The 69,462-nt window shown below is 55.4% G+C and overlaps 2 protein-coding genes and 1 long non-coding RNA gene across 3 annotated transcripts; 2 read left to right on the top strand and 1 right to left on the bottom strand.

Annotated features, from left to right (window-relative positions):
- Positions 1-32,630: 32,630 nt before the first annotated feature.
- On the top strand, positions 32,631-47,750 carry VSTM2B (V-set and transmembrane domain containing 2B). Its single transcript, XM_087827134.1, has 5 exons — positions 32,631-32,712; positions 33,167-33,351; positions 34,276-34,305; positions 35,439-35,916; positions 47,662-47,750. Exons 1-5 carry the CDS (start codon positions 32,631-32,633, stop codon positions 47,748-47,750), a joined length of 864 nt encoding a protein of 287 aa, XP_087683260.1.
- A 6,064-nt stretch (positions 47,751-53,814) lies between these two features.
- LOC107535873 (uncharacterized) lies at positions 53,815-56,741 on the bottom strand. The gene is made up of 3 exons (XR_001603082.2): positions 55,882-56,741; positions 55,320-55,568; positions 53,815-54,722 (listed from the first exon to the last, which is right to left on the bottom strand). It is a non-coding gene; the product is annotated as an uncharacterized LOC107535873 (long non-coding RNA).
- Positions 56,742-60,247: 3,506 nt separating this feature from the next.
- POP4 (POP4 ribonuclease P/MRP subunit) lies at positions 60,248-67,524 on the top strand. The gene is made up of 7 exons (XM_016211440.2): positions 60,248-60,396; positions 62,071-62,123; positions 63,088-63,311; positions 64,650-64,727; positions 64,859-64,920; positions 66,378-66,479; positions 67,232-67,524. Exons 1-7 carry the CDS (start codon positions 60,351-60,353, stop codon positions 67,366-67,368), a joined length of 702 nt encoding a protein of 233 aa, XP_016066926.1. The 5' UTR covers positions 60,248-60,350; the 3' UTR covers positions 67,369-67,524.
- The last annotated feature ends 1,938 nt before the right edge of the window (positions 67,525-69,462 follow it).

The following is a 69,462-nucleotide window of genomic DNA, read 5'->3' as shown; positions in this document are numbered from 1 at the left end:
ACGGCAGCACTGGTGGGCCGGCGACTTGGAAGGAGTGGCTTTTAAGCTCGGCCTAGACGTCAGCTCAGAAGCAGAGGCAGAGGAAATGTCACTACGAGAGGGGGGCACAGCACATGCAAGAGTGTGGAGGTGGGAAGCGTGGAGTGTGGACAACTTGTGGAGACGGAGCCCGGGGCAGAGTCTGGCCCCAGGGAAACGCCAAGTGGAAAATACCATTTCCCACTGCTGAGACTGCCAAGGAGAACCCTCCTCCACTGCCCTCCACGGCCCCAGATCAGCCCCCAGCACCCCCTAAGACAGTGCCAACAGCTTGTCAGTAAGAGCAGACGGCACCCAACGTGTAGACGTGTAGATGAGAAATGTCTAATGAATAAACATTATTTAAAGGGACTATGTAATGCCATGAATTTTTCAGTGGCAAAAACAGCTGAGGAGTTATTTAAAAATGCATGAATTTCATATTTGATTATAAGTCAAGAGCAGCCAAAAAAAGAGAGAGAGAGAGAGATAGCAGTGGGGGGGAGGGGGTGATGTTGACAAAAGACGCCAGCAGCTTTGCAGACGAATTGACGAGGTTGTTCCTAACGGGCAAGAGTGACATGGTGATTACTTCATCACTATTCAGCCGCTTGTAATCAGTGCACAGCTGAAACTGGGGTACAATGAATTCAACCAGCACGTAAAGCTGCTGCCCAGACCGAGTCAGACGCAACCAGGGACCTCAATGACAGAGGAGGTTAGTGCCACGCTGCATTACTGTGATTTTGGTGGTGTGTTCCTCTGACAACATGCTGGGCAACTACCCGGGTGTGTCCCGATGCTCACAGGGGTGGGGTTCCCAGTGCCTGGAGCCTGCGCACTCAATGCATGTGTGGAGAAGGGGTGTGGAGGACAGGGGAGGAGTGACTGTGGGAAGGAAGGAGGTGGGAGGGGACAGGGATGCTGCTAGAAAGGACAAGATCGGCTCTCTTCTCTCCAAGACCACCACTCTCATCCAGGGCTCCAAGTCATCCTTGCCCCTTTCTACCACCAAGGTGGAGGCTACAGTCCAAGTTCTAGGTGCCCCTGCAATGCATTGTCCATGCAGTGGCCAGCGATCTTCCATAAAGGCCACGTCCCTCCCTTGTTTCAACCCGCCTTGGATTTCTACCAGAATGAGAATAAAGTTTGCTCTCCCTGTGATGACCGACAAGGCCTGGTGTGACTTGATCCCCACTACCTGCCCGCTTTCCCTTCCCCCTCCTTTATTTGCTCAGTCGTATTGGTCTTTCTGTGCCACAAAATCTCCAAGCTCAATTCCACCCCAGGATCTTTGCATGTGCTGTTCTATCTGCTTTCCCTATCAAAGAAGTCCCAGCTGAAATGTCACCAGCTGAGAAAGGCCTGTCTTAACTTCTTTATCTAAACACCACCACCCCCATTAATCTCTGTCACATAAACCCAATTATTTCCTTCACGGGACACCCTAGGGTCTGAATTTTTTTCTTTAGGGATGCTATCCCTTGTTCATGCTGTTTCCCATTGGAACACAGCCTCCACAAGGGTAGAGGTATCTGTTCTTTCCCATGTGTAGCCAGGGCCCCAAGACGAGTGTCCAGTGAGGAGAAGCCCGCAGAGAGATGCTAGTGTGGCCCACTCGAGACACTGCGGGAATTCTTTCCATGGAACGTGCAACTGAAGACGGCCCCACACCAGGGGCTGTCACCAGGAACTGGGCTCCCTTGTGGACACTAGACTCCTGTTGGGCTGCTGTCTCCAAGGTTCCAGTCTCGGCTGGGCATCTAAAGATGATTCCACACTCTTGGGCTCTTCCTCAGTGGGCACAGCTGGCCCTTGCTCTCCAACCCTCTCAACACCCAGGTTCTCCAAACAGAAGCCTGCTCATGCAGTCGCCATAGCCAGGTGGGACAATGTGGAGACCCCCCATCATTACCTCTCGGTCCAGAGGAACGATATGTGTTATGGGAGAAGCCCTCCCAGTTCTGCAGGGTCTCTGACCCAGCCCATGGTGCCATGCACACGTGTGTTACAGCCCAATCCCGGGACACACGGTCATTACCAAGACCCACGTCAGCTTCTCGAGGGCAACTCAGTATAGGAAACCAGGTCTGCACTAGCATCTTCCACTTGGTCAAGGGATGACCCACCACCTGGCTCAGCACCAGGAATCCATGTCATCTCTTAGTGTCATCCCAGGTGAGCAGAGCTCTCTGCCGCAGAGAGCTGACTGACAGCCACAACTCCCCCTGCTTCCCCGCCTCTCCAGCATCAGAAGCCCCCTGCCTGGCATGCTTGCCCACAGGTGACTCCAGTGGCATATGCCTGACCGAAGAACCCTCCTTCCACCATGTCTGTCCCCTGTGTGATCTCTGAATGTTACGCACATGCGCAGGCACAAGGCATCGCAGGCATGAGAACACAGCTATCGGTCAGTGGTTTGCCAACCCGCCCCAGCATGTGCCCCCATAAGCGTCATGTACTGCCAGCTAAGAAAAATAGCACCCACATAACTCAGGTAGCCAGTGCGCCTGAGGGTGAGAGCCTGTTCAGAGAGCTTCCCCCGTGACACTGGGAGGAAAATTGGCCAAATCGATGGAAGCCCCCAGGTACAGTTCTAAGAGCCACTTTCTCCCCAGACACTCTCAGCAAAGAGACGATGGGGCCCACGGAGAGACGATACCTTCTTTCGGGCAAACAGAAGCAAAGATGGGACAGTCATGCCATGAAATAGAAACGTCATGAGCCAACAATGAATGTAATGACACCGATGACTGGCACCTATTGGGCACTTCCTCTGTGTCGCATTCAAGGCTAAGAAACTCACATTCGTTATGTCAGTGATTCCTGCAGTTACACTGAGACCATCACTGTCATTACCTCCATCTCACAGTCGAGGAGACTGAGACTCAGAGAGCTTAAGGAACTTGCCCAAAGTCACAGAGCCAGTAAGGAGCAGAAGAAGGTGAATGCCCAGGCCTGTCTTGTTTTAAATTACTCAGCCCGCAGCCTGTGTCTGCCACGCTCTGTGGTGTGTCTGCTTTGTGAGCTCCGGCCCTGGAGCGGCCAGGCCTCAGCCGGGCCTCCCCTGTGGGGCTGGGCCAGCACATTCTTCAGCAAAGCTGCCTCTGGACAACCTCCAGCAGGCTCCCACCTGGGCCCTGAGTGAAGCTCAGGTCCCTGGCTCTCCTGATGTCCTGAGACCTGGGTACCTGGACATGAGCAAAAGCATAACCTTTCCCATCTGTCCAAATTCACTTTGGCCCCGCTCTGCCCTAGAAACCAACAGCGGAATTGAATTTCCAGGGCATCCCCAGAGCTGACCAGCCTGCCCACAGCCCTGGCGGCCCCCTTCATCCTCTCCTCCAACTTGAGTCTAGGGTTCTAGATTTCCAACTGTGGCACCGATGTCACCCTGGCCCATCCCAGAGCAAGGCCCAGCACCTGTGCCCTTCCTGAGGGCAGGCCAGCACCCAGGCTGAGGATCTTCACAGTCAAACTATCTGCTCAGACAGTCAAGAGGCCCACCGACCAAAAGTCCAGGGCACAGAGGCCACAGGCCCGGCTCTGTGACTTTGGGTGAATCTCATCCCACTGCTGTGCCTTGGTCTCTGGTGTAAAGGGAAGGTGCCCCCAGGCTGCCCCACCCCAGGTAATGAGGAGGGGCTTGATGATTCCTCACTGGACAGGTAGTTCAGGGAATGATGTCACTCCCATGGGAGAAGTCCCACCGCACAGCCAGGCATCCATTAAAACCTGGCATGAGTCCCACGTGAGAAATTACACACACACACCCAACAATTAGTGATGCCGCCCCTCTAACTGAGCTCCGAGAGCTCTCTGGGGGGGCCTCGGTCAATATTTGCTGAAAATCAAACACAGACCTCGTTATGATTCAATGCAAACATGGTACTGAACTCCATAAAACACACCCCAGGCTCGAGCGGGAACATTAAATTAATTTGCACAAGTGTCTATGGATGAAAGGTGTCTCCTGACCCCTCTGCCAATCCACAGGCCCCGGGCTCTGCCCCCGTGGTCTCCCAGACCTGAGGACACCGCTATCCTCTCACAGACCCAAGGGTGTCGCTGTCCTGATGGAGAAGCAGCAGCGACACACGTGAAATCACCAGGCACGGACAGAGCACAGTCGCCATCCCAGAACGAGCGAGCGAGGGAAGGGGGACCCGGGACGGGGAGAATGCCGAGCTGCAGTCACAGAGTCGGGGTCCACCTCGCCCTTCACTCACTGCCTGTTACTTACCAGCCCACCTTCTGGGCCTCCCTCCTCTCATCTGGAAAGCAAGCTGGAGACTAGGTGCGGTGAGGAGACGACAGTCATTACCCAGCACAGAGCGCAGTGCCCGACACAGAGCCACTCTCCAAGCACGGCAATCAATCAACCATCCGTAATGCTGACGAAGCCACGTACCTGGAGAGCACAATTAAGACATACAGCTTAGCCCAGCTTAGCCCAGCTTAGCCCAGCACGCGTGGCTCAGCGGCTGAGCATCGACCCAGGATCCAGGCGATCGGGGTTCGATTCCCGGTCAGGGCACAGGCCCGGGTTGCGGGCTCGATCCCCAGTCAGGGGCGCGCAGGAGGCAGCTGATCAATGACTCTCATCATCGATGTTTCTCTCTCTCTCCCTCTCCCTTCCTCTCTCTGAAATCAATAAAAACATGTTTTTTAAAAAAGACATATAGCTTAGAGACATGGATTATTTTAAAATGTAGACATGAGGGCTGGCGGGGACCCCGTGCAGGGCGGGGTTGTAAACGCCTGTTTGGAGGCTGCCCTGCTTCAGACACGTGCTGTATGACAGGTAAACCGTGGTTCAGAAAACTGTAAGCTACGCGGCTGCCACCAAAATCAAACACACGCTGCAATGAGACACGAGCTGGAGACGCAAAGTGGGGCGGCTCCGAGCCTGCCGCGTCCGCGCTCGCAGCCTGAGGGTGGTGGGGGCCCCACGTGCGCGGGGACCTGCCGAGAGCCGCGGTGAGCCTGCAGCTGCGCCCGGCCGTCGGCCGTTGGAAGGGTGGCTCAAACAAAGCACGACCGAGCCGCCGGGAGAAAGCGGCTGCGGCAGGTGACTGCCCTGCCCGGCCTGAGGCGCAGGAACAGCAACGGGAGGATCAGCTCGCCGCCGGGCGCTGCTCACGCTGTTGGCGCTGTGGCGGCAGCAGGCCAGCCGGGTAAGCGCAGCGTGGTCAGTGAGCTCGGGTCAAGGCGAGAGGACAGACGATGGCGCGGGATGGAAAAAGAGACTGGAAACACGAAGGGGGATTAGAACCCAAAAGCATCACTATAGGGAACGAGATGGGCAGTGTGTACTCTGATTACTGACAGAGAAAAGGCTCAGGGTAGTAAAAATGAACGTGTATAAAAAAAGAAGCGGAAACCATTAGTGGGACACTATCAAAAAGACAGTTTACCTTAGGAATGTTTGGTGTTCCTGAAGAAGAAGGCACAACAAAGGGAACCAAATGTACATATGCAAAGATATAACACAAGAAATTTTCCCCACATTGAAAAAAATTCCTGAACATGCCGAAAACAAAACAAAACAGGAAAAGAGCACAACGTACCTCAGGAGCACCTGTTACAGAAGTCTCAACACAAAGACAAATCCCATCCTAATTAAGTTATTAGGCTTCAAAGTTAAGAGAGAAGCCTTCAGCCATCTGAACAGAGAGCAGTGGGGACCGGCCCGGGGCCACGGCCAGCGCGGAGCGGGGTTCGGGTCTCCGCTCCGGGGAGGAGGCGCCCCGCACGGCCACCGCCCGGCATCCTGGCAGAAGGCGGAGGAGCCACTCCGGCACATCGACTACCACAGAGACATGTAACACAGGAACCTTTCATGGGGAAAATAAAACATAACATCATTCACAGTCATATCCAGCCCATTCGCGGATAAATAATAGCAATAAGAATAAACGTAAGCTCCGGAATTCAGACCTGGGGTGAAAGAGCGAGGGCGGAGCAGAGAATTTATCCAAATAAACAAGTGCTACGCAACTCAGGGCAGCGTGATTACAGAGCAGGTTGTGACCCTCAATAACCTGGGTAAGGCGCAGTCCCCGTGACCCTCAATGACCTGGGTAAGGCGCAGTCCCTGTGACCCTCAATAACCTGGGTAAGGCGCAGTCCCCGTGACCCTCAATAACCTGGGTAAAGCGCAGTCCCCCTGTGACCCTCAATAACCTGGATAAGGCACAGTTCCCTTGTGACCCTCAATAACCTGGGTAAGGCGCAGTCCCCGTGACCCTCAATGACCTGGGTAAGGCGCAGTCCCCATGACCCTCAATAACCTGGGTAAGGCGCAGTCCCCCTGTGACCCTCAATAACCTGGGTAAGGCGCAGTCCCCGTGACTCTCAATAACCTGGGTAAGGCGCAGTCCCCCTGTGACCCTCAATAACCTGGGTAAGGCGCAGTCCCCGTGACTCTCAATGACCTGGGTAAGGCGCAGTCCCCCTGTGACCCTCAATAACCTGGGTAAGGCGCAGTCCCCCTGTGACCCCCAATAACCTGGGTAAGGCGCAGTCCCCCTGTGACCCTCAATAACCTGGATAAGGCACAGTCCCCCTGTGACCCCCAATAACCTGGGTAAGGCGCAGTCCCCCTGTGACCCTCAATAACCTGGATAAGGCACAGTTCCCTTGTGACCCTCAATAACCTGGGTAAGGCACAGTCCCCCTCTGACCCTCAATAACCTGGATAAGGCACAGTCCCCCTGTGACCCCCAATAACCTGGGTAAGGCGCAGTCCCCCTGTGACCCTCAATAACCTGGATAAGGCACAGTTCCCTTGTGACCCTCAATAACCTGGGTAAGGCGCAGTCCCCGTGACTCTCAATAACCTGGGTAAGGCGCAGTCCCCGTGACCCTCAATAACCTGGGTAAGGCGCAGTCCCCGTGACTCTCAATAACCTGGGTAAGGCGCAGTCCCCCTGTCGCCGACAGGCCTCGGGAGGTGGGACGAAAACCATCGCGCCTCCTCTTTCAAAGGGAGTCTGCAGACTAAGCCCGAAACTAAACAAGGCTGAGACCTGAGACGATGACTATAAACTCCTGGTGCTTTTCAGAATCTCTGTTTTTACTTTTAAGGGATGTTCTAGGAAATAATTTTGCTTACACTTTTAAAAAATATTTGAAGTTCACAATTTCCTTGGTTTCACTTCAGTGGCATTTACTTCTAAATTCTAGCAAAATGATACGTAATATTTTATGTTTTGAAAGGACATCCAGAGATGGTCCTATTTTTAAAGGTAAATGCCTCTCAGGGTACCCTGCTGCCTATAATCTGCTCACCTGCACACATACGTGCCTGGAATTACGTTTGCCTGATGCAGTGGGTTGTTTTTAACATGAGTCGTTTTTAACTTCCTTTTTTTCTATTAAATTTATTGGGGTGTCATTGGTTAATAACATTATATAAGTTTCAAGTGTACAGTTCTACAGCACATCATTTAACTTTCTCTATTGCATGTCCCTGTCTTGTTTGAAGTCTTTATAATAAGCATGTTTTGTTTTTATAAAAGTAACAAAATGATTTCCTGGAAGCTAATATACCAAGACATTAAGTGATTAATTTCTGGTGATGGGAATACTGGTGATGGTGTTTTTTTCTGTTTTCTAATTTTAGGCAATTTCAACTTCAATAATATGTTTAAGAAAAAAATAAAGGTAATCATCTAAAAACCATAAATAAAATCTATAATTTCCAAATCAAGAGATGGAAATAATAAAAGCTTTAGTGATTAAATGTAAGCAGAAAGGGAGCTGGAGAGAAGAAACTGTGGCAAAGGAAATATACAAAATAAGACTGGAAAAGTAAGTCCAAATACATCATATCAATATTTGTAATAAATACAAACAGACTCAGGTTACTAATGAGAAGACAGAGTGTAACAGACTGTTATTCCCTTAATCTACTGATAAGGTGTTTGCGACAAGACACTAAAACAACCCAGGAAAGCCAAAAATAGAAGAGTGCAAACGGTGCTCCTGTAGGACACAGAGCAGGACCGGACAGCAGCAGGCGAAACGAGACCAAGGCAGAGGCACGGCAGGGAGAGTCCCTGTGTGACTACGGCAGGAAAGCGCTCCCCAAGCACAGGAGGCAGTCATGGATTGTACGTGCCTCACGGCAACACAGCCCCCAAAATACGTAAAACAAAACTGACCGAGTTACAAGAGGCAGCCAACAAACCAAGTCAGAGCAGATTTGAACTCGTGGTATCAGAACCTGCCCTGCAGACAGAATGACTTAGGATATAGAATTTGGTCGACAGTGTGCCAACCCTGATCTAACAGAACCATGCGGTCAACCGACAGAAAGGATGCACTATTTTCCAGAAAATGGGGAATATTTACAGGTAACCAACCTTGCAGGAGAACACAACAGAAGTCACAACCAATTTCAGAGGATTAAATACCAACCAATAGCATTCTCAGATCCCAGTGGAATTATACTAGAAACTGATCATTGAAAGACATTTAGGGCAAAACTATAGAACATTTTTTTAAATGACATTCCTAACTCATGTTAAAAGTGGGAATGTCCCCCAAATAAAATATTTAGGACTAAATGAAACAAGAGTTCTAATTACCATCAGTTGCGGGATAAACTCAATGCAGTGCTTGATAAATTGATTTATGTGAAAAATAAGGGGTGTTGATGAAAATAAATGAGTTAGTCATACGACTTGAGAAGGGCGAACTAAAAAAGGTAAGAGAAGGGAAACTACCCGAGGTAAGGGTTAGAGTGTGTCTTTTAAGGAAGTGTTCCCAGAGGAAACCCGCAAGGAGGCGGGGAAGCATGGCGAGAAAGGGGAAAGTCCGTCCTGTGTCCTGGCCGAGACGCTGGGACCTGTGCTCCCACACTGGTCAGTGCTGGCTGGAGGGCGGGAGGGCAAACCTGGGGGCTTCCAGCGCTCCACACCAGCAGGGGGCCCCAGTGCCCAGCAGAGTCCCGGGGATTTCAAGTGCAAACCTTTACCAGTGAAGACACAGGAGCTGGAAGACGGGCACGCTGAGCTGGTAAGCAGGGTGAAAAGGCATTGGTGAGGGCACCAACAGCCTCTGCAAAATTTCACTTAGGATGCTCAATTCATACATGCATATAAGTTCTTAGGTTAATCTCTTCCTGTCTCCCCCTCCCTTTCCCTCTGCTATGTGTCAGTCTGTTGCATGCTTCAATGTCTCTGGGTCTATTTTGTTTGTCAATTTATTTTGTTCATTAGATTCCTCATAAAAGTGAGATCATGTGATATTTGTCTTTCCCTGCCTGGCTTATTTCACTCAGCATAATATGCTCCAGGTCCCTCCATGCTGTCTCAGAGGGTAAGAGATCCTTCTTTTTGATAGCCGCATAGTATTCTGTTGTATAAATGTGCCACAGGTTTTTTATCCACTCATCTACTGATGGGCACTTGGGCTGTTTCCAGATCCTAGCTATTGTAGATAAAGCTGCTATGAACACAGGGGTGCATAAGTTCTTTCTGATTAGTGTTTCAGAATCCTTCGGATATATTTCTAGAAGTGGGATCACTGGGGGCGGGTGGAGGATAGATGGGGCCAACGGGAGGGTGGGGAAGGAGACATCTGTAAAACTTTCAACAATAAAGATAAATTTTTTAAAAAAGAAAGATGTTCAATTCAACAAAAATCCAGCTATTTAAAAAACAACAACAATAAAGCAGACAGATATCTAGAAAAACACATGAAGAAAAATAAAAAACTGCATTTTTGAAAAGGCAACATTTGAGCAACCAAAATTGACTAAGCCTAGACAGACTATATCTCCACCAATCACAACTGAAAATTCTGGACAAAATAGAAAAAGCCATTACCTGAGGACTTTAAAGAGTTATTGATTCTAGAGCAACCACTAAAATATTCAATAAATTAATTAAAATGAAATATACCCCCCAAAATCCAAATAATACAAAAGCAGGCAGGAAAGGAAGAAGAGAGGAACAAAAAGTAGAGAGAACACACAGAAAACAAGCAATAAGATGCTAGACCTAAATCCAAACATATTAATAATTATATTAAATGTAAATTATCTAAATATAGCAAATAAAAGACAGAGATTGTTAGTTTGGAGTTAAGAGGGGGGAAAGGCCCAACTATATGCTGTACAAACACTTAAGGGAGAAATAACAACTTTACCAAATTTATTGCAGAATATAAAAGGAATAGCCCAGCTGGCATGGCTCAGCAGTTGAGCATCGACCTATGGTCCTGGACATAGCAGTTCAATTCCCGGTCAGGGCACATGCCCGGGTTGTGGGCTCGATCCCCAGTGGAGGGGTGTGCAGGAGACAGCCAATCAATGAATCTCATCACTGATGTTTCTATCTATCTCTCGCCCTCTCCCTTCTCTCTCTGAAATAAATAAAGATGTATTTTAAAAAATAATAAAATAAAATAAATTAATACTTTCTAACTCATTTTGTGATGCCCATATTACCACAATTCCAAATCTGACAAAAGCATTATAAGAGTAACAAACAGACTACAGACCACTATCTTGCATGAACGTAGATGCAAAAATTCTTATGAAAATGTTAACAAATCAATTTTAACAATATTTTGGAAAAAATAATACATCATTATCCCATGATGTCCATCCTAGGACATCATGTTCAACTTTGCAATCAATGTAAATCCCCATATTAACAGACTAAAGAGGAAAAGGCATGTGATCATTTTAACAAGTGCAGAAGAAACACCTGAAATTTTTTAAAGTTCTCAGAAAACTAGGAATTTAAGGAAACTTCCTTAACCTGATGAAGGGCATCTACCAAAACAAACAAACAAACAAACTACAGCTAACGACAAATTTAATGATAAAGATGGGCTGCTTTCCCCCTGATATCAGGAACAAGGCAAGGATGTTTCTCCTCACCATTTTTATTCAACATCATACTGGAAGCCCAACTAGTGCAATGAGGCAAGAAAAGGAAATAAAGGCATACCTATTGCAAGGCAGAAATGAGCATCCCTTTGTTCACAGACGACACGAGGCCACGCACTGAGAGAGATCAGGCTACTACACAAACAGGATATATAACAGACGTGGGATTACGAATTAGTGGGGAAAGGTGAGCTGTTCAACAAATGGTGCTGGGGCCAGGGCATATCTGCCTGTGCACACGACAGAGGCCCATGTGCACATCCGTATGTGACAGTGGAGAGATACAGAGATGCTGGTATGTATCTCTCTGTCTATATGTGTGTAAGAATATTAACATATATACTGACATATAAGTCCATCTATATCTATTCTTACATTCCACCATATACGTTTATAAAAGTGCAACCCAGGAATTGTGAAGTTACAAACGTGAAAATGAGAAAGGGTTTAGAGAAGGATTTCCCAAATGCAATACTGAGGTGCACACCATCAGAAAGAGTAAAGTGATTAGTGGGGCTACACTAAATTTTCTTTTAATATGTCTTTATTGATTTCAGAGAGAGGAAGAGAGAAGGAGAGAAATAGAAACATCAATGATGAGCCATTGATCAGCTGCCTCTTGCACGCCCCCCACTGGGGATCGAGCCCGCAACCCGGGCATGTGCCCTGACCGCGAATCAAACCTCAATCTCCTGGATCCTAGGTCGATGCCCAACTGCTGAGCCACACCTGGCCGGGCTACACTAAAATTTAAAATGTCTGTGTGTCAGACACCATCAACAAATTTTTAAAATAAGTCAGAACCTAAGAGTATATATTTATATATTCAAACACACATTACAACATCACATGAGTATGTCTGTTTGTTTATTATTGCCTATTTGTTTATTACTCATAAAGTATGCCCACAAGGCAATTAGAAATAAATTGCTTAATGGTCAACCCATAAGCAATGAAACTCTAATGATCCATAAGCCTGTGAAATGCACTTAATTTCACCAATTTTCAGAAAGAATTCACATCAAAACAATGAGATGTGATTATTCCACATCCAAACCTATCACCAGGTAGGCTGAAAGTTGAAAATTTGGCATTATCAAGTGGTGTTTGAGGTTGAGGGGAAACGAACAGACGCAAATTGTTGTTGGAAATTAAAACTGATAGGACCACTTTCAAAAACAACCTCACAAATCAAACGAGGCTGGCCGGGCTCAGGAACCCCACCTCCGGGACACGCAGGGGAAGGCGGCGCCCGGCGAAGCCCACCAAGGAGGATGAACGCTCATACAATGGGACGACCCTGTCACTAAAATGATGGACTGAATGTGCACATGTCCACGGAGAGAAATCTCAAAACCACCACACTGAGGAAGAGAAACAAAGAGGCAGCTAGGTGCGGTCGTCTGACACCGTGTCCGTAAACCGGCAGCTCCCGCAAAACCACCACTGATGTGCCACACGGGCAGAAGCGGGAGCCTGCCGAGGGGGCGCCCCCGCGGGGCAGCGGCCCTGGGGTGACCGCCCAACACCGTCCTACCGCCTCCCTCGGGAAGGACCGGAGGGGAGAGAAGCGCGAACAGCTGATGAGAAATGGGTCAAACTTCCCCTTATTTTGATTCTTTCTGTTTAAGACTAAAGGGAATTTCTCAATTTAGTTTGCCCAGAGCAACTAACCCTTTAGAGCATTATGGGGGTTTATTCTCTTCCTCCCACTTTTCCGTATTTTCTAAATGACCCCAGGGGCACGTCTGGCTTTTGCGCCCTGGACAGAAACCAGTGCTCTTCGGAAGCACCTCACTGAGCTGCTGTGATTCACAAGGCGGATCGTGGTGTCTGGACACCCAGGCCGGCTCCCCGGCGGCTCGGCCAAGACAGGTTTCTGGGGAAACTGATAAGAGCAAAAATAGATTTAAATTTCACTATCAGGGTCATCCCCTGGGCCCCCGGGGTGAGGGCTCCAGGAGTCTCGATCCCTCGGCCTGCCTCCCAGAGGGCAGGGGCTGCAGCCGGAGATAAAATGCCAGCTTTGATGTTTGCTCTGAAAATCTCTGAAATTCATCTGTGAAAACTGTGGTGACCGTCCCCACTGCCAAGTTATCATAGGGAAAGTCTCTGTGACGCCCTTGAAGACATGGACATGACCCCCAGAGCTCCAGCATGGGATGATCCTGTGTGCAGCCGGTGGACACCTGCTCAGCGACATGAAAAGTCTACCCCTCAGGGGCTTGTATTTCCCAAAACAGCTCTGGGGCGTCTCAGTCCTGTCTCCATAGTCCTGTCTCCATTTCACAGTGGAAAACAGAGACTCAAGAAGTTCATGAACGTGCACAGGGCCACCAGTTAATGAGTGGAGCGGAGTCAGCACCCAGGAGGCCACCCAGATCCTAGCGGAGGAACGTGAGGCACCAGTAACAGCTGCGGAAAGAGATCACTTTGGAGAGGAGGCAGCATCCCGCTGAGTCCCTACCTGGCCGAGAGAGTGACCCCACAAGCACGCCGGGTGGGGAGGGGGGTCGAGGCCTGTTGGCGGTCAGACGCCAGTCCTCTGATCCCATGAGGACCTCTAAGGAAGAGCCCACCCCTTCCCCCCTCCCCCTCCTATGCTTTTATCGGGCACTTACTGTTAATATGTGAGGTGTTTGGGCACCTGGGGAAGGGCTAAGTGGTAGTGAGAAAACCCCATCACTCTTTCTGATGGCTCTTAATTCTATTTTCTGGACAGGATCTGTGGCAGTCGAGCTCTAAACTACTCATTTTTCCCCCATCAGGATAAGCACGCAGCGCTCAGAGGCCAGCAGGAGGCCTTGCAAAATCTAGGCAGGCAGCTGTTCCCCCAAATTGGAAATGGCTCTGGGAAGTCTGCAGGTTTCTGCACCCCAGCCTAACCACTGAGCCCCCAGGGGGAGGGAGGACAAGAGGCTTCTGGCCAGTCTCCTGATGCCCTCCACGGGCTGGACCCCCACCCCCACCCACCCCAAGCCTTGGCTCAGCTTCTGCACTGGGTGACTTCATCCCCTCCCCCACGGGCAGGCTCCCTCTCCTCGCCAAGCTATCCTGGGGTGCAGAATATGCACACAAAAGGGGTCTCACCCACTAGACAGGACATCATCTAGAAGCAGCCCAGCAGCCTGAGACCCCCAGGGGCCAAAGCCAGAGGTCAGGGCTCAGGGACTCTGCAGGAAGCCCACTGCTATGCTGAGCTTAAGGTAACTGCACATCAAAGAATAAGCTGAAAGACCTGAGCACGGCTGGAAAAGTCCACCCTCATCACTGAAAGATGAGGCTGAAAGAATGAATGACAAGGGGGGAGGGCAGACGGGAGGGAGGGACGCCTGACGCCTGAGCTCCTCAGGGCCAAGTAGCCCCCAGCACTTCCTTTGGACACCTCTGCTCATCGAATCTCAGAGCCTTTCGGTGGCCACCCCCAGACCTTCCCAGCTGACTGTCATCTCACCTGCCGCCCCCGGCCCATGGCCATGATTATGATGTGTGGTACCTTTTCTGTACTTGATTATAATCAACTTAGGAACAACTTTATTTTTAGTGGCTTTATTGAAGTATAATTTACGTATCATAAAATTCGCCCAAAACTACCTTTAAAGAATGCACAATAAGCTATCAGGAGCTGAGTGGTTATGGGGAGACAAGGAGCTTGGTGAGGCTGTTCGGGGACCTGCACTGATGGGACCGTCCTGCAGAGCGTCCTCCAGGGACTGGCCCCTGCACACCCTTCCTGAGAAATAGCGAGGCCGTGCAGGGTCCGGGAGGGGGAGGCGGCGCCCGCCTAGGAGTCCCTGACATTCCCGCAGCCTGAAGAGCCCGTTTTGTTGCACAAATTATTTCTCTGAGAGCTGCTGAAAGGGATTGTGGGCTATAATTAAAATAATGCCCCACAGGATTACATCCACAAATGTAATTACATGATCGTTTAGAGCTAAATGGCACGGTAAAAGGACAGTTTGAGTGCGGCGAGGAGGGGTGCGGGTGCCTCCTGCGGACCAGGCCTTCTGGGCCCCTTCTGATGCCAGCTGAGCCCGGAAAACGACAGAAGATAGATGTGAACTACCCCAGGTCCTCGGCGGGCTCACCCTGGGCATTGGTGGACCAAAGACTCACGTATGACGAGGAAACATCCAAATGTGAGCCAAGCTGGAATTCTCAACCGCACTTACCCACAGCTGGAAACACCTGGAGGGGACGCTGGGTTTGGAATCCACCTGCTGCCCCCTGGGTGGTCCATGAAGCCGTGGGCTGCACAGGTGGTGCCGATCACTCAAGCTTTTGGAGCTTCTCCACCATCGTCCAGCTGAAGGCACGGATCAGCCGAGATCCACAGGGCAACTGCCCCGGGCTCCCCAAGGAGTCTCACCTCGTCACTTCATTCCACGACAGCCGAGATTTACTCAGTGCTGCAATTCCATTCCTCTGTGAGCCCACGTCTCATGCACAATGCAGAAAACTAGCTTTTAGTTTTTAGTTTTCTAAGAGCTAGTGGTCCAAGTGTCCTATATTCTGGTCCACGGGAAAAAGGCAGCTGTGTAAGTAGACCAAAGCTTGTGAAGCTGTGATGATAAATCACGTTAATTCGGACTCCACGAATCTGGAATAGGTGCTAATTCCACAGGCCTAAGAGGAAGCTTAGCTTTGAAGAAAGAGTTTGCTTCCTAAGCACAGCAGGGTGCAAACAGCCACAGCGAGCGCAACCTACTTACAGCAGACGCTGTGCTTACGGGAAAGGCAGTGCCGGGCTATGCCTGCTGGCGAGTCCGACACATAGACGGCAGCCAACCCGCCTGCTGTGGGAGACACATCCCCACGTCCCTCACCCATCCCAGCAAGCATGGTGCTTCCTTGGGGAAAGTGAGGCCGAGAGACGGGAAGGAACCGGCCCAAGTCACCCATCCAGCACTTTCACCCAATGGTTAGAGCCCTCAGCTCTGTCTCACGCAGATCGGGATTCTAATCTCAGCTCTGTCTCTTACTGTGAGACTTTGGGCACCTTACTCAGCCTTGCTGAGCCTCCCTCCACGTGCTCTTCTACGCAATACAGAAGGCTACAGCCTCCGCCCTCTGACTTCCCCGAGGAAGATGGCCCTGGGGGAGACCTGTGTGTGGTCAGCCCCTAAGGCTGCTGTTGGTGAGGCCAGAAGGAGCTCAACGTTTCTCAGGGGCCCCCAAAATGAGAGTGGCTGTACCTCCTCCTGGGAGCCTGGGGAACCCAGCACTGGAATTCCTGGCTCCCGCCAGATCCCTTGGTCTGCCGTGGGAAAGGGGGGTACATCTCTCCAACCAGCTGTGAGCTTGGAGCAAGGAGCTGAGCGCGGCCAACTCTGGACACCCTTGGCCCAGACCCCAGCCTGGCCCAGTGTTCAGAACCAAGAGAACAACGAATGAGTGAGTGACTGAAGCACCGCCCGTGAGCCTGGCCGCTCTTGGCTCTGGAGGCTCCAGGAAGCAGGCAGGCGGGCTTCCTGCTCCACAGGCTCACGTTCCTTCGGATTACACCCTAAATGAGGGGAAGGAGAGGCCACCCGGGCGGGGGCTGGGCGCCCGCGGCGTCACACCGCTTTGGGCAATTGCTGCCCTTACAATCGCCTCCTCTTCTAACCAGCACTAAATGTCTCCCGCCCAAAGCAACTTCTTCAAGCGAATGAGCCCCAGGAACACTTTCAGGTGTCTTTGAGCAGAGGAACGGACGCGGGGAAGCCAAGCAAAGAGGCTCGAGGCCAGGACCCCGCAGGAGGAAGCAGCCCTCTCTCCTGACTTCCTGTGGTGACAACTCAACCTGGCCCTAACTACCCATTTCTGAACCAGGCTTCCCCAGAGTCCTCAGCTGTGCTGCGTCCACTCCCATCTGGAGCCCTGAAGGCTTGAGAGCCTCTTGAACAGCAGCCTTTCCTGACTGCACTGCGGCCACCTGTGTACATCTTGTCTCTATGGTGACCAAAAGCCCTCTTCGAGACCTAAGGTCCAACAACAAGACACGTGTGAATGGGAAGCAGGGGGCATATTTGAAATCAGGGGACTCCTAGTCCATGGTTGTCCCTGTCACTGTCGTGGACCATCCTATCAGGCCACACCCACATGGCTCTGTGCTCTCCAGCTTCCCTGGGCATCAGTGACGTCTGCCCACCCAGCACGTGGAGCAGCCCCACCCTGCCATGCCACTTCCTCCTCTGCCCAGATAGGGTCCCGTCTTCCAGAGGGTGCTTAGTGGGACCACGGAAGGTCAGCTGACAGCTCACCACGACACCATTTCCTCCAACCACAGGCTCCTGACCGCCTGCCGTGAGTGTGAGAAGCTACCTGCCAACAGAGGCTGCTCAGAAGTAACACTTGCCCCAGAGCAGATTCCCTCCCTGCAGGGCAGAGACACCGACTCCATCCACCGTGTGAAATCAAGTCCCTCGTCTGCAGCATAATTAACTTTCTCCAGAGGGGCCCATCACCACAAAGGCTGGAGACTTCTTTTCTCAAAGAAAAGCCATTTTCCTCACTCATATTATTTTTAATGAGCTAAGTGGTATTAATTTTTAAATTGAGATAGAGCGAAGCGCGCGCGCGCACACACACACACACACACACGGAGTGATTGACACTTAATTTTCAACAACTGTGATTGTGAGCACTGCTAAGAGCCTCCCCGGCCGTTCCTAGTCACTTGGCTAGAAGCCCCGCCCAGACTTCCACGCTGAAGAATCCAGGCCCTGCTGCCCAGTGTGTGCGCCTTGGGCCTCCCAGGGCCCGTCTCTGCACAGCATTCTGTGCTGTGCCCATTTCTCAGAATCTGGCATGGATTCTGGCCCCTTGCTGGGAAATTTAGGGAAAGAGGTTAAATTTAGACCCACTGTCTCAGGACCTGGATAGAATATCAGAGGCCATTCATGGCAAACGACTCTCACCACCAAGAAGACACGCTCCAACACGGAACATTCAAAGGGACAGCAGCAACCACCGGCTGCGGCTCCTTTCAAAACAAGGCCCATTGTTCCCCCAACCGCCTATTAATAGCCTGAAGAGACATCTGTTCCTAATTTGGTCTTCTCAAATCAAGAAATCTTCCCTCACTTCCCTCCAGGGCCGGAATGAAATCAATCAAGCTGTAAGACTTATCAAGCACTAGACGCAATCGCGCCCAGAGCTCAGAGCCAACTCTGTCCTCTGAGCCAAGCTACCCAAAGGCCCAGGTCTGCAGGGGCTTGCCCCTTTCTCCAGGACATTCTTCCACATTCAAGCCACACAGAGGCCACCAAGGGAGTCCCCAGAGTCAACAAGTCCCACCCCCTTGGTACCTAAGACACCTCTGCTCCATCATCACCAAAGGTCAGCTGTCCCACCAGACTTGACTCCAACCTTAGCTCCCCTTGGACTCTGCCAGTGACAGATGACTCACCACCTCACAGAGTGACCATTCTCATCCCTGAAGATCTATGACGTTAAACACACCTAAAACCCATCTCCCGATAGGTCTGATTCTGCTCCCCAGGGCCACATACAGCAAATTGAGTCTCTTCACGTGACAGTCCTTCAGCTACTTGAGTAGAAATGTCGCCACAACTCCTCCAGCTTTGATACCTGGTTGGAAGAAGCTGTTACCCCAAGGTCCAGACAGGACAACTGAGTCTACCAATAAATTCACGTGGTGGATTCCCTCATTCCTGGGAAGCACCCAAGTGTACAGGTGGTGTCCCCCATGCCACACCCACAGCCCACATCTGGCAGCCATGCTCACTTATCCCAGGGCCTTTGCCCAGCCCTTCTCTTGAGCAGAGGCAGAGGAGCCCGGGCTGGGTATGGGGGATAGGAGGCTTCTGCCTGGTGACAGCACAGCAGGAGGGACGGTCCAGCCCCAGAGCTGAAGGTGTAAGAGCCAGAAATAAATGCCACCACCGAGGCCAGACTGGAACCGGCCCCACAGTACAGCCCTGAGCTCCGGGAGGCTGCTAGAGGGGAGGAACCCACAGCTCACATTCCCCTGGGGCCAGTGAAAGAGGCTCCTGCGGGCTCTTCCCCTGCAGCCTCCATTCAGCACCCCTTTCAGAGTGCCAGGGGGACCCCCTCCGGTAGCACAGGTCCCAGTCTGCAAGGCTGTGAAAGAAAAAGAGGCCCCGCCTCCAGCCTCACGTGCCCAACACCCCCCACTGCGCCTGGGCCCCAGCCAAGCTGCTTCCGTTGGCTCCTGGTTCCCCAGAACACAGCTGGGATTGTCCAGCCCACTGCAGGCTCCGGGCCACAGCTGAGGGGACAAGGCCCAGCTGTTCCTGGAGACAAGCATCAGCTTTCTACCCCCAATGAAAAGGGAACCTGTGTCACTGGGGGAGCAGGAGGGGAGGAGGCGGGGGAGGCCCAGGCTGGGCTATGAGCATCCCTCCTCCGGGTCCCCTGTGCCCTGGGGGGACCAGGTGGGGCCAGCAAATGGAAGGCTGAGGGATCCTGAACGAGCCTCCCAGGCCCTGCCCTGATGCAGCCAGAGGCCCGGCCTCTGCCCGTGACCGCTGTGCGACCCCTGTGCCACCCCGGGCAGCCCTTCCCCACTCTGGCTTAGGCTTCTCCATCGACCAGGAAGCAGTTGAAGAGTTTCCCCTGTGATCCTTTCAAGAGTGGGTGTGGGCTGTTTCCTAGAAAGTGGGGACCCTATGAAGAGGGAGCAGGACACAGGACAGCCCAGCTGCAGGACCATGTCTGCCTGCAAGGTCAGCCAGCAAGTCCAGGGAACAGTGTGGGCAGCCACCTCGCATGTGGTCCCCCGAAAGGAGGCCCTGATGGTAGGATTAAGATAAATTCTGCTCCTGGAACCCAAATGCATCATCACAGAATACAGGGCCTCGGAGCCCCCTGAAAACAGATGAAAAATATCCAAGGGGGGGTCTCTTTCTGTCTCCTCTTCCCCGGGCCTTATCGTTAACCCTGCATCTCACTCTTCGGGAGGGAATGCACGTATTTCTATCCCAGTCTTCCCGCCCTCCCCAGGGCGAGATAGGCCCTCCCCTTGGGCTCTGCCGCAGGTGCAGACTGGAGGGAGACAGGATGGCTTTGGAGACCCTCCCAGGACGGCACAGTCTGTATCACCGCGAGGGACCAATGACATGCCAACACAGCTGGAAGATGAAACCATGCACACATCAGCAAGGGCTTCTAGAAGGAGGGCTCCTGCAAGCTGAGCCTATTAGAAACGGCAGTGGCTGCTATCTGACACAGGATTTTTAATCTGGGATAAAGACCAGCACAGATACTGCCGGCAGAAAACTGAGCTCCCACTGGAGAGTAAAAGGTTGGGTACTGGAGCTGGGGAGTCTGGGGTGCACCTCCCTGCAGGCCTGATGCACAGGGGCACATGGAGGGCCATCTGTCTCAGCACTGGCTTCTCCCCAGGTGGTGCCAGGACAGCCCTGGCTGTCCTTACAGCCCATCATCCTGGGGACTGAAGAGTGTGCCTTCCTGGTGACTCTGGCCAGACTCATTATGCCTGGACATCATGTCCAGCCAGGACCCTGAGCAGCCCTGGACCTACTTCTGTGGTCGGGAGCCAGGGCATCCCGGTGGGCAAGCTCTGAAGCTGGGAGGAAGGACATGGTGTGAAGGGAGGGTTATCTCCATATCAGAAGACCCGCAGGCTTTTTCCTTTAAAAACAGCCGTTCCTTGTGAATGTGAACAGCATGCCCGTATCAGCCTTCCCCACAAAGTGGGGATGCGTGGGGGGGACACAACCTGAAAGAGTAGAGATGAGCCTAGGGAAAGAGACAGACAGGACAAGGGTCCTGATGGATTCGCTGGAGTCCCTAAATCAAGCTCTGCCTCAAACTTACTCCACATGAGACAGCAGATTTCTTTTTTCTCTGTTCATTTTAGATTGCGTAAATTGTTTTTCTGTCACTTGCAACCAAAATAAAGACATGTTTAAAGTCTGTCCCTCCCCCCTAGGTGGTGAAGTCCAAGGATTGGAAACTTGACCTTTGCCGTCTCAGCACACCTGGCCTGTGAATGGATATAAATACTGACAATGAGCAGATGCAGCTTCTGCTCTGGGGCCTCTGCAAACTCGAGAGAGCTCAGAGCACATCCATGCCTCAGGCACCTGCACTCACCACAGCTTCCCAACAGCCCTGGGATGGGGGGGGGGCTGGCCCCACTCCGCAGGAAGACCGAGGGCTGAGGAAATTGTCACCCAGGCTCCTTTCCTCAGAGGCTGTCATCTGTTACACATTGATGAAGATGTTTTTGAGTGACTGGTTCACGGAACGAGAGAGCCCCCTTTTGGACAGGTGGTGTCTGCACCTCCTCAGAGGGCATCCCCTCTCCAGGGTGCCCCTACAGAGCGGCTGATGCAGCTGGGCTCCCCTGTAGAGCAGGGCAGGCTGAGCCTCGAGCCTCGGACACATTGAAGGAGTGAGATGCGAGTCGTTAGCTCTCGTAATTTAACGAGCCCAATTTTATAAATAAGAGTGAATTTTCCCAGGCTATTATTTCTAATTATGCATTTACATCAATTCACATTATGTGGCTGATGAAATGTTAATACCAAAGGCAATTTTCTGCTGACGGGTGGCATGGAGAAGAGCTTTCTCTCTACTACAAGTCAATATTTTTGGAAATAATTAGCTAGTTACTCGGCAGAGTCTGCGCTGACTACCCACTGGCTGTGTCTACGCAGCCTCCATCCTGGGACCCTCTGACAGGGAACCCTGGATACGAAAGACGGTAGAGGGGACCAGGGCTCAGGAACTGAACAGGGACCCTAGACGGCCTGGGCTGGCGACCTCGCTGGCTGGTGGAACAGGTTTCACCTTGGCTCCACCTAGCACCAGTCCTGAGTCCTGGGATTCTGTTAGGAAACCGCTCCAGCCCCCAGACTTGTCTTCTACAAGATGAGAGTGATGACAGCCAGTCTCTCGTAGGAAGCCAATGCATTCATGCTTTCAATCATTTAGGTGTTTAAGAAATGGTTTCTGGCCCAGCTGGTGTGGCTCAGTGGTTGAGCATCGACCCATAGACCAAGAGGTCACCGGTTCGATTCCCGGTCAGGGCACATGCCCTGGTTGCCAGCTTGATCTCCAGTAGGGGGCGTGCAGGAGGCAGCGAATCGATGTTTCTCTCTCACCATCTCTCTCCCTCCCTCTCTAAAATCAGTAAAAACATATTTTAAAATACAGAAAGATATGGTTCCTGCAGGTCTGCTCTCTGTTGGGCACACAGTGGACATTCAGTAAATGTGGTGATGGCGAGGAGGAAGCGAGGGAGCGGACGGGAGGGGAGCAGTCTCCTCCCTGTTCGCCCACAAGAGCCGCAGGGCTGCCTCCTGCCCGTCTCTGTGGGCACCACTCAAGCCTGCACACACGCCTCGGGCGGGCGCCCCATCCTCGCACACACACATTTCCACACACCTCTGTCTGCTCACTCACTGGTCAGGCGCACACACACACTGGCATGCCCTCTGCACACGGAGAGGCTGCCTGCACACGCACGTGCACATAAACACACCCCATAGCTGCCCACCACCCATGTCCTGAGGGCTCACCCCCGGAACTCCAGCCCCAGGAAGAAAGGGTCGGGGTCGGGGTTTGGGGCCAGTTTGAACAGGTGCTCATGCCAGACCGTCTCTGAGGAGACAATACACAAGAGCAAGCAGCAGGGCTGGCACAGCAAGGCGGGGCTGGCGCAGCCATCCTCCGGGTCCCTGCCCAGGCCCAGAGGCGGCGGGCAGGTGTGGGAGAGCTGCATCCCTCGGTCGACCCTCCAGTTCACCCAGGTGCGTGCTGCCACTCTTTCCATGAAGCACGCCCAGCTCTGCCCCCTAAGCTCTGTCATCTTCTACAAAGGTGCCATCCCTCACCTGGCCACCCTGGTCTCCCTCTACCCACCCTCAGCTGGCTGTACCCCAGGCCTCTCCCAGGGCTCAATATGCCAAGGGCCCCCACCAGAGCTGCCCCTGGTCCAGGCTTGCCCCCAGAGCCACCCACACAGCAGGCGCCCCCTGAAGCTTGCCAAGCCAGGCTGAGTCTCTGCATATTACCTTTTTAAAAGCCAGGGGGCAAGATGGAAACCTGACAAAGCTTCGTGCACACACCCTCCACCCTCGGCACCCTGGGCCTGAATAAGCAGGGCAGGTGCTCACTCTCTGGGGAGAGCAGAGGGCCAAACCCCAGAGAGCACGAGGCGCACAGCCCAGCGTGGCCGCTGCCTGGGCTTTCCCCAACCTCAGGCCTGCCCAACCAGAATTTCACTCAACGGCTTTTTCTTCTGAAAGGGAAAGACGACATTTAGAAACCATTTAGAAACATTACTGTGAAAAATTAACTTAGGTCTGAAGCATCAAAAACATTTTGCAAACAAAACCAGGGCATTTTGTGGCTGGTGATTGCCCAGTTTAAACCCCTGGTGCCTCCGCCCAGCCAGCAGGCCCCCGGGGTCAATGCCCACACCCAGCTGGAACTGTTGTCCCTGGAAGAAGCAAGGCCCGACTCCAGGCCCCCCGGCGGCCGAGGAATCACACACGGGCAGAGCCACGGCCTCCCCTGGCTCCCCAGGCATGGTGACCTTCTGTCAACTTCAATGGGAACAGAAATCTACCGTCACTCTGGATTGGCCTTGATTGGATTAAATCCCATTGGAAAGGGGGAGGGAGGCCATAAAACCTCCAGAATTGATATTAAGCCACTGACATTTCACAAGCCGAGCAGTGCTGGCAGCTGCCAGTCTATCGGCAGGAGAAACTCTAAAGGGGCAAGTGAGGCGTGAAGGTCATGGAAAGGCCGAGATGCCGCTCCCAGGACCAGCGTCAGCCCGAGGGCCAGGAGCCTAGACGCTAGGGCCCAGCTTGCCCAGGCCGGGGATGAAAGCCCCTGCATGGCAACGCTGTCCCTCCCGGGCCCTGCCATGCATGTGCCAGGTGCCCCATCAGGGGAGATGAGCTGACCTCCAGGGCCTCCCAGGAGCTCTGGGGTCTGAAGCCAAAGAAGATGTTAAACCCAGAGCTTGGGCCTGTCCCCTCCCCCTCCACTCTGCACTTACTGTAGCTCCACAGTGGAGACAGGCCACCATCCAGGATGAAGCCAGAAAAGACAGAGGTCCTCTGAAAATAGCCTGGGCCCGAAACTCACCAGGTGCCCCAGCTTCCTGCCACGGCACCCATCGAACACTAGCCAGGTGCCAGGCAAGGTGTCCAGCAGGTACAAACCACTGCAGGTAACCCCACCTGGGCAGAAGGAGGGAGGCAGACCCCCACCCCCAGGCACCTGTCCCTGCTACCAAGTGTAGACAGTGAGGGGAACCACAGAGCTCTCCTGTTCACCCCCAGACTTGGCCAAGCCCAGGCACAGACCCATACACGGTGGCCTCAAGAGGAGAGCGAGAGGAGGAAGCTCTGTCCGGAGCCCAGAGAGCTGGGAAGCCAATCCAGAAGTGACTGGTCCTGCTGCCTCCCTGTCGGCCCCCGGGCCAACTGCGGGTGTCACTAATCCATGACAAAACACTGGCTGCTCAGCCAGACTGTGGCCTCAGGGCACTTGTCCACACTGAGCCCCTGGCGTCACCAGCACTGCACGGAGTCAACCTGTGAGATGAAAGAAGGTTGGGGCCTTTGGGCAATGAGAGCTTGGCCCAGGCATGAGGACAACACACAAGAGCAACCAAACGTGGACGAAGGGACCGTGAGGAAGGCCTCCTGGAGGAAGAAGGTGCAACAGGAGGGTGGGGTGGACATGCAGGGGAGCAAACCCAGCCTGGAGCCCGGCTGGGGGGCAGGACCAGGGGAAGCCGTGAGATGGAACTCAAGTCTGCACCCTTAGCCCAGCCCTGGGTGGACACCTAGGTGAGCCTGCCCCAGGCCCAGTAGATGGAGCCCTTGCCACTGCCCTCACTGGTCAGAGCCAATCACAAGTCCCGCACTGCTTGGGGTGCCCAAGAGTGCCAGGGAGCCTCCTGTGGGCCACAGTGCCTCCCACTGGCCCCGGGCCCCTGTGGGGATGCTGTGCTCAGAAATTTCTAGGTGGTGACCCAGAAAGATGTGGAAGGGTGCTAAATCTTGGGGTCCTAGAAATGGAGCCATCTGTCAGCCCTACTGGCATTTCCCGAGTGGCTCCGGGGACTAAGTAATGCAAGGACTCAGCACCATTAGCATGAATTCACCCCTCAAGAACTCACAAAACTACTTCCTGGCCAACAGCTCATGTGACTCCACAAGCGGCCCTGGAAGTAAGGGTCCCAGTGCCCTCTGACGGGGGAGCTGAGGCTCAGCTCGACGTGGTGGAGAATTCACGAGTCCCAGGCTTGGACCACCCTGGCGCTGCCTGCACCCACAGTGCCAGCGCCTCAGTGCCCTGCACTCACTTTGGTTCTCTGACCAATGAGGCAACTCTTCAGAAGGCTGGCTGTTCAGATGCCTCTGCCCCGCACGCATCTCCACTGGGACCCTCCAGTGACATCGCGTCATGGGGAGACCTCTCCTGGTGTCTGGAGGAAGCCTGGGAGAGACACCGGACCCTCTAGCTGACCCTGGTCGGTCTCAGCCAGCCCCTGCTTTCTAATCACCATCCTCACCATCAAGGTGAAGAAAGCACATAGAGAAATGACAGAATTTTATTTCAAACGCATCGATCCACTCCGATCCGTCAGCTCCAGCCTCTTAATTCTCCATAATGTCAAAGCAATTTTTGGTTAAGTACACAGTCTGTCCTCTACTAAATTAAACGAAAGATCTAGTGGGAAATAAACCCCTGAGTATATTGAGAATATTAAAAATTAAAAAATAAACTCTCCATGGGTCTGTAAGATTTACTCTGGCAAATGATTAAATAAATAACACACACAGAGGCAGTAATAAAATCCATTAGGGGACACTCAGCTCCACTGGTCACCTCCCGCCAATCACATTCCTTCCCAAGCACTCAGATTCAATGATGATGGCCAGACAACATCCTGAAGTCCCCCCACAGCTTCACGACAGCAAGGCCAGCAGGGCTCACGCCTCAGCATGTGGCGTTGCTGTTATTGCAACGCCCCTGGTGATCTCAAAACCAAGCCTCCCATTCACCCTCTGCATGGGCACAGCTGGTACCCTGTTTACAGATGTGAAAACTGAGGCTACCTGAGGCCAAGGCAAGACCAGGGTCTGAACCAGAGCCCATCTGACTCCACAGCCCTGGACACCACCTGCACCACTTAGCTGTTTCCATTGAGCCACGGACGAGGCACGAGACAGGGTCTTGCTCTGACAAGGCTCATCGGGGATGGCGTCTGGCCAGCTGCTGTTTCTGCCAACCCTGGCCCGGCCTCTCTGAGTGTCTCCACGGGAGGTGGGGGAGGGAAAAAAGGGGCAAGGCAGGAACTAAAGTCCCACGTTACAGCTGGAGAAACTGAGGCTCAGGGCTTTCTCAATGAAACCCAGAAGTCCAAGGCACCTCAGGCAGGTCGGGGAACCAGGAAGGGTGGCAGGATGAGGCACTCTGCCCGAGACTCAGGGCCCATGGGGCCAGCCCTGAAACCCTCACCCCTTCCTTGTGCAAAGCATCTGCTGTTTGTCAGGGCCAATGTCACACACAGACAAGCCAGTGGGGAGGAGAGAAAGGCGGGAGGTGAGGACACATCAGAAGACCTCTGCTCAGAGCTGGGTCCAAATAAGGAGGGTCTGGGGCAACAGCCTGGCTCCTGCTCTGGGCTCCTGGCCCAGGTCCCCCGACAGACCCCCAGGTTCCCTGCTCCCACTCCTACCTTACGCTGCTATCGGGGTCAGACCTCCTCATCACCTTCAAGTACAAAGCCTTAGCTTTTCCTGTCCCTCACCTCATCCAATGACCCTGTCACTCTGGACTCCGGTGTCCCAGTCAAGTCCCCGCCTCTCCTGCCTCTACACAGGCGCACAGCGGGCTGCTCACCTGGGATGCCGGTGCACCCTGACCCCACCCACCACAGTCAGTCCAGATTCCGCTCTGCGCTCAGAGCTGAAAGATGTCGTGCTGAGGAAGTCTTCCAGCTGGGACTCACCTCCTTGAAGGCCCTGGCCGGGGCCGGGATCACTCTCTGCCTGATTAGTTTCCCCTGAGGCTTCAAGCCCCCCTGTTCCGTGCACAGAAACCCAGAGTAGCCATGAGGCGCCATGTGCCTTCGCCTGCCGCCCTGGCTCCCTATTGCCACCATACACCCCTCACTCAGGACACTCTGCCGTCTTCTACCCTCTGAAACCCCACCTTACTCACACTTGGCCTTGGCCTTCTGCCTGAAGCACGCTTCCTCTCTGGGTCTTCCCATGGCCCCCAGGACTCCCACTACTTGCATTTGTGTGTGTGCACGTGTGTCTGTGTGTGAGTGAACATGTGTCTGTGTGCATGTGTGTGTGCAAGCACATGTGTGCATGTGTGTGCATGTCTGTGCACACATGCATGTATGCATGTGTATGTCTGGACGTGTGCATGCTGCATGTCACTATCACTGCCTGAGATCAGGCTTGGTCTTTGCTTTCTCTTTGCAGGTGTGTCCCTGCCCCTCTGGGCTGAAATGCAGGTGCCCTGCGGGCAGGATGCTGCGGGTCCCCAGCACCAGGTACACGGTGAATCGTGTCCACAGACGCCTGCTGGACTAATTAATGAATGATCAGGTTCTCCGGACATGTGGCTAAATAAATGTTTGAGGTGAAACAAGCTCTGCCAGGAGTTTCTCCCCCCTGCAGACAGTCTCCAAGCCCAATCAATACTGTCTCTGACAAGCAAGCAAACAGCCCCAGGCTCAGGGGACTCAGCCTGGCAACACCGACACAGCAGTGATGGGCAGATCCTGGGGCCTGACACCTGTGGGTCCTTAACTGCTGCCAGCCTGACACAGGCTGACTGCCACCCAGGCCTGTTCTGTGGGTGCACACGCAAGGAGGCCGGCCTCCTGATGGCCCTGAGACAGGGGCCTTCTTTTGTTTCCTGCGATTCGGGGGCAGGAGCCTTCTGTCCTCTTCGGATGGAAGGGAGGGCAGAAGACAGCGACAGGAACCCAAACTGTGAGCTTTTCCACTTGCCTCCCTCACGTCTTAGGGGCGGTCAGCCATCAGCTCCATGTCTATCATTCAGGGCACAGACAGGGCCATGCCTCTGCCACCCCAGGCCCCAAGCTGGAGCAGCCAACCTGCCGTGGACCAGGGAGGGGCATCTTCCCGGGGCCAACGTCAGGCCTTTATCCTGACACTGACGGCTAGCGAATGACTAAACTGGCCAAAAATGAAAGATCTCATAAATCTGGTATTTTCCTTTAAGCTGTCGAGTACACAGAGTGAGCCGAGATTACTGATAGAAAAGTTTATGGATGGATGGTCTGCATCTTAAAATCAAAATACATTACCCCAAATCAATGTTGCTGTATGAGGCACGGAAAGACAAGAAAGGTCACCAAGGAAAGAACATGGAAACCAACACTCTGAGAGGACCTGAGCATTACAACAAATACATTTTGAAAGTGAGCTCCAGGAAAAACATTCACGTAGGTGCACTCACAAGAGGGGGTCTTTTTAAGGGGCACTTTGGATGTGCCTTTGAGAGTTCAGTAAATCTGTCCACAAAATGGTATCTCCAATCGGTGAAGATCCCAACTCTCAGCCCGATCATGGCACACAGTAACGGCCAGTGAGAGGGAGAGGGCTGAGGGTGGGCACAGCCCAATGGGAGGGTCAGGTAGACTGCGGCCTGTGATGGAGTTACAGGAGTTCCCCCCTCCTCCCACCAGGTCCGTGCAGAGCTATGCAGAGCGGTCCTACAAGCATTTCATAGTCTGTGGGTGGAGAGGAGGGAAAACCCTGTAGCCCTAAGGTTGTCTGAACTACCTCCGCTGAACACTAGGGACTGGACACAAAAGTCCTGAAATGTTCAAACTGGCTTCGCTCTAAACAGGCCATTGTTGAGGGAGCCCAAGGGACACAGGCAGAGGTTAGGGCCAAGTGGCTGTGGCCCCAGAGAGAAGTCTTCCCTTGGGGAAGCCACACACATGCTCCATCACAGGCGCCTCTTTTGCAGCCTCCTGTTGAGTCCCCACCCCAGCAGGATACAGGGACCCTGAAGGAGGGACCGGCCAGGCACTGGCGAGGACTGCAGTCTGGTTTCAGCTCACCAATCCTCCAACTGGCCAAAGGGCTGGTCAAAGAGGCAGAAGTCCCTGCCCTGCCCACCAGGAAACCCCAGCAACAGAGAGGCAAAGTGCCCCTTTCCAACACCCCCAAAGTGCTCCCAGTTCCAACTCTCACTGAGGCCTAAGGATGGGTCAGGCCCAGCGGGGAGTTAAAGACACAGAGAAGAAATTCAGAGCAGCTGCTGCCCTCACAGTCCACAGTGGGGACAGCAGAGCAAGCAGATCCCGCCCATACAGAGGTGCTGGGACACCAGCTCACGAGCAGGGAAGCTACCAGGCTAGGTCAGGCTGCCTCGGCTGCCACTAGTCAAAGGGGGAGGAGCCTTGCTCTCTACACACGCTCCAGGTACAGCGACCAGAGTCTCATCCAGAGTGGGGGAAATAGGGTGTTGGATTAAGAATTAGGACACAAGAGTAAGACAGACCTGGAAGCAGGGTAACCAGCTGTGTGGCCTTGGGCAAGCTTCTTAACCTCTCCGAGCTTTAGCCACCTCCTCTCTGGAATGGGGTGAAATACTGCATCTACTCACAGGGTTGTTGTAGGTGTTAAATGGGCTCATTCATTCACTCCACAAATATTTACTGAAGTTCCTACTCTATGCCTGGCCCTGTCCTCGGTGCTGGAGACGTGAGTGAGCAAAGCAGTCAAAGAGGCCCATCCCACAAATAGAAAGCCCATACATAAGGATGTTGTTCTACACATGTGAAAAGACAGTTAGTGCTAAGGACAGGAGAAGGGGGTGGGGTAGACGCCAGTAGTAGACTCCTCGTGGAGGAGTGTGATGGAGTCATCGATCCGGAGGAGCAGCCTGGCAAGGTGACAAAGCTGGTGCAAAGACCCGGGGGTAGGAGCACACCTGCTGCCCTGTGTTGTAGGAAGGAGGCCAGGGTGGGCAGAGGAACGTGGGCAGAAGAAGGACAGAAAACACGGATGAGGAGAGAGCAGCTGGAGGGAAGGCAGAGGGTTTGACCTTGTCAGCCACTGCAAGGCCGCTGGGGTTAGTCCTGAGTGGAAGGGAGCCGCTGCAGGGTCTGAGTGAGGAAAAGGGATCTGATTTCTGTGCGAGAAAAAGGCTTGCTCAGTGGTCATGCTGAGAACTAACTTGTGGAGAGTGTGTAGCAGCGCCTGGTACGTGGAAAGCATGCAGGGAAGTATAGCTATTCTTAGTCATAGGAACCCCAACTCGTGTAGTGGGCGAGAAACACCTTACCCCACAGGGCGGTTCAGGTTTAGAAGATTCGCTGACCTTAAAGGTAATCGAGGTGTGGCTCCCTCTAGTGCACCCCTATCCCTGGCCATTCACCCCGGGTTCAAGACCGGAGACCACACTGGGCCAGCTCTTGCCATCAGGGCCTGCTTGGAACCAGTCCCCAGTGACTCCCCTAGGGGCCTGCTCCTGGGAAGCACAGTGCAAGTCTGTCCTCCCTTCAGAAGCCAAGGACAGCTATGGCCCAGCCCGGTCTTGCAGTCACAATCCAAGGGAGTTTCTAGAGGAAGGTGGGATTTCTAAAGAAGGATCCTGGCCCAGGGGGATGAAAAGAAAGACAGCAGCTTGCCACTGCCTCCTTGGGCCCCCTAGAGAGAAACTGCAGGAGAGAAGGCCCTGGACGTTCCTCCCGGTCCTGGCCAGAGATCAGGGCAAACAGGGGCTCAATTGATGGCCTGAGGGCATGGGAGTGACTCCTCGGCCACAGGTGAGAATCCTGAAACCCAGGCCTGGGAGGGGTAACGAGCACTGTCCCGGGCCACCCGGGGAAGGACAAAGCTTCCAGAGGGCCTGTAGCTTCCCCTCTGAGGCTGTGCCTCGGTCGGCCTGGGCAGGTGGGCTGCTGGGCAGTACATGGCTCCAGGCTTCCTTCTGGGCTGGCTCTTGGGCGCCCGACGGCGGTGCCTCCGGAGGGCTGGTGAGCGGGGCAAACAGACTGCGAATCCACAGGGTCTTTTCACCCGGCCTCAGGTCCGAGCTGAGGGGTCAGGGGCAGCAGGATGAAGGGCAGAGCCACTGAAATGCGCTGACTGGGGATTCCCGTGGGGAACGGAAGCAAGAGGGACCTAAGCCGAGCTGTGGGACTCGCCCCCTCCGACTGGGTGCCAGGCCGAACCACACGCCCGCCGCACGCTCCCCTCTGGGGACCAGCGGCACTCCCGCAGGGGGCTGGGGAGGGGTCCAGGCTCCGGGACGCGGGGCGCGGGGGTGCGGGCGCGGGGGATGGGCCCCGGAACGCGATGTGGACGCCACCTTCGCCTCTCCCCGCGCCCTCCCCCGCCTCCCAGGGAATCCCCCTTACACCCAGTCAGCAGTAAGCGCGGGGCGCACACGGGCGAGAAACGATGAGGGGCGCAGGGGCCTGAGCCCGAGGCGCGGGAGCCCCGCCCCGCCCGAGACCTCCGGGCCCCGCGCCCCCCCGCCCCCGCGGGCACTCACGGCCTCCGCTCGCCGGCTCCCGTGCGCTCCGCGCCGCGGGCACCTGCCCCGGCCGTCCGCGCTCCCTTCTCGCTCGCACACCGCGGCCTCCCGGTGTCGCCACCGTCACCCAGCCTCGTCCCCGGGCCGGCAGAGCGCACTCCCCCGTCCTCCCGGACCCAGGGCGCCCACCGGCCGCCATGGCCTGGGCCTGGGACAAAGAGCGGTGCGGCTCCTCGCCCAGACCCGGGTAAGGAGTTACGGGCGGGGGTCTGCGGAGACGGCCGCCGGACCCCCGGCGTTCGGGCACAGGCTGTGGAGATTGGGAAGGAGCCAGGGAGAGTTTGGGCGGGAGGACCCCCAGCCGAAGCGGGGGCGGGGCGGGGCTGCGCTCCAGCCGGAGAGACTGTGGTTCCAGCCGGCGCCCCCCGCGGGGGAGGGGCGCCCGGGGCGGCGGTGCGCGCGGTGCAGGGGCGGGGAGGGCGGGGAGGGCGGGTGGTGCAGCCCCGAGGCAGCTCCGCTCTCCGTCACTGACCGCCCCCTCCCCCCCCTCCCCTCCCCCTCCCCTCCCCCTCCCTCCCCCTCCCTCCCCTCCCCCTCCCCCCGTCTCTCTCGGGCTCCGGGTCCGCCGCGCCGGGCCCGCTCTCCCCGCGCTCCGCTGGGTCCGACGCCAGGGCTGCGCGCCGCGGCTGAGCGCGCACTCGCCCTGCGGAAAGAGCCGCGGAGGCACCGGCGGGGGCGGCGACGGGGCAGCTCGGCCGCAGCCGGAGGAGGGGCAGTCGGGAGCCACACCAGGAGGAGACCGGGAGGCAGAATTCCGCTCGCGGCTCCGAGGCGCGCGCTCCCTTGGCCGGGGATGGGTCCGGGCGCGGCCCAGCCCCTGCCTGGCCCGCCGGGCACAGACTGACCTGCGGTTCCCCATCGTCCAGTGGGCGCCGGGAGGAAGGGAGGCGCTGGCCGGTGGTCAGCAGCCTCCGGGCGGGACCTCGCTTTCTGCGCCCCGCGCGCAGCGCCCCCCGCCGGAGCCGCGCCGGGCGAGCGGGCGAGGGAGCGGGGCTGATTGGCGGCCGCTGCAGCCGGGAAGGGGCGCCGCGCGGGGCCATGGCCGGGTCGGAGGCGTCCTAGCCCGAACCCCGGCAGAAACCGAGCCCACGCTGCCGCCGCGTCTCCGCGCCCGGGCCCCGCCGCCGCGCCCCCGCGGGAGATGGAACAGCGGAGCCAGCTCGGCGCCCTCGGACACCTGCCGCCGCTGCTGCTGCACGCCCTGCTGCTCTTCGCGGCCGACGGTGAGCGCGGGAACTTTGCTGCGTGGGCGCTGGGGGTCCGCGCCCGGGTCGCCGCGGAGGACGGGGGGCTCGCGGGCTCCGGCGCCCCGGCGGGCAGCCCGGGCCCCGGGGGTAGGCGGAGGGAGCAGCGAGGGGTCGCGGCCGGGGCGTTCGCAGTGGGGCCGGGGCTCCGGCTTCGGAGAGGCGGGGCGCGGGAGTTGGGGGCCCGGCTGGCGCGGGGTGCGGCCGCGCGGGGGAGAAGCGTGAGCCTCTCTCGGTGCCCCGACCGGAGGGAAGCCGCCTGCGGCGTGGCCGGTCTCTCGGCGGCCCGGCACCGGCTCCAGCGAACTTTGCTGGCATCTGGGCCGCGCGGAGCCGCAGGGTGGGAAGCGCCCCGCCAGCGAGCCGGGGCTGAGCGTTTGGCCCCAGGCTTCCGCCCCACAATTGGTCACGCCTCTCTCTTCCCCGCCCCTAGCTACATTTACCGAAGTCCCCAAAGATGTGACTGTACGGGAGGGCGACGACATCGAAATGCCCTGTGCATTCCGGGCTAGCGGAGCCACCTCGTATTCCCTGGAGATTCAGTGGTGGTACCTGAAGGAACCATCTGGGGAGCTGCTGCACGAGCTGGCCCTCAGCGTGCCCAGCGCCCAGAGCAAGGTAACCCGGCTGCCCCATCAGGGCCTGGGTGGCAAGGGTCACAGGCAGGAAAGCAGAGAGACACCCTGTGGCACAGCCCATCTCCCACCCTCTCCATCCCCATGGCATCTTCAACAGCAGTTGTTACCCCAAAATCCCATACTTCCATTCATTCTCCTGAAACCTCCGGGAAGTCCCCACCTTGCCCCTAAAAAGCCACACCTCATCCAGTTTGCCTGCTCTTGCTTGCTGGCTTCAGGCCCAGAGTCTGATGGGTGCTGGCTGGTGAAAGGCCACTTGGTCCACTCAGCTTTCCTTGCCCTCTGCCACTCAGTTCCCCAGTGCACTGGGACAGAGTTAAGCTCTTCTGGGCCTGGATTTCAGAGGCTAGCAGAGCACCGTGTATAGGGAAGTCCTCAGGTCACCTCCAATCCCCACAGGATCAGAGGGAGGGTGCCCAGGGCCCCTATGCCTCTGAACCCAGTAGCACATGCAGCATCGCCCGCTGACAGACACACTCGCACACACCTCCCCTGTGTCTAGCTTCCCACCTGGAGAAACTGTTCGCTGATCCCCAACCAGATACACTGGCCCTTCCGTCTAGTTTCACAAGCTTTAGAAAAACACAACAGGGACAGGGATGCTCCAAGGGATGAAGACGGGCCTTCCTTCCCACCCGGTGGCATTCTGGCCTCCCGTCTTTGGCTGGCAGGTGTACCAGGGCAGCCCTTCCTTGGCCAGGCACCATGCTTATCTGCAGACTCGCTTCCTTCCAGCAACACTCCTAGAAATCCCACATCCTCTGTGCACTCAGTCCCGGCCACATCCGAGAGGTTTCCAGTCCCAGCCCACCTGCGGAAGGTCCCTTGTCAGAGGCTTATCTGAGTTCCCCAAGCCTGAAGGCCGAGAGCCTAATGTCTCCCTCTCTCCCTCTTTGCGTTTTAGGTAACAAATAAGGATGCAACTAAAATCAGCGTAAGTGTGGAGCCCAGCGCGGGCTGCGGGAGACCCCTTCTGGCCGCTTCTCACCCCGCAGCTTCCTTCCTCCCTGTTAGGCTGAGCCCGATGTAGGGACTTTCTCGCAGCCTCAGCCTCACATTGACGGCTGCTGTATCCCGGCGCCATCTGTCGCCAGTAGCAGGATTAGTTTCTCCTTGGTATAAATAGAGGGTTCCAGGCTTGACTCTCCTTCCTCCCCTCGGCGCTCACCTGTAAAACTCCTTCATCCACCCCCGCTCAGGCCCAGCATGTCGCTTGCATCTCCTCTGCTGGCATTTCTCCAAGCAACTGGGGGGGGCTGCACCTCACCCTGGTCAAGAAGACCCTGTTCTGGCTAGTGGACCCCACTTGGCGCCTTCGCCTGCAGTCCTCTCCTCTGGCTGGTCTCAGTGCCAAGTGTTGTTTTGGGGGGACAGTCTTGCCAGGCTTCGAGGGGTTTGTGACTCAGGGAGGAGGTGCGCCCAAGCTTTCCCAGATGGACTGTGCAAATATCAGGGCCTCAAGACTGCCAGGGCCTCCTCTTGTGCTAGGTTCACAGTTGAGGGTTCCCTGGGTGCAAGATGAGGGCCACAAATCTGGTGCTTCCTCAAGTCCCCACCAGGCCATGTGGTGGGGTGAGCACTTTGTTGTTGGGAGCATCAGGCTGACCTGGAGAAGGGCAGGTTCCTAAGAAGCAGGGGCCAGGGGGGCCAGCAGCAGCCTCAGTGTCTCCTGCCTCCTTGGGAGGGTGGAGGGGTTGCTATGTAGGGCTCAGGGACGGGAGCAGATATATGTATGTTCTCTGAGGGCAGGATAATGTGCCTGCATTCTACGTTCTCCAGGTTCTAGAATAAATGTTAGTCGGGACTAAAGGCCAGGCCTCAGAGCCCATGCTGTCTGTTGAACTCCAGCGTTAGGTTAAGGCGGTGGGAACTGGGCAGGGCCATTCTGTGTCCAATCAGAGTTGGGAGGCCCATGTCACTGGGGAGACAAGGGCAGAAGGAAACCTGGCTCTTGGTGGTGGACACACCCCATGGGGAAATGTTGGGGTGCTGTGGCATGGTCACGCATTGGGGTTGTGGGGCTGCCTGCCCACCCTGGCCTCTGGCCCCAGCCCCTCTCTCTTGCAGACCGTGCGCGTCCAGGGCAATGATATCTCGCACCGCCTGCGGCTGTCGGCTGTGCGGCGGCAGGACCAGGGTGTGTACGAGTGCCGGGTGTCCGACTATGGCGACGACGACACGCAGGAGCACAAGGCCCAGGCGCTGCTGCGAGTGCTCTCACGCTTCACTCCGCCCAACATGCAGGCTGCCGAGGCCGTGTCCCACATTCAGAGCAGTGGTCCCCGTCGCCATGGCCCTGCCAGCACCTCCAACGCCAACCACTTGGGCGCCACCAGCACCCCGGGCCACCCCACATCGGAGCCCAGCCGCGGAGACAAGAGCCTGCCTCTTGGGAGCCCTCCTGCGGCACTGGGTCCCAGAGTCCCCGAGGCTGCCGCTTCCTCCACAGCCGGTGCAGCCACCACCACGGTCACTGCTGCAGCTGCTCCTTCATCCGCTTCACCACCCGGCCAGGTGGTCCTTCTGCGCCAGAGGCATGGTTCCGGTAAGGGTGTGCACCCCGAGGGGGCGCACGGGCAGGGCTGTGGGGTGACATCCAGCTTGGTGCTGAGCCCAGGATGGCCCCGATGGGGTCATTTGCGCATGCATCCTCATGGTAGTTGGTAACGGGCAGCCTCACTGGGGTTCTCTTCGCTGTTTTCCTGTCTTTACTGTTGGCTGCTAGAAGTGTTCATGCCATGTATTTGTGGGTGTGGGGACTGGAGTGTGGGGGGCCCTCTCTAAGATGCAAGCTGTGTGTCTGGATGCTGCCTGACTCTATTGACCACACTGTCCGAGCAGCATGGATGGGCCTGGCTAGGTAGCCTGTGCTGTCTTCGTGGAGGTCCAGGGTGGTCCTAGACACAGGCCATGCTATAAATCATCACTCTGGTACCGCTGGGTCCTCATGGCGGGGGGCAGGGGGGGCGGTAAGGATGGAGCTCTGCCATTGTTGGGAGGGCACCCAGAGTTTGAGGACTGCTCTCCTAGGGAGCTGAGAGGGGAGTCAGAGCAAGTCAGGAAAATGGATTGACTGCAGGGTAGAAGGGGTTGCTGGCAGCTCTGGGGAGGAGAGGCTGCTGGCAGCAGTGGAGATTATGGTGTTGGGCACATGGCTTCCCAGTGTGACTCTCCTCCCAAAGCATCCCCCACTCCCCCACCCCTCAAAGACAGGTCTCAGAGCTGTGTCCAGCTCCAGTGCTCACTCCCTAAGTCTGATTTCAGGCCAGCCATGCCCTCTCTGAACCCACCGCTCAGTCTTGTTTGGTACCTAGTTGTGTTTGCAGGGAGCATCTCACTGGCCTTGCTCCGGGCAGCACGTGAACCTTCCCGGTACATGGAGCACCCTGTCCTGCTCTCCTGGTTCTAAGGGTGCTGTGCACCTGCCACCAGCCAGCATCAGTGCTTGATAAGGAAGTGGGCCCTGGGCTCCCCTGCGGGGTCTGTGGTGATAGACATCCTAGTCTACCTCCCTGGCTGATTCTTCAGCTTTCCAACAGTTGAGACCCTCCCGGTCTGTCTTCCACATCAGTTCGGTTGGTACTCACATTACACCCTGGTGGGGACCTCTACATGTGGGTCAGGCTACTGGCTGGATGGGGAGGAACCACACAGACCCATCTCAGAAAGAAGCCCAGGCTTTTCTCAGCTCCTGTCCAGGAGGCCAGGAAGGCAGGCCTGCAGCTGAGAGTAGAATGCCTGTGTCTTCTGCTCTCCAGATGACGCTCTTGAGAGAGCACTGTGCTATGGCACCTCTGTGTCCCGCCCTGGGCATGCAGACATGGGTGAGGTGACTTCTTCTGTGTCCCACCCTGGGCATGCAGAGGTAGGTGAGGTGACTTCCTCTGTGTCCCACCCTGGGCATGCAGAGGTAGGTGAGGTGACTTCCTCTGTGTCCCACCGTGGGCATCCAGAGGTAGGTTAGGTGACTTCCTGTGTCCCGCCCTGGGCATGCAGAGGTGGGCGAGATGACTTCTAGTCCACAAACATACCAAAATGGCTATGATCCCTCGGAGAGAACAGTGCCATCTTGAGTGTCCCAGTTCCCCCCACTCCCAAAGGCCACTGAGGTGTAGGCTCTAGATGGGTGGAGCTTGCACACCGTATCCGGGTGGCAGGCATGGATAAACTTCCTGCGGAGCGTCCCTGGGATGCAGCAGACCAGCTGATCGCTCAGAGCCACCAGAAGCATGAGCCAGAGAGGGAGCTCAAGGCAGCGACCTCTGACTTGGCCTCCTGAGCTCACAGTTCTGAGCAGCTGAGAGGAGAGGAGACCAGGAAGGGCTATTGCCACTTGGTTTACAGGCAAGAGTGTTTGCAGAGTGTTTCTGTCAGGGTGCTGGCAAAGCAGATGACACATTCGAACAGGGTCACAGAGAAACAGCTATGAACGGGGTTTTTAAAGGTGTAGACAAAGATAGGGTGGCCAAGGAAGGAAGAGCATGTCCCCAGGGCCAGTAGCAGGGGGTCCCTGGAGTAAGGGGAGAAGGCAGTTAGCAGAACCCAGAAAGGCCAGCCTGATAAGAGCTGTGCCTTGGTAGAGGGACACAGCCAACCCCTGGTGGCCCAGCAAGGGGCTCACTGTCCTCCTGCCCGCCAGTCTCCTGTCAGGGCCTCCCACTGGGAGCTGGGGGCAAGGGTGCCCTGGGGGGACAGCCTGTGGGGGCAGCCTCCAGGGCTCAGGACAGAGTGGAGGAAAGGAGATGGTAGATCTGGGGGCAGAAAGAGAATACCCCAGCTCTCAGAGGGAGGGGGAGGGATTCCAGCCCCACCCCCTAGGCTTCAGGACAAGCCCAGAGCTGAGTTTCCAATTAACAAGGTGGTCCAGGCCTGGGCAGGGTGGACACACGGGCTTTTTCAGATTGGCAACTTCAGGGATGGTCCCAGGCCACCTCCCCAGACAGTCCTCCATTAAGCAATTGCTCCTAAAGGGAAGTCAGAAGTCCCGGACACGGTTGTGTTGGTGTGTCTTTAAGTGAGCTGCTTTGTCAGTGTGGGGTCTGGGGATGGGGTTCGCTTGCATGAATCCCCACCCTCTGGCTACTGCACAGCCGGCCAGAAAACCCTTCTTGCACCCCCTGTGTGCCCAAAGCATCCAAAGGCATATTTTGCACTAAATATTTATGTGCAAAAACTCATTCATTTCACATCTCATTTGTCAAGAAACAGTTTGATATTTGTGCTTAAAAATAACATGAGCTGGATTCGCACAGCAGCATCAGCTCAGGAGATGGGGTCCCTCCTTAGCTGTGTTCTTAAATCTGACTCCTAATTAACCTGAATGCCGACCCATTTTTTTGTGTGAGCACTTTGTTGCTAGTTGCTGTTTCTAGGAAAAAAGAAAATAAAACAGAGTGCCTTCCAGACAAGCCCTTTAAACCCGGAAAGGCACCTAGGTGGAGCTAAGCTCAGCCTCAGAAGAATACCATTTGCAACCGAATGGCTTGTATGTTGGCAAGAGGTTCCCCTCTGCAAGGAACCTGGGGACCAGATCTGTGGAGTGTGACCCTCTAATTAGCTTTGGGGCTCTGGTTGCAAGGAGAGGTGCTTGGATGTGGCACACAGCTGCCTGGTGCCCACACAGAGAGCTGGCTCTCAGTATTTCAATTAACAATGACAGAAAGACAGCCAAGGCCATGGGTGTGACTGCATTAGAGAGGCTGTTGCTTCTGGGAGCCATCCAGGGAAGTATCCTTGGGTGTCACCATGGCAACCGTAAACCATGAGCAGAGGGGGCTCTGGGCAAGGTGAAGGCACTCACTCTGACCCATGTCCTCAGTGGGTGACAGTGCTTGCAGAAATGGTGCTGCAGGGCCAGGTACAGTCCCCTGGTCTTCCCATCTCCCTGGATACACGAGGACCTGAAAACCATCACCTTAAATCAACAATCTACCCTTCCCTCAAGCTCTGATGTGACTGCAGGGTCCTAAGGAAAGAGAAAATAAATCTGGTGGAAGTTGCCCCAGAGAAGAGAAGGCGAGGTTCTCTGAGCATCTGAAAGAGGAAAGGAAAGGATTCTGTAAAGGGCATGGCTGGGCCTCACAGCTCGCAAGAGATGCCGGCATCTTCCTGACAGCGGCCAACGTGGGTGGTTGTCAGCCACATGCCATCTTCTCATCAGCCAGTCACGTGGCAGCCACAGACCCAGCTCAAGAGCAGCAGGCTACCCATGGAACTCCAGGACAGAGCCGTCTGTGTCAGTAGGAGTCCCAAACAGGGATCGCCCCTATCCGGGTGAGGCAATCAGAGGAGGCTTCCTGTAGGTGGTGTGTGTCTTCAGAGGTTTGGTCTTCTAGCTTAGGAAAACTTCCGAAGACCTCACCTTCCCTCCCCACCCTGCACTCCGTGGAATGAGAGTCACACCAAATGCAGTGAGTGGCCTTTGTCCGTCACTGAGTGGCCAGTCAGCTCACTGCAGAGCCTTTCTCTCAGCAGCAGGGAGACCCCAACTTAAAGGCAAAACAGCTGCACTGTGGATTAGGGGTTTCCCTCCTCTGTAGTTTTGCCTAACTCCCCCTGGCTCAGTTCATCAAACACTTCCTTCCCTGGAGTCCATACCGCTTCCCCAGCTGAGTGGCAGCCTCCATGAGACTAGATGAGTGGAGCACCAGCCTTTCTAAATGTCACCAGGAGCCAAACCCAGCAAGAAGCTTCTCATCAAATCCGCCAGGTGCACCTTTTTGAAGCTCTGGATATAGAGGCTTCCCCAGGCCTCCGCGGGGATGCCTGAGGTCAAGTGCTTTTGTAGTGTGACATCAACTAGTTCTGCCCTGAGTGGGTGGGCAAGGGCTTGGCTGTGGCCTAAACCCCTGGGCTGTATGGGGGATGCCAGCTTGGTTTTAAGACGCCTTTGCAGCACAGGGGAAAGTATCATCTTCTCTGCCAGCCCCGCCCCCGTGCTTTGCTGACTATTACCAGGCACCTCTTGGAAACTCATTCAAAGCAGTGAGGAGCTTCCCTCTGTCCTACAGAAGGCCCGCGGGCAAGTATAGGGTGACCGGCAGACAGGCCAGCCCAGGAACTCCGATCCCTTCCTGTTCCTGCTTATCCTTGGTGTTGGTGCTCTCAGGGAAGGTGCGTTGTTGCACCACGAGGGGTACCCAGTTTGGCTCCTCCAGGTCAGGGTTGAGCTGCTGTTGAGCAGTGAGCATGGAAGGGGCTCAGGAGGGGCCCAGCAAGAGCGTGAGGCCTACACGTTTCAAAGCTTTTCCCCACTCGTCCCCACGCCCGTGGGCCCTGCTCCACGCAACTCAGATGTGACGGCTTTGCCAGAAGGGCTGGCATGCCCATGAAGGCCGACTCAGCAGGGCACCGCCTGAGTGCACCCGGCAGGACGCTCAGTGCCCACTAAGGGATGAGGCCCAGGGAAGTGACCGAGGCAGGGCCAGTCCCCCTGGGGGCCGTCCACTGAGGTGGAAGAGACGGAGTGTAAACCCGGGAGTGGCCAAGTCCACAGGAAGCTTGACTTCTGACCGTCTCATTCTGACTTTTCAGAGCTTCCTTTCTGCTCAGCTGGTCAGCTCCGAGGCTGCCTCTGCCCAGCACAGGAAGCCGAGTCTCCCAGGAGGAGGCCTCGGGGGCAAGGGCCCAGTGGCAGCTGGCACAGCCCTTCTTTGCCCAGATTCCAAGGCAGCCATTTCTGCCTGCAATCCCTGAGCCTCGGGAGGGATGGTGGCACTAGAGAGCACAGCCAGTCGCCAGCCGGCCCCAGCTCCCCTCCTCCACCTTCAGGGGTCCCCACCCACCACCGCTCCTGTGAGGCAGGAGCCGCAGGCCCTGCCCTGCTGGACACCAGGCTTTCTGGGAGGGGGCGGGTGGTGGAGATGTGGCCAGGCCATTCTGATGGTTATTATCCATGTCAGAGTTCGGGTAGATGTGTATTCTTTCAAGCATTTAACAAATTAAATCTCCAGGTGTGCAGATGAATCACTGTATTGCATTAAAGACTAATGTTAGGAAAATACACAAGGCAGTAATTCATCCTGGAGCCTGCTCTACGGTCGTGTTGCAGTGCGTGGCAGGTCCCTGGCAGCTTCTCTGCGCTAACTTTATTTCATGAGCACGTTACAGAATTTTCAGTGCAGTATCCCTGGGCAATTAAAATGTGATAACCTTTTCAGTTAAACTGTATTTCTAAAGATAAGTCCTCTGTGTGAAACAGAAAGACAGACCCAGGCACCCTCGGGGCAGAAGCTGGAGGGAAGCGCTGTTGTGTCCTGGCCGCTGTCCAGCTGTCCCTGCTCACCTCGAGGACTGGGCCCTTCCCTCCTGCCCTTCCTTCCCGCCTTTGCGTGGCGGGGCCCAGCTGTGCTGAATGGGACAAGGAGTCCGAGGCCTGGGCCTGCACACTGAGCAGGCGTTCACTGGGTGCCCACTGTTTGCCTAGCCAGAGGGCTCTGCGGCACATCCCACCATGAGGGACACAAAGGCCATGGAGGGGATGAGTTGGATTTAAATACGGCTATTTCACCCCAAGGAGGGGCAGGGCCCAGTCATGTGAAAGCCGGCAGGTCTCCCATTCCCCATCTGTGAAGTGGGCATACTGGCACTGCAGCATCCAGGAGTTTTAGCCTAGGGCTTGACCAGGGAGCCAAGCAAAGGCCCCTGCAAGAAAGGAGCCCGGACTGCATTTGTAGGAGCCAGGGCATCGCACCCTATCACTGCGCTCATCACCTCTCCAGGCCGAGGAGCGTGCCCTCTCCTCCCCTGGAGCCTCCGCCTGACCCTCGCCCAGGCTGCTTCCAAGGGAGAAAGCGAGGGTGAGATTTTATTCATGTTTTAACATTCCTAATGACTTTTTAATCTCCCACCTTCATTGCTAGCTCCTTTCCAGCTCCTGTGTTTTTTTTAAATGAAGTCTTGCCCCAAATGATCCTTTAATGGTATCACTTGATGAAAATGGTGACCAGGTGGCTGGTGTCGGCAGGGCTGGGGCAGCCCTGACCATAGTGAGACCTTCTGGCACATGGGCCACCACCATGGCTGCAGAGGTAGGACTTGAGGTGAGAAAGGTGTTTGTGGGGTGGGGGGAGAAGGGGGCAGAAGCAAGGGCCACATGAACAGCACATATATTCCTTAGAGCCCAGTTCTGTGTGTCTGGGTGCTTACAGAGGGCTTCCTGGAGGAGGCAGCAGTTCTGGGCTTGAGGCTCGGGCCAGACCTGGACACGGGAAAACAGGTGAGTTAGTGGTTCTGCAGGGTGAGCCTGGAGCCCGAGGTGCTCACAGGGAAAGGAGGGCTGGAACGCAGGGCTGGTGGAGGTGAGCAGTGGGGGGTGTTGGAGAGGATGTGTGGCCCTGAGACAATGGTTCTTTCTCCTGTGGGCGGAAGGAACCCATAAAGTTTCCGTATCTTAGGTGAGTTCTCCAAGAGTGTGTGAGGCAGGAGGTGGGCACGAGGGCAGGGAAATGCTTCAGAAGGTCACTGCTGAACTCGGGCCATGCGAGTGGAGAACGCAGGCAGTGATCGCTAAAACCTGTGCAGCAGGAGCCTCTGCCCTGCTCCCCGGCCTCTCCCACTGCTTCCCTGAGGCTGTCGTGGGCCTCACCCCTGTGGACACCTCCTACCAAGAGGTTTGTCTTCAAACCCAGGGGCCAGCTGCCTAAGGTTGGGGTGGGACGGGCCAGGAGGGTAGAACCGCATAGCATTGAGGGACCCACATCTCACCCGCTGTCCTGCACCCCTGCCTCTCCATTCAACTTTTCTGTCAAATATCTGTTTCCTCTAAAACCGATAGTATTTGTTGTTCCCAGTCTTTGCCCTAGTTACCAGCTCACATTAATTTTACAGCGGAAATTCTACCCAATTTTGTTAGCTCCACTATTCCTCGCTGACTCCCTCTGAATAAATACCCACGAAGAGGCTTTAATTAAAACGCCAGCAAGGGAAGCAGCCTCCTCCCAAGGTGACATCTTTCCACTCAGCTGCGGCTGGGCCACCTGGCCCGCCCAGCACAGCGTCTGGGGATGTCAGAGAGCCAGGGCAGTGTGGGCATGGGTAGCCATCAGGAATGTCAGGGTGAGGAGAGCCAGCCCCCCGTCGTCATCACAGCAACGTAGGGGCAAAGGTGGGACGAAAGCCTGGCCGCCTGGATCCTGCACCAGAGCTGGCTCCGAGATGGCAAACTCAGCCAGCCACCAAGGGCCAGGCTGGGGGTGGAGACAAGTGAGCGGCTGGGCAAAGGGAGGCCAACTGCATGGGGGCCAGGGCAATACCTGGCAGCCACCCTGGGCCCAAGTTGGGGTCAAGGGAGCAGCGAGTGGGGAATCTTTTCTAAGAAGAGCAGAGGCTGTTGGTTGTGTAGCTCAGGGGGAAGACAGGCCCAGGGTGCTGGGTTTGGGGCCTCCTGGTCGACACTGAATCTGTGCTTTTATGTAAATGCCTCCTTCTGCATAACGTTGGATTATAATTTACAATTCTTAAGACTGTGCGCACTAAGCCGAACCCTCTGCAGGCTAGTCTGAATCCTCGCTTGGCCACCTGGTCCTGGGCTCTGTAGGAGATGCCAGCCAACCTCAGTGTTGCCACTTGGGGTTGGCCCTCTCAGACACGGCAAAAGGGGAACTGATCAGCATGCTGAAAGGGCTCACCAGGTTTGCTAAATGCTCTAGCCAAGAAGCCCTTACTCAAAAGACGTGTTGTGACAGCAAGTGGCCTTGCTCTGGGACACTGGATGGGCCTGCACTGGAGACCCTTGTCATTGTCCTGTGTTAGGACAGCTATGCTTACTGGGGCAGCCGCTCTGTCCTGAGGCTGGTACTTGCACAAGTGTGTGGGTATTGCAGCGCAGTGCTGGATGGGGCAAGGCCAAGCTCCCACCCGGCCCAGACTGCCAGCGCCAGAGCCGGCCTGTTGAGCAGAGCCAGGCCTCAATTGTATTTGAATTTTGCTCACTCATCTCAAACTTGAAATAAATCTTAGTTGTTAAGCTATCACAACAACAACAAAAAGCAGCCTCTGAGCAATCCCAGACTGAGGGGTACTGTCTCCTGGCTGCAGGTCCTGGGCCACCAGCAGGCCTGAAATGGTGATAGAACCAGCCAGGTCTGGGGTTGAAGCTCGGTCCTGTCCACAGCCAGTGTGACGGGCTGCAGACCACAGCAGAGGCCGAGGGGACTGTCCATGGTCCTGGAACGGCGGGCAGGACAGGTGGTGGGAGAGGAGCCCTGGCAGGCTGTCCCCAGTGGTCATCAGAGCAGCCCACTGTGATCCAGATGCCCATAGGGTGGGGGTCGCCCATTCAGTGCCCCATGTCTGTGGGAGTCCAGGTCAGAGGGCGTGACCAGCTGTCACCCTTGCACCCCCCAGAGCCTGAGTCACAGGTCTGGCCTGAGGATAGTGTGGTCAGAGAGAGGGTCCCAGAGGATGGCCTAGGCAAAGCCTCCTCCCTCACTTACATCCCGAGATGCTGAGTGACCTCAGAGGTTCCTGGATCTGATGGGGCCTTTGGAATTCTGCTCTGGCTGAATGGAAACGCCTTTGCTCTCGGTGGGGGCTGGGCGCTATGCTCTTCCCAGATGAGTGCAAAAGGCCACTTACCCTGCTCACCATCCAAACGATAGAAGTCCATATTCACAGGGCTTTCATTTCTTTAAGATGATTAGCAAACTAGTGATACTTGTGTAATGTAAAGAATGAGCCCGACCGAGCGTAGCTCAGCAGTTGAGCGTCGACCTAGGATCCAGGCGATCAGGGTTTGATTCCTGGTCAGGGCACATGCCTGCGTTGCGGGCTAAGCAGCCGATCAATGACTCTCACCATTGATGTTTCTATCTCTCTCTCTCCCTCTCCTTTCCTCTCTCTGAAATCAATAAAGATATATTTAAAAAAGAAAAAAAGATTGAATCAGCACCCAGCCCTTCAGAGGCCTCCTTGACTCTCGAGCAGCCTGATGGTGCAGCGTAATCCTGAGAGATGACCTCGGTGCCCCAGGTCTATTCTTGGTGCCTCTTAGGAAAAGATGAAGTGGAGAAAGGCCGTTAGCATCCAGCCAGCATGCAGCCCCCACGCCCCCTGTCCCCAGGAACACAGACACATCATAAAAGAGGCCAGGACAGGAGGCTCCCTCAGCTGAGCCCAGGGCACCCTCCACCCCTGCCTTGAGGGGCCAGGTGAGCCCCAGGCAGCAGGGGGCAGCCCAGGCTTACTCCAGGAAACAGGACAGGGACTGGGGGCCCAGCAGCCAAGTGCCAGACAATTGTCCCTGTCCCTCCAAGGAGACAGCACGTGGGGAGAGGAGATACTGAGCTGCTAGACTCCTGAATTCTAACCCATTCAGCTGTCAAGACCCGTCTTTCAGGGCCACCCCTCCAGCCCCAGCTGCTCCTGCCCTGGCCCAGCACAGAGCAGCAGGCCTGCTGTTTCCATCCAGGGTCTTTCGAAAGCTTTCTGGAGCTTTGAAACTTTTATTAGAGGTGAGACTGTAATAATGGGAAAGACCCATCTGCAGTATTTGCGGTAAATTAAAATGTGTCCTTCCGTGTGCTGCGCCTACGGCTCCCCAGGCCGTGTCCACCTGCCTCTCAGCCCATTTGCTGTCCTGTCCCCTGCATACCTGGAGGGTCCGGAGCTCACACATGTACTTCTAAACTCCTCCTGTGGCTACTGTGTCTCAGCTGCACCGCCTGAGTGTCAGGGTTTTTGGGGCATAAAGACCTGAGCCAGGAGATCTGGGTGCCGGTAAGCCCTGTGTGCCCAGAAGGCATCTCTCTGCCGGCCACACCCCTGTTTTCTGAGCACCTGATCCCAGGCGAATTCCACCAGGCACCTGGCCATCCATCAACTCATCCGTCCCCACGTCCACCATCATCCGTCCCAATGATAGGCCACAGTGAATGCAGCAAAGGAGGACCCGTGTTTGGGGGGCAACACTGCACCCCTGTGCTTCCCGCTGGTGAATGGCATCGAGCAAGTGTCGACTTGAGGCAGGTTTCGGGGAAGGCCAGGGTCACGACTATCTGAATATCCAACGGGGAGTGTGAGCGCATTTGGATGCATCCTGTCCTGTGCTGCTCAGGGGACACAGAACTGTGTTTGGAAATGAGATGGGCACGGTGGGCAGGTCTGCCCCTCCTTTCATTGAGATTATTGAGCATACCCTTGTTTCCCAAAATGAGATATGGAGCCCTGGCATCACAAGGACGCAGGTCATTGGTCTGACCCCTCCTTTTACAGGGGAGACTGGGGCCTGGGGAGCAAACCCTGGGACAAGGACAGTTACCACCAGAGCAAGGATGATTAGGGATTGGGGGAAACGCCTTGGTTAGAAAGACTAATGGCTCTTGCACATGGAGAAAGGAGTTGTGGGTTCAGGAAAGCCACAGGGCAGCAGCTCCCATGGGCAGCTAAGCGGAGGCGGTTCTACACCTGCTCCGCACAGGAAGGGCCTCCTGCCGCCTCCTGGAGGTGGAGCTCCAGCCCGGCGTGGGGGGTCTGATGGGCCAGGTGAGTGGCAGCGGTTTCCATGAATGCAGCCAGCTCAGCGGGCTGGCACTGCTGTCTGGGTTTGGGCAGCTTCAGCACCCCTCCCCTCAGTAACCCTGGGGGAAGCACCCTGCCTTCCAGGTGAGAAGCCTGGGGTTCCTGGGCAGGCTTTCCTCTACTTCCAGCGAATGAAGACCCCAGTGACAGACAGATGGGGAGCTGGGCAGGCAGCTCTGGTGCGGCAGGAGGAAGGCACATGTGACCATCCCAGTGGCAGGCCAAGGGCCCGAGTTAATGACTGCACTGGAGACCAGGTGGCAGCGACCTCCCACCCGAATGTGCTAGGACCACTCCTCAGGGACCCTAACCCACCCACCACCAACTAGTGATTTCTGAGCTCCCTACTTTGACCCCAAGCGCTGGACTGGCATGGAAACATCAGGATGCTTGAGACAGCGTTAGCAAGCATCTAGGCAGTTCAGATGAGTTGGAGGGGCTGAAGTTATGTGCAATCCTGGAGTCTTCCTGGAGGAGGGGGAAGTTGGGCCTTAAATGCAGAAGTTGGGAACTTTGCAGCATAGTATTAGGGACGGGTTGGAAAGGGAGCATACTGTCTCTCTATTCAATGAAAATAATGACTTGGACTTGATTTTTACTCTAGCACACCTGCCTGAAGCCAGGTGCCAGTGTCCAGCAGGCTCCTGAAACAGCTGCCACACAGCAGTCAGTCCAGAGGCCCAGCCCGTGGGAAGTTTCATGAGCCTGTCTGCTCCCCCGCTAGGTTCTCGTGAATCAGGTGCTAACCGTGATGTTTTCTCGTCCTCTGCAGGCACCGGCCCCACCTACACCACAGACCCGCTCCTGTCCCTGCTCCTGTTAGCTCTGCATAAGTTCCTTGGCCTGCTGGTGGGGCACTGACATCCACTGCATCCTGCATCCTGCATCCTGGGCGCCTCGGCGGGGCCACACCACCGCCCAGACCCCAGGTGAGGACCATGTTGCCGGATAAACACAGAGCCTGAGAAGCATGACAGAGTCCACGTGGAAATCAAATAAATCATATTGGGGGAGTTGCACAAATGTAGAACACCTGGGGAGCGCATCCAGTTTCCGAGGAAGTGGAGGCTGGCTGTGCCCTGCGCCAGGGCCCGTGACTCCCGTGCCGTGTACTTTTCCTTTTTCAACTTCGCCTCCACGTCTTCATTTTGCACGAACTGTTGAGCAATTATGTCTAGGATATGATATGAAAATGTTGGGCCACAGCCTTTCTGACAAAGCAGAATATTTTTAGTAGGTTATTGTGTTTAGGAATTTTTTAAATTTTTTTCCTTTGGGGGCTTACCTTTTTTATTAAATTATTTCTTTTGAGGCATTTGATTAAAAAAAGATACATCTTATCATAATTAAAATTCACTGTCAATAATATTTATTTTTAAATAAACATTGGAAACAAAGTCAGACACTTGTTTATACACTGTATTGTATATTGCTGAATAACAGTTGAATAAAAAACGACTTTGAAATAAGCTTTCTACAGGCATGTATGAATGTTGAGCCTCGGGGCCTGGTGCAGCCCCGATTTCGTGGCCTCCTGTTCCCTGATGCCGGCTCTACCCTCTGCGGAGGACAGCCCAGGACACCTGGCTGAGGCCACACAGCAGACAGGAGCGCTCATCCAGCTCCCATAGGGGCCGGGGACCTCAGGGAGCAGGAGTGACAGGAGCACCCAGCCCGAGTCCTGAGGAGAGGGGTCCACTGGGAAGAGGTATGATAGTAATCGAGTCAGCCTTTCTCCTTTTGACTGAAACTAATCACCCAGCCCATTTGCCCACCTGGAGATTACACACCCAGGTGGTTCAGTGTTACCGGAGTCACTGCCAGTGGAGGGGAAGCTTGGGCACAAGATGGGGCCTTCCACTCTCTTGGCGCATCTAGAGATTGCTTTGAGCCTCTGAAACGCGTGTGTTTGGGGCAGGTCACACACGTCTTAAAGAAATAGACACGCCTCGGGGGCTGTTTTTCTTTAATCCCCAACAGGATTGCACTAAATAGCCGATCTCTTGGATTTGTCCGAGACCCAGCCAGTTCTTACACCAGCGTGTTTTGCACTGATGCTGCTCACCGGCGCCTGCAGCTCTCCGCCGACGGCTCGGGGTCCGGGCTCCGTTCCTGGTGGCCACGTAAAGAGCTCCGCCAGCGAGCTGTGCGTGGAAGGGCGGCGTGACTTGAGCCCAGGCATTTGGTTGCTGGTCTGAAGCACGACCCACAAGACCAGCAACAACCCGCACAGCAAACGCCAGGCGGCCAGTCCCGCGTCCCCGCGGCGCAGAGCCCCTGCTGGCCAGCCCTGGGCCTGCAGCACCATGCGCCAGCCTGAGCCGCGGGGGCGGGGTCCTGCGGCACAGTCCAGCCCGCTGGGCGGCCTGGGCAAGGACATCCTGCTTGTGCGGGGAAAGGGAAAAGAGCAGTGCACCTGGACCATCCCACACTTGCAGAGCTCACCCTGTGGAGCTGAGAGGCTGGGCTGCTGAGGAGGGGACCCGGGGCCTGCTGTTTCCGGTGATGGAGACATTAAATTGTCTCACATTTAATTTCTATTGATCAGCACCATTTGAGCTGTACGTGTAATCATTTTGCCTGGTGGGTAGTGTTCTGTCCAGGAGGATAACCGCTCTTTACAGTTAATGCTGCGGCGGGCTAACCTCAGCTCAGGTACGGGCCCTCTGAGCTGAAACGAGCAAGGCGCTTCCCTGACGCAGGTGCAGTGGAGAGGACCAGTCAGCGATGGGCTGGGCTGGTGCCGGATCACTCTAGGGACCCGGAGTTGGGGAGCCATCTCCCATCACACAAACCAGCCCCTCTGCAGGTGCGCCTCGTCAGCCAGGCCCCTGGGGGAAGCCACTGGCCCCGTGTGATGCTGCAGGGAGAGGAGGCAGGTGTGCTCTGGGGAGCTGCTCTCCGGGGCCGCCCTGTGCTCTGCATCCACAGGCAGCACTTCACACACAGAGGAACAAGCCCTAGGTCTCCTCCTGGGGACCAGGGATTTAGGGGAAGTCGTAGATGAGGTGGGCAAGTTCCCTACCCCCCCCCCGAACAGAAGTGAATGGAAGTCAGACTGAGGCTGAGGAGGAAGTTGGGTCCACAGGAGGCCAGAGCAAACCCCTCTGGTCCCTGCTGGTTCAGTGCCCTGGACTTGAGGGAGGGGCAGTCAGGTGTGCACCTGCGGGTCCACAAGCAGATGGATGGCACCTGGGTGCGAGCTCTCTGGGGTCCCGCACCAGCACTCCCAGGACAGAGTGGGCAGCCTGCATGGAATGTAAGGGGTACATGCAAACCAGGAGGGACAAGTACCCACCAAAAAGAAAAGCCATGGGTTCAAACTCACCACCCAAAAGACCTTTTCCTTGGGATTTTGTTCTCAGCCCAGAGCAGACGAGTTCAAGGACAAGATGGTTTATTTCAGTTTAGGATGAATGCAGGGTGGTTGGCAATGCAGCAGCTCTGGTCCCAGCCTGTGAGGACCGCCCGTCAGCTTGAAGGGACTGCAAAACTATGGGTCAGCGTCACGCCTAACACCGAAAGGAGAGCAGGGGGGTAGGGAGGGCAGGAGGTCAAACGCCACCCCTGCTGCAGGCTGAGCAAGAGGCAGGCGAGGAGAACATGCTGGGGAGCGTGAGCCCGGCCCCACGCCCACGGAAGGAGCCCCTGCATTCGACAGGGTGATACCCGGTGCCTGGTTACGGCACCTCATGTTGCTGACCCACGCGGGCCTTCAGGCAGCACGCAGCAGCTGTCCCCTGTGAGGCAGCAGCCCCCACACTGCCCTCCAAGCCCAAGCACTCCTGCCCCCTGCCATTCTGTGCCCGAGGGCACACAGTCTGTGAGCGCCTGTGGGCAAATCCGTGCGCACTCAGGTAGCCTTTGCTGCCCCACCCTGCCCTGCCCCACGCTGACAGCGTGGTCACTTGGCTGGCCCTACGGGGCCAGGAGGCAGCGCAGCCATCCAGAATGCAGAGGCCTGGAGCAAAGAAGGCTGGAGGCTAACCAGGCTCCCATTCCCAAAGCGAGTAACTGATGTTTCAAACAACCGTATCCAGTCTCCTATTTAAGAACATGGCAAAGATATAAAATTGGATTGTAGATAACCTGAGTTTTCTTTTCCTTGCAAATGTTGATTTTTTTCTGTGTTGTTTTTTTTTTTTTAGTAAATGGGAGTATTCAAAATTTTCTGTTTTGCTTTTGAAAGTCTGTAGTGTGTCTACAGTGCAATCTACCAACATACTCGTATCTACATAACCAACTAATTCCCCGTTCAGCTGTTGCAGCTGAACATATTCTTATGCCCTAAATACCAAAAGGCGCCTGCCGGGCATGGCTTAGAGGTTGAGCATTGCCCTGGGATCCAGGCGATCGGGGTTCGATTCCCGGTCAGGGCACATGCCCTGGTTGTGGGCTCGATCAATGACCCTCTCATCATTGATGTTTCTATCTCTCTCTCTCTCCCCCTCCTTTCCTCTCTGAAATCAATAAAGATATATTTATAAAAAATAAAATAAAATAAAATAAATACCAAAAGGCGTGGGGTTGATGCCCTAACCCCCCTCCGCTGACCCAGCACTACGACCCTCGAGGGTAAAAATGACCCTCCCACAGCTTGTCCACACGGGGCCCCAGTGAATGAGTGCTCTCCACTCTGGCAGACACAGCCTCTCTTCAGAACGCTAATGCCCATTAAACGGACTGTCGGCTTCGCAGGGAAGGCTCTCCTTTATCAGCAGAAACTCATTCCATTTGAGTGATTAACTGTCTTTAGAGCTGCAAAAGGCTTCCTGACCAGAGGTGACTGCTGGGGAGGTGGCAGCCACGCAGTGTTTCAATGCAGGGCACTCTTCCTGGGCAGGAGAAGCCAGATTACAAATGCACAAATAATTAATTCAAATCAATACAGTGAGGGGTTCAGGCTGAGAGACATTCAATTATGTTGTTCAAAGAGAAGATGCTGATCTTCAGCCAGTCTGCTCTGTGCTGCACGTAATGGAGCGGTTTTAATTTGTGCGGCAGGGAGGGAGGTCCCCCGGGCCCTCTGACCCAGCCCCGGGGGAACGCCATGAGTATGCAGCCTGGGTGCGTGGCTCCTGCCGAGGGCACCCCGCCAAGCCCACCCCGCCGAGCCACCCGCTCCCCCGCGCTTCTCTCTCACTCTCCACGCTGAATGGGAGATCCATGACAGGCCAGCGGATGGGTGGATGGACGGCTGGACGGGAGACGGGCAGGTGTACCGATATGGAGGCAGAGAGAGGAATTTTCAGATTGTCAGGCTCACACCCGCCCAGCCATAAATACTTTATGACTTCCAGATTTTGCCTGAGCCAGTACCACAAAAAATCCCAGTGGAATTATTCACATCCCAAAGGAATCATTTCAGAATTCTCTTAAGTAGCAAGCTCCCGCAGCACGTTTAAATAGGGTTTGAGTCCGATTTTATACAAGGAGGAAGAGAAGCGGGCGTGCATGTACACACGCGCACACATGCACACGTGCACATACACTCACACACACACTCGCACATGCGCACACAAGCACACACAGGCACCAAGGTTTAGAAGGTTGTGCACCGGGGTGTTGAAAGTTTGTCTCCGCGACAGGTGGGGTTGTGTGCACTTTAATGCCTGTGAGGTTTGACTTTTCTGTGATGAACATTTATTACTTCTGTAATAAGCTAAAAGCGATAAAATATTCTTTAATTAAAGAAAAGGCAATCTACCAAAAAAAGGGAAAATTCAATTTATAAAGATATAACTTCCCAGCGTTTTTCATAAGAACATTTATTCTGTGGAAAGAGGCTCTCAGGGCGCTCGATGCTTCTCAAAACTGGCCCCAGGGCGGCTGGGGTGGAGGCATGGAGCAGGTGAGGCGGGAGCCCGCACATCTGAGTGGGCAACCTGCACACCCACGGCCCCAAAAGATGGCACAAAGGAGTTGGCTCTGTTTGGCCCAAACACTGGAGGGGTGGCAAGCAGGACTCCGGGGAAAAGGGGGCTGGGGATGTGGGACGTCTGCAAAGCTTGGTCATTAGCTACTTTTATTCATTCAACAGATACACATTGATGATTGCTCGGTAAACAGCCCTGTGTAATTATTGCCCTGAAACAGCCCTGTGTAGGAGCAACAAATGACTGTAAGCCCCCCACCCTAAAGGAGCAGGTGGCCCAGCAGGAGGCTGAGCACAGGCACTGGGATTCAGATTTGACCGAGATCAGCCCAGTAATGCAGTAGAAAGGCACCTGGAGGGAGGAATAACTAACGTGACAGAGTGTGGGGAGGGGTGGCAGCAGCCCATCAAATGCCCCCAAAATGAGTTGAAGTGGCACTTGAGCTGGGCCTTCTGAGGCCTCTGCCTTGTCCCTGGCGCTTGGAGAGTCACCATGAGCCAGACACAACTGGGTGTCTTGACTCCAGAGCTGCTGCCGTGTGCACCAGGCTCAGTGTTCTCACGAGCTGTTGTCACAAGGGGTGGCCTCCTTGCATCTTCTCGTGGGATGTGTTGGGCTGTGGGAACAGGACCCCGTGGGTCTCAGGGTGTCTGTGCGAAGGCAGCCTGTGTGGCGTCTCAGCCCACGCGTCTCTGGGAAGCACTGTGGCACGCAGCGTCCTCGCAGGGAGTGACACCTGGGGGACAGTGCCTCGCCACGCGATCAGAGGGCACCTGCCATGATGGAGCCAGATGCGAGGGAGCCAGGCACACAAATCAAAAATAACAAGGAAAACTCACTCAGCCGTCAGAGCTGGGGTTCTGCGCACACTCGCCGGGACACAGGCAGGACCGCGCCAATACTTGGCAAATGAAAAGGCGGGCCCGGGTCCAAAGGAGGCATTTGTTGACAGCCTGGAAGAGGGAAATCGGGCAAGTAGGTGAGCAATGTGCCACTGCTCCCCCCTGACGCTATGAGGTAGGGGCTGAGGCCATGACCTAGCAGGGGTGAAAGACCTTAGCAATCGGCTTTATTTATTGAAGAGATGCGTGCGTTTGGATGCTGCCACGAGCACGTTCTACACAATAGGAACCGTTAGCCCAGAGGCGAGCTCCGAGGCTCTGTCCTTGCTGTTCCCGTAAGTGACGCACCCAGTTCCCCAGTGTGTGCCGCTGGGGAGGGCGGAAGGGGAGTTTGTACTAGAAGCTCCTTTGCAAACACACTGGGAACCGTTATTCAGCCACTCCAGTTTGCTAATTCCCACATCTGGTTACTCAGGCGCAGGGATGAGATGTGACCTGTTGTTTGTTGTGACTGCAGCAGACACTGTTTGTGCCACGCAGGACATTCCTTCCACCCTATGTGACTTCGTATCCACGGTGGGCACTCTGGATGCTGACTGAGGCCCCAGCTCAGGTGCAGCAGAGGCCAACAAGGGGGTCCTCAGGGAACCCAAGGGCGACTGAAGCTGAGCTTCACAACAGGGCTGGAACCAGGCTGAGAGCCACCACTGCCCATTGTCACACGCGCTTCAGTCTTCTCCCCCTCACCAACCCCTCCCTCTGCTTAGGGCCCTGCAGCTGGGGAAAGGTGGTCCCAGGTAAACAAGTTATACATCCAGGTGCTCAAGGACAAGGTGTGTGAGACTGATCCTGTGGGGGGCTCTCAGTTACCCCCCGACAGGGTAAAGGAGCTGGGCGTTTCCACACCAGCCAGAGTGTCCTTGAGAACCTCTCCCGGCACCCTTAGCATGGTGACTGGGTGCAGAGGAGCCCTCAGCAAAGAGGTGCAGGTGCCGGGTGCTGGAAGTGGGGCTGACACACACCAAAGTAGGAAGGGGACAGGACCTGGGCAGGCACCAAACACAGCTGCCATTTCCAAAGACTGATGAGACTGTCGAAGGCATACCTTCAAGAAGCTAAAACACAAAGAATCGTGACATTTAGAAGGAAGCAATAGTCAACAAACCAAAACCCTAGAACCTTCGCTGTGGGCAATTTCTGGCTTTCTTGGCATTTGAGGCAGGTGATTGTCGCCTTTCAGCCTAAGGTTTTCTCACAATGCTGACAAGATCTGGGGTTTAGGGAAGGAAATGTGTGCTGGAGGGAAGAGGGGGGCTTGGATCCAGGCACGAGGCAAGGGGGCCGCTCACACTCTGCTCAGCCACCTCTCCCTCTCAGGAGGGAGGCCCAGCATTTGAGCCAGAGGGAAAAAAAAGAGTCTGTCTATGGCGATTTCCCTTTTTGTAATCTGTCACATAGGCTGGTGAAATCAAGTCTCCTGGAGCCCCTTTGAGGGCACAGCTGTCCTGGGTCCCACCCGGAGACACCCTGCACAGCTTTATCCCTTCCACTGAGTGCCCGAGGCAGAAACTGATAGACTGAAAATTAACATCATTGACCTTCATCCGAGAATATGGTCAGCCAGGCATTTTTTCTGATCAATGCTGCTGATCAATTACCTAATTAAAGAAAAAAGAGGAAGGGCCTCCTGGCACTTGGATGAATTGACATACCTCCCCTGGGCTTTCATGTATGTAAGGACTGGTTCTCTGTTTGGATTTTGCGTTCATAACAGGCCACCTTTCAGGCAGAGTGAGGAGCTGGGGCAGCAGCTGTGTCTTGGGGAGGGAGGGGAAGTCAGGCTCCTCCCAAAGCGCCCAGCCTGGGGCACGCAGAGCATGGGCCTGCCCGGGAACAAGGCGGGTGTCGGGCATCCATGGGCTCCCCCACTGGCCCCTGAGTAGCTGGTGCAGATCCTCAGCCTAGGGGGAACCACGGAGTAAGAAAGAAGGAAAACAATTTCCTTCCCCCCCAGTTATGCCCAACAGAGAGAAGCTGAGCTCCCAGGACTTGTCCACATCCAGGTTTCCACTGTGGAGCCAAAGGGTAAAATCAGTAAAGTGTGTGGCCAGTCCCATCTCCCCCCTTATGTCACCCCCTGGCCCCGGCTCCACCCCAGGGGCTCCCGGCAGGTGATGGCTGCCAGGTGAGCAGCCCACCTTGTCACTGGGCAGGCTTTATTTATTACCTTCAATGGGGGTACCCGCATTTCCAAATGAAACTGGAGAGACCAACCTCCTCTTGAAAGACTCTCCTTTGTTGGAATTCCAGGCACCCTGGACCCCTGGGGCCAGAGCTGGTCTGTGGCTATACACAGGGTTGGGACAGGCCGTGGGGGCTGGTGATGGTGACTCTGGAATGCAGCGCTGAGGGAGGCCCCACTCCTGGCCCGCAGGAGGCAGCCCTCCGCCTTCCAAGGGGTCTCAGGCATTCGTCTCTGTGAGTCCCAGTGTCCAAGCGCTGAGGTCGGGATTATGACAGGCAGTGGGCACTCACCATTCCTCGGTCCTCTCAGCCTCGACTTCTGCCACAAGCACTTCCTGTCCCTTGAGAAGGAGGAGAGAAAATTGCAATTAAGAGGTTCCTAACCCTGATGTCACAAATAAATGTCACCACATTCTCTCTAAAGTCGAAAAAGTAAATAAAGCTTAATTGGTAGCAATTTTGCTAAGTAACTTCAGCTTCCTCTGTCTCAATTCCTATCTCTGTAAACACAGAAAAAAGGACACTTATCACATGAAATTCGTGAGCTCATGTCAATACATCGCTGCCCAGTGTTGCATTACTCAGTGGTGCAACCGTCTCTTTCCCTGGTAATAAGGTCACTGGGTAGAAAATCATTTCATAGTAAAAGGGGAAAGGGCACCTCCAAAGCAAACACAGCGGCGCGCCCCACTTGAAACAGGAGCGGTCCCCACTCCTCCACCTCGGTCACTCGCCATCCATTTCTGAATGTCACTGACAGTCATGCCTCCTCCCCAGGCTCTCACAATCCCTCTCTCCTTTAGCCTCTTATTTCAACCCCTCGACTCTGTAACTGTTCCTTCTGGCAGGAAGGGTATTGATCAAAACCCAGCTTCATCGTTTAGAGCAACAACCCGCCCCCGATGGCCGATGGCCGTGGTTTTAGTGCCGCGGGCTGCGATTCTTTGAGGCGAGGGGCTTGACAGGCTGGAGGGGAAATGCTGCCAGACGGGAACCCGGCCGACTCAGCCCTTGGAATAGGCTGCCATCTCCTGCAGACTCGGAGTTCCTGCTGCGACTGCGGCAGCTTCCGTGTCCGAGGCTCCAAGACCTCCCCAGGGACAGAAGCAAACCAATAAATAATAAAGGTCAGTAGAACCTGCCAGAGTCCAAATGTCCAGATTAATATTGAAGCCTGTTCTCTGGGCATCAAAAAGCCTCATTATATAGAAAAATAAGTTTCGCAGCAGACTCGACCTTCATCAAAAATCTGAAGTGTGCCCCGGGGTTGGTACCTCCACCATCTTCTTCCTCCGCCCCCCCCCCACCCCGCCTCTCGGCTCCCATGGGGAAGGTGTGGGGCGACCCTCACAGGCAGCACTGCTCCAAAGGTGACCAACAACAGGCCCCCAGGCTTGTGCTGGAGACACCTGCTCCATCCGTGCGCATGGCTCCCAGGGTCCCCACTGAGTCCAAGGACCTGAGACAAACAGAGGAGCTGCTCCAAGCTCACAGAGGGGGCTGCAGCCCACCCAGGCCATGACTGCTCTGCAGACCAGCACCGGAGAAACTGGGGCCAGTCCCGACGCCTCACTGATAGGCAGGGAGGAGCCTCACGAATGAGGACACATGCAGGCCCGGAGAAGATGGAAAATGATTCTGGAGCCAGCTTGGACATGGAGCCATTCTCCAGCTGGCAGCCTGCATGGCCCAGCTCTTCAACTGCCCAAGTCCCTCTGAGGGCTCCAGCCGCAGGAAGTGGCCCTCAGGACCCGACCACACAAAGCACCTTTCCCAGGACCTGACCCTTCCGGCACCAGGCAGTACAGGGGCTGTGGGGAAGCCAGAAGCATCCCCATGGCAGCCTCCTCTGGCTTCAAATATCTGCCCACTACCTCCAGCAGGGCTTTAGGAGTCCAACACCACAGAGAGGTCTCTTAGCTCCCAGCCCTGCCCCAGTGCCAAGTGCTGGGATGTACTATCAGCTCCTTTCTCCCTCCCCCTTTCCCATATTTGGGGCCAGAATGGACTCATACATATGCAAGCATGCAGCTCTTTCGCTCAGAGCCAATGGCTGCTTCCCCAAAGTTGAGCACAGGTCAGAAGATGCAAGGGTACGTGTGAGCATGCGGCCTGCAGTGACTTCCCTAAAAACCCTCCCAGGTCCTCGGGAACTACCCCAAACATCCAGGGAAGGAGATCTCTTAGGACCCCAAAAAGCCCCCTGTTCATTCAGACACTCTGTCATGAAACCAAAACCAAGCTTTCCTCATTGGGCTCAGTTCAGAGTAAAACCTCTTTAGGGAGCCAGAGGATTCTGTTGCAGTTGTGTTTCAGACACTTGGGATCAAGAAAGCCTCCCACAGTGACTTGTGGAGATTGAATGGCAGAGAAACCTGGATTCCAGAAACTGGTGTTTGGCCACGCACGCCAAGTGTGACAGCCCCTGCTGTCCGGAATTCCAAATGGCTGGTCTTGAACTAATCTAGAGCATGGAGCTGCCTCTTGAGCAAAAGGGTTGCCAGCCCGTCCTCCTGTAAGCATCAGTTCTTCAATCCTTGTGGCCTAAGCACCCAATTAACAAGCAGGAGAGCGTCTGCCCAGCAGGAATGCCCCACGTTAGCAATGGCCCCTTGCAGCCCAGTCTCTTCACTCTATCAGAATGGGCATTCTCCAGCCGCGTCACCGAGCCTGACAAATGACTGCTGGGGCCACTGTGTCCACCCCCCACCCCAACAGCAACCCCCTGGCTCCCCTGTGAGGACACCAGCCTGGACCAGCACACAGAGCAAGGGCAAAGCAGGGCCAGGGAAGCCCATAATCTTGAGCCTGGGGGACTGTTTCAGCTTTGTGAGCGTGCAGACGATGGTACTCGGTGCCAGGCCTGTTTCGACGTGGGCACCAGCTCGCTGAGTGCTCCAAGCCCCAGGAAGCAGGCGCTGCTGGGGTCCCACAGCGCCGGCCGGCCGCCCCGTCTGGAAAACAAGCCCAGGTCGCATCCTCCAAACACGCCGGCTTAGTCATTTAAAAGAAACAAAGGAAGAAAAAGTGCCCTACGGATACATACGGACCTACGTCTGACACAGGTGTGCATGTGCGCGTATGCGTGTGTACATGTACATACATGCACACGCGAAACACACAAATCCTACACCGGCTTTTTTTTAACTTGGAGGATTACAACTTTCACTAGAACGAAGCCCTCCAGGTCGTCGTTACGGGCTCGCAGGCACTTCCTCAGCCTGAAGGGAGGGGAGGGCGCAAGGGCGCTGGCTCCGGGCGCAGGCCCACGCGCGGGCTCGCTCCTGCGGTCTCAGGGCGGCGGCGGAGACCCGCGCCCCGCAAAGGCGCGGGGCCAGGGGCGCGGGCGCGCCCTGGGGACCCCCGTCCCGCTGGACGGCGGCGGCCGCAGAGCCCGGGGCGCCCGCGAGGCACCGCCCGCCCGCCAGAGCCCAGCGGATCCCTACGGGGAGGCGCCTGAGCCGGTCTGAAAGTTTCCCTTCGGAGCTGGTGAAAAAAAGGGAAAACTAAGCCTGCGCGCCCCCGCCGCGCCCGCGCCCGCCCGCGAAGCCCCGGGAGGAAGGGCCCCCGCCGCCCCGCCGCCCCGCCGCCCCGCCGCCCCGCCGCCCCGCCGCCCCGCCGCCCCGCCGCCCCGCCGCCCCGCCGCCCCGCCGCCCCGCCGCCCCGCCGCCCCGCCGCCCCGCCGCCCCGCCGCCCCGCCGCCCCGCCGCGCCAGGCGCATGCGCATGCGCATGCACCACCCTCCGTCGGCGCGCTGGGTGACGTCACGGGCGGCGCCACCGCGAGCTGCGGGCGCCCGTGACCCCGGCCGCGGACCGCAGCCTGTCTGTCTGCTGACTCCGCGGGCGTGCCGCGCGAGCTCCGCCGCGGGGAACCTCGCCACCACCGGCTCTGACGACAGGGGCCGCGGTGGCCGAGGGCGGCTGAAGAAGGTGGAGGAGGGACCGCGGGAGCGGCGCCTGCGGAGACGTCATCAGAGCGCGCCGGAAGCGGCCCCAGAATGAAGAGTGAGCGGGCCGGGGCCACGGGGTCGGGGGAGAGGGTTGGCCTGGGTGCTGGCGGGGGGGGCGCTGTGGGTGCGAATGGAACTGCCGTGGACTTGCCCCAGCTCACGTCGGGGCACTGAGGTCCAGAGGCGCGGCTGCCCGGCCCCGCGTCTGAGGCGGGGCTGGTGTCAGCTGGAGGCCTCCTCTCGGGCTGGTCGGGGCGCGTGTGCTCCAGGCGGCCCGGCCTGAGCGCTGCTCCCTGGGTGAGCCTGGTCGGCGCCTGCCCAGCCTGCTGCTCCGTTAAGTACCCTGGTCCGGCGAAGGCTCTGGGAGCTCGCTGGGCAGTGACCGGCCCACGCACGGCGCGGGCGCGGAGCGGAGAGCGGCGCGGGGAGGGGGCGGGGCGCAGACCCCGCGGACGGCGGCTTCGCCTCGGGATTTGGGCTCCGCCTCCGAAGGCCCACCTGTGTGGTCAGGATAGGCATCTCAGCATGTCCGAGCTTCAGTCTTCTCATGCGCATAAGAGGAACAATAACCACGTTAAATGATTGTCCGGAAGGTATAATGAGAGAAAATACGTGTAGCTTTTAATGAGGCGCTTGGCAAGTAATGAGTGCTCAATAAACGCTAGATGTGTATTGTTACAGAAAAGACTTCTAAGTTAGGGGCCCGTGACAGGTGAAGCAGTCATTCCCGGGCCTGAGCCTTGCAAATTGCTCTCTACAAACAGGTTATAATCTCCATCTTTCTTTTGAGGGAGAACTAGACTCCATATATAAACTTCTAACCACTTTGGTTTGTTTTATCAAATGTAAAAGGGGTGCACAAGGGGATTGGGATGAAATTTATAAGAGTGTAGTGTGAACTGAGGTTTCTAATTTTTGGGTGCTTAAACCAGGCCTTTGTGTTGTCCTTGTTCTGTTCACACCCATACGCTGTCCCCAGGGCCACAGTTCTCTTCTTCAGACAAACTAAGTAAGAAACAGGAGTGTGGAAGTGTTGAGAGTTTCAAACCACATTGGTCAATATTTTGAGCTTGAAGAAAGACCTACTGTATTGTCAGTTTAGGACACCATCAATTGTATGATACATTCCAGTTTCATAGACATTAAACTGAAAAATATTTTTTAACAAAAAGTAATAATCACAACCATCTGTATCACATGACTTTTAAATGAGTTACTTCTTTTTAAATTGAACAACTCCTCGGGCTTCTAACCTGTGGTATTGTCAACGTAAGAAACATTCAAGCCTGTAGAGAGAATTTCTGTGAGTTTATTTGAGCCACACTGATGATGACAATTGCTGGGAAGCAAAATCTCAACGGTTTGAGAAAATGCTCTTGAAAAATGGCAGTTTTGCACCCTATTTTCTACATTACAATCAAGAGGAGATGTAAGTGGATTACGTGAAACCCACTGGTGAAAGATTAGGGAGATGGGAGAAAGCAAAGCGGGGAAACCTCTGGAATCGGATGAAAAGTAAAATGATAGACATATACTTCTTTTACATAGGTGAGCACAGGACAGTTAGTCAACAATTAGCACAATAACAGTAACAATGAGGGATTTTGTGGCCTCCACTCTGGTGCAGTACCTATACTTTGAGGGGCCTGGAAAAAGGAATTTACTTTGACATTCCAAAGGTATGTTATTGTAGATGTGAAAAAGACAATAGGCTCAATTAGGGTAAAGATTAACTTTTGTCAGGGGAGATTCTAGCCTAGGACATGACTACCCACCATAAACTGCTTTTAGTTAAAAAGTTTTAATTTCAGACCATCCTATGTGGTTACTTTAAGTCTCTGAGTTTGTAAGGCTACCACACAGGCCTCCCCTGAACTTGTCAGTTTTAGTATGTGGCCCCTTTTCATTCACAGTGTTTTAAACCAGTGCAACTCCCAATGTGGTCTGCTGACCTGCAGTTTTACCTGAGAACTTGCTAGAAGTGCAGGATATGAGAATGGGGCCCAAGAATTTACATTTTAATAATTCCCAGAGGTTCTTACACACACTGGTGTTTGAGAAGCACTGTTTTGAAGCCCACCCTTGGGATTTCTATGATGGATGTGGCTGGAAGGTAGGATAAGAAGCTTCCAAGAAAGGTTTGAAACTCTGCTCTCTGTACCATTCAGTTTTCTCCCGTCTCTGAATAAGCATTGTTATTTTAACAGTTTAAAAAGACTTGGGTCTTATACTCAACAGGAATCTGTGTCTGTTTTTTTAACCCCCAGGTATAATCTATCACGCCCTCTCTCAGAAAGAGGCAGAAGAGCTTGATGTTCAGGTAGGTGCTTGGCAGGGAATGATGGAGGTGATGGCAGAGATGGCTTGGTGGCTTCAAAGCCTTTTGTGCTCCTTTCACCCGAGAATATTTTTTCCATTGATTTTTAGAGAGAGTGTAAGAGGGAGAGGGGGAGAGAGAGAGAAACATAGATGTGAGAGAGACACATTGGTTGTCTTCCTCACGTGCCCCAACTGAGGCCAGGGATTGAACCTGCAACCCAGGTATGTGCCCTTGACCAGAAATCGAACCTGCAACCCTCTAGTGCACAGGGTAACACTAACCACTGAGCAACACCAGCCAGGGCCCTTTCGTGCTGCTTTAGGTGTCCTTTCCCATGTCTCTCTCCTCATCTGCCCAGTACATGTGTTAGGCTCTGCCAAGGCCTATTGTTCTGATGGCCTGTTCCATATGCTTGTCCCCTTTCCCTTCATGCCAAAGTCAGGCTTGGTTACCTGGGACTTCCTGATTTGTGTCATCTCCCACTGTGTGGGGACACAGTGAATAGGTGTCCACCAGGGCAGGTTTCAGGTGGACATAGCCTGGTGTCCCCTTCACCTCCAAAGAGGGCAAGCAAACCACATTTCGTAGGTGAGATTTGTGGATTATGTCTGGTGGCTGCCGCCATGAGTTGCCCATGTGGTGGAAGCTGTGCCGGCGACTCATGGGGAGGGAGACACCTTGAAATCAAGATCTTGAAAGACTGATATTCCAGAGGTTTGGTTTTTTATCATCAGAATAACCTCAGAGAAGCAAGAAGTCAGCCAGAATCTGGCCTGGCTGTCGTTTGACAGCCACAGACTGGCATTTGAATGTGACTTTTGCATCTGGACAGCCCTGGGTGGGGGACACCTGACACATGAGAGGTTGTGGCAGCCTCTGTTGGCGGAGGCAGCCTGCCGGTGGGAGGGCATGGGGTCCTGGCTGTGCCTGGCAGAGCAGTGATTCCCCCCCCCGCCCCACACAGCGCCCAGGAGCCCCACGGGCCGAGGCCTTCGTGCAGGCCTTCCTGAAGCGCAGCACGCCCCACATGAGCCCCGAGGCCCGCAAGGACCAGCTGCAGCGCAAGGCCGTGGTGCTGGAGTACTTCCCTCGCCGGAAACAGAAGGAAAAGAAGAAGAAACCCAGGGGCCTCTCTGCCCGGCAGAGGAGGGAGCTGCGGCTCTTTGACATTAAGCCAGAGCAGCAGAGGTACCGGGCTTCCTGCTTCCTGCCACCTTCCCCAGGGGTCTGAGTGCCCAGTCTGGGTGTGAACTTGGGAAGCCTCTCCCACTTCTGCCACCAGGGGGCAGCCTTCCTTTACCAATGGGCCTGGGTTTGGATTTGGGTTTGGCTTTTAATAGTGAGGCTGGTGAGACTGGCTGGCTTCTATCCCAGCCCTAACTAATAAGACCGATGCCCATAGTGAGTCTGTTGCCTAGGGCAACAGGCCGTTTGTCTTTCAGCTTTTTTAGAAAAAGAGCAGCTGAGATTTCTTAACATATATCTCTTTATAGCCTTTAATAGCACTAGACAGAATCACCCCCTGGGGATTTATTGCCAAAGAGCTGCCACGTGTTTTGGAAGCCTCCAAGAGGGACACGGTGCTCTGTGGGAGGGCACGCTCCTTCCTCCTGCTGACACTGCACCCTCCTTGGCCACAGCTCTGTGTGCGAGCCTTAGGACTGTTTGTAGACTTTCACTTCAAGATCTGTAGCCAGTAGCTTCCCACATTCGCTAGACAAAGTCTGACTGTCCATGGCCCCTCTTGAGAAATCAGCTGGGCTCTGGGTGCAGGAGAGGCTACTCCCTGCCCAGATGGACTTCGTGGTGTCCCCACCGCCAGAACCCACTTCAGGTCTGAGCCTAAGGTTCTCAGTTCTCTCACCCACAGTTCCATGTAAATGGATTCCCCACGAGGTGCCAGGACATGTGACAGTGGCCCCAGAGGAAAGCTGTTGAGGTCCTCTCATCTGCTCCCTCCCATCTGTCCCACCACTCTCCCACTCCCCTTCCAGGCAGACCTGTCACCTTACCCGGGGTCCTGTATGATGACCAGCATCTCCTGTTTAATGTGGGCTCACCTAGTGCAGCTTCCTGAAATGCAGAGCCTCAGAGTAACAGGATTAAACAAGACTAAAGTTTCTCTCATGAAAAGAAGTTCAGATGAGCAATGTGCTGGGCTGGTGTGGCAGGTGGATCTGCAGCCCTCTGGGACCCATGCAGTGTGGCCCTCAGTGTGTCCTGGCTGCTCCAGCATCTCTAGATATTGCCTCATGGTCTCAGATGGCTGCCTAAGCTCCAGCTGTCACAGCAGTGTCCAGCTGGCAGTGAGGATGAAGGGCAAAGGAAGGAGTACTTTCCTCCTCTCATGAGCAGAAACATAGCCTCTAGAGGGTTCTACCAGTGAGGAAACAGGTTTGAGAGGTGGAAGCACCTGAACTGAGACAGGTGACCCCAGGTTGTCCTTGGCATAAAGCCAAGCTCAGTACTTTTATAATCCCAAGTTCTTGATGCCTCACTTTTTACCCCTTTCTGACTTTGTCACAGATACAATCTCTTTCTCCCTTTGCATGAACTCTGGAAACAGTACATCCGGGACTTGTGCAATGGCCTCAAGCCAGACACGTGAGTTGCATTTCTGAAGCCTTGCCCTTTGGGAGAACATAGGCCTTAGGATTGATCACTATAGATGCGGCCTGGGGGCCGGCTTCAGAACTTTGTTGTGTAGACAGTAAGGGCTTTTGTTTGCCCTACAGGCAGCCCCAGACCATCCAGGCCAAGCTGTTAAAGGCAGATCTTCACGGCGCTATTGTTTCAGGTAACATGCCCGAGAGCACATGGCACCCGATGCCCGGCCGTCACTCTAGGGCAGCGTTGCATGGTCAGGATATTAGAATGTCCCTTCCATATGGATTTGCCCAGATCAGCAGGGGGACAGAGATGGCTGTAGCTATCCTGGCCAACACTAGTTACCGAACACCCTGTAGACGGTCTTGGTACCCTCTCCACATGGGACCCGACTACTGTCCTGGAGGGCACAGAGGTTGTTGGCATTCACCCACCACTGGCATCCTGAACAGAAAGTCTCTCATCCAGTGCTGTGGTTTCAGATGTCAGCTTTGAGTTGACATCCCCAGGTTGTCAAATCGAGTGCCCACCTTTCCACAGAACGTGGCCTCCTGCATGTCCGAAAGGTCACACATCCAGACAGAGGCCGGGCCCCTCCTCGGGTCAGCACCCCTCCAGTTGTCCCCACCACCGCTCATAGTGCACTGTTCACCCTGGCTGTTCAGGCAAAAGCCTGGGAGGTGTCCACCTGTCTTCTTTCCTAACCCCCCCTCCCCCAGTCCTCCAGCATGTGCTAGCACCTGAATCTGAGCCACCACCATCCCCTGGACCACGCAGAAGCTGCCGACCCCCTTCCTACTGACACATTGCTCCCCCGACTGCTCTGAGGGCTCCTCAGAGGCCCTTGGGCCCCAGGTCTGGCCACACTGGCCTGCGCTCTGCCTCTCACACAAGCAGGCTCAGGGCTGCACGGGGGCCTTTCCCTCTGCTCCTCCCCTCTGCCCGGCGACTTCTGTGTTCATGGAGTGACTCCTCATTCAGGTCCCTTTCAGATGTCACTTCCCCAAGGTCTGCCATCACCACAGGTGCCCCCATTACCCTGACCTTACTTTCTCCATCCACTGTCAGACCAGAAAACAGCTATCTTGTGTGGTGGACCTTCCCCACCCTCCTCCTCCCCCTGATTAGGACATCAGCTCTGTGAGAGCAGCAGCCAGGACTGTCCTGTTCACTGCCGTGCCCAGCACCTGCGTAGGGCACACAGCAGGTGCTCAGTGAATGTCTGTTGCTATGCTGGGGTGGGGTCAAATGAGGAGCCTGCTGCTGGTAGTGACGCTCATGTCACTCATGGCCAGGCAGCCTGTAGCAGGATCCCATTCTAGCCAGAGCTGGGCAGTCATGGGAAGACATGAGGAATGGTGTTCATTCAGATCCTAGATGTGGCACGGCCCTGTCCAAACCTGACTGTCGGCCTTGGTGCAGGACACACGTGTGACCTCTTGCCTCCCAAATCCTGCCTAAACCCCCGGCCTGTGGGTCCCCAGAGGACATGTTGTTGGGCTGTGCAAAGGCACCGGTGTGGGCTGGGTGCGGAGTCCTCGTGCTGCTGGTGGCTGCCCTCGTGATCCTTCCTCCGTGGCTCAGCCGGGCTGGCTGCAGCTCCAGCACCGTGGAGGCCTGAGCTGGAACTGCCTTCTTCCTTTGCAGTTACAAAATCTAAATGCCCCTCCTACGTGGGTGTCACAGGGATCCTTCTACAGGAAACCAAGCACGTTTTCAAAATCATCACCAAAGAAGACCGCCTGAAAGGTTCGTGACTATCTCTAAGGGTGCTATGGGGTGTGGCCTTCCCCGGCCCTGTCACCAGCCTTCCCTCGTGTGTCTAAGGGCCTTGAGCAGCACAGGTTCCAGGGACCAGTAGAGACCAGAGCTGCCCTGTGGGTCAGCCAGTGCCTCCCGGAGGAATGCAGCTGAACACATAACAGGCAGGAAGCCGAGGCAGCACCTGCCTCTGGCCGAGGAACTGCACCCTTGGCCTTGAGCCTGTCACTTCCCAGAGGCCTGTGAGCTCCCCGCCCACCTGCTGGGGCTCCTGCTCAGTGGATGGATGGGCGGGTGTGAGCAGCTCATGGACTCAGGAAGTTCAAAACCACGCCTGGAGGCCTGGTTCCTCTCAGTTCTGAGCTGCTCTGGCTGCTGCTGCCCATCTCCTTGCAGATTCTTTCGCTCTGGTTTTAACCTCAGAGCGTGGTCACAGGTTTCCCACTGAGCGCGAGCCGGGAGCCCCTCTGGGCTGTGTAGGAAGACCTGGCTCTACATTTTCCTGGGAGTTCCCAGTTCTGAGAGGTTGGCTCTTAGCCTTTAGCCCTGAAAGTCAGGTGCTGAGTTATATTTAGGATATGACTAACTGGCCTGTGGCAGAGTGACCCCTGCAAGCCCTGCTGGTGCCCGCGGGCCCTATTTTCCTGTGAGTTTATTTCTACTGGCACCATGGGAACGACACTTTGTGGAGTGAGCCTGCCAGGATTTTTCCTCTCCCTGTCCCTCCTGCTTGCTTTCAGTGATCCCCAAGCTGAACTGCGTGTTCTCCATGGAAACCGACGGCTTCATTTCCTACATTTACGGGAGCAAATTCCAGCTTCGGTCAAGTGAGCGGTCTGCAAAGAAGTTCAAAGCGAAAGGAACCATTGACCTGTGAGCGTTTGCTGCCCAAGGCAGCACCGATGAAGCGGAAACGCAGGCCCGACACCCAGCTTGTGGAGAGAGGGGCAGGCAGTTCTGTACACACCACCCCAGCCAGGGAGCCAGGGTGGGAACAGTTCATCGCTTGGGAAGAGGCACCTGGCTGAGCGGAGTCCGGGGGGTAGGGCATAGTTCTGGGGGGCGAGTGCTCATCACTCCCAGGGGGAGAAGGGATGGGCAGGAAACACCAGAGCTGCGCTGGTCGAATGGTGGGTGCTGGGTCTTCACTTCTCTTCCTGTGTCTGCATGTTCTGTGAATACTCAGCTGTTTATCTGATAATAAAACCACGTGGAACTTGGGCTCCAGACTGGAGGTGGTTCCTGCAGTGCAGCCAGGTGGGAGGGACAGGCTGTGCTGAGTCAGGCTGTGCTGGGTCAGTGGTGCAGTGTGTCTGTGATACATTCCTTTAAATCATATGCTGCCCAGCTCTGACCTTCCGGCCTCAGAGCCAGGGAAGAGTTAATGGGGATATGGCTGCAGGAGTTAGAATTCAGAGGGGCCACAGGGGAGGGCACAGGTCTAGCTCTGCTTAGTGAGGTTCAAGAACAGGGAGCCTAAACCAGCAGCATTCTCACTCCCAAGTCTGTTTGCTCCAGAGGAAGGAGGGCCACACAGAATGTAGGTCAGGGTTTCTGGAGAGGGGCCTGGGTTCCCACACTGGAACCAACATGGGGCACATGACCATAGCCAGGTCCTGGACTGCAGGTGGACCCCGGGGCTGGGTCCCAGAGAGCTTCACGGTCCTCCGAGACCCCAGCTGGTCGTCTAATCACTGGTGTTTGGGGACCATGGACTCCAGATGGTGTCTACCCTCCTCTAGCTCTGGCATCTGGACTGTGGTCTAAGACTGTGGCCTCTTGGGATGCGCTTTCTGGAAGCCAGGAAAGATTGTCAGATGGCTCGTCTCTCAGGTTCTGAAGAATAAACATGAAGATCCCTGCAAATGCCATAAATTGATGGTAAAAAGCTCTCTTTCTGGACAGCGGCTTTAGTTCTAATTTAGTTTGCATTTCTTAGCTCTAATGCCTAATTAAGACATCTGTTAAATGTCTATAATATTAATTTAATCAAGGGGTTCTAATAGAACTGTATTGGAATTGTCCATTTAATTAACCTCACGGGCCTTTAATGGATGTCTTAAATAGACGTCATTAACAAGAGTGGTAGACAAATTAAAATTAGAGTCAATAACATTCTTGGTAATTTTTCCTGAGCTGTGAAGGGCAAGCATTGCTAAGTAAGCAGATGCAGAGATGGGCTGGAGTGTCAGAGCTGGTGTCCCCAGCGGGCTCAGCCCTGCTGTGTCCTGGTCACTTTACACATAGACAGTGCTGCTCCAGCCAGGAGTGCAGACCTGCCCCTCCATGCCTCCCAGGGGAAGTTTGCCGGCCTGCCCCCTGGACTAAGCTCTGGATGAGGTGAGGTAGTGAGAGGAAGATGGAGGAGACAGCTCCTCACGCAGAGGTGCTCACTACTTACCAGCAGATGTGCGGGTCCTGGGTTCACAGCCCCACCCGATCTTCCACTGAGTCCTGGTGGTTCCCCTCTACCCTTCTCATCTCCCTGGCTCCAGCTCTCGTCCGCCCACCCCATCTCCTCGGCCGCAGCCCCTCACCTGCCTCCTGCCCCACTCATGGCACAGCCCGGCCAAGGCCGCCTTGGAGACCCGTAACTCAGGCTGTGCCACGCGCTCTTTTGCCCACACCCACACGTGACTTCCCAGGACCCTTAGAAGTATGGCCAGCTCCTGCCCCAGCCTGCCTCTGTGACCCTGTCTTGCACCCTACCCCAGACCCGTGTCCTGCCACTTCTGCACACCTCTGTTCCACCAGCCACTCCTGCTCGGCCTCTCCCCTGGACCTCCAGCCACAGGCAGCCCCTCCTGGCACCCAGCCCCCCGCCCCAGCTCGGCAGCCCCATGCAGTCCCTCAGACTGGGCCCTCCTGCACTTTCTGCACCACTTAGTACTGAATGGCTGCACCTCCTGTCTGCTGTCCCCCTTCCACGGAGCATAAGCTCCATGGACACTGGGGCGTGTCTGTCTCGTCA

Source organism: Miniopterus natalensis, chromosome 18, assembly GCF_054644295.1.
Source record: "Miniopterus natalensis isolate mMinNat1 chromosome 18, mMinNat1.hap1, whole genome shotgun sequence".
Taxonomy (NCBI): domain Eukaryota; kingdom Metazoa; phylum Chordata; class Mammalia; order Chiroptera; family Miniopteridae; genus Miniopterus; species Miniopterus natalensis.
The sequence above is the reverse complement of the archived record's forward strand: the minus strand, read 5'-3'. Positions and strand labels throughout refer to the sequence as shown.

What these genes read in the sequence shown, in the direction of transcription:
- VSTM2B (XM_087827134.1), top strand. Translation starts at nt 32,631, where the DNA reads ATGGAACAGCGGAGCCAGCTCGGCGCCCTCGGACACCTGCCGCCGCTG. An exon ending in GCTGCTCTTCGCGGCCGACG is followed by an intron (nt 32,713 to 33,166) that starts GTGAGCGCGGGA and finishes CCCCGCCCCTAG; the next exon opens with CTACATTTACCGAAGTCCCC. An exon ending in TGCCCAGCGCCCAGAGCAAG is followed by an intron (nt 33,352 to 34,275) that starts GTAACCCGGCTG and finishes TTTGCGTTTTAG; the next exon opens with GTAACAAATAAGGATGCAAC.
- POP4 (XM_016211440.2), top strand. Translation starts at nt 60,351, where the DNA reads ATGCGCATAAGAGGAACAATAACCACGTTAAATGATTGTCCGGAAG. An exon ending in CAGAAGAGCTTGATGTTCAG is followed by an intron (nt 62,124 to 63,087) that starts GTAGGTGCTTGG and finishes CGCCCCACACAG; the next exon opens with CGCCCAGGAGCCCCACGGGC. An exon ending in AATGGCCTCAAGCCAGACAC is followed by an intron (nt 64,728 to 64,858) that starts GTGAGTTGCATT and finishes TTTGCCCTACAG; the next exon opens with GCAGCCCCAGACCATCCAGG.